At 40.0% G+C, this 52,823-nt stretch overlaps 1 protein-coding gene across 1 annotated transcript; it reads right to left on the bottom strand.

Annotated features, from left to right (window-relative positions):
• Window positions 1-22,023: 22,023 nt before the first annotated feature.
• Window positions 22,024-52,609, bottom strand: LOC142447160 (arylacetamide deacetylase-like 2). Its single transcript, XM_075548855.1, has 5 exons — window positions 52,472-52,609; window positions 38,337-38,556; window positions 30,844-30,913; window positions 28,827-28,998; window positions 22,024-22,626 (listed from the first exon to the last, which is right to left on the bottom strand). Exons 1-5 carry the CDS (start codon window positions 52,607-52,609, stop codon window positions 22,024-22,026), a joined length of 1,203 nt encoding a protein of 400 aa, XP_075404970.1.
• Between the last annotated feature and the right edge of the window lie 214 nt (window positions 52,610-52,823).

Genomic DNA, 52,823 nt, shown 5'->3' with positions numbered 1-52,823 from the left:
GAGGCTGGAGGATTGGATTAGAAAACATAACCCATCAATCTGCTGCCTGCAAGAGACACACCTTAAGCGAGCAGACAAGCATATGCTGAGAATAAAGGGCTGGCAGAAAGTTTACCAAGCAAATGGTAACTCCAAGAAGGCAGGAGTGGCTATCTTAATCTCCGACAAAATGGATCTCAAGATCCAAAACATAAAAAGAGACAAAGAGGGACATTACATAATGCTCAAAGGCTCAGTAAACCAGGAAGCACTTAGCATACTGAATATTTACGCACCTAATAATGGCACGGCAAATTTCGTCAAACAAACTATTAAAAAAATGACAGAAGAAATCACGGAAACAACAATAATAGTGGGGGACTTCAACACTCCACTATCAGAGAAAGACAGGTCACAGGGAAAGAAGCTCAGCAAAGAGGCCAGAGAGCTAAACAATGTAATTAGGCAACAGGGCCTGATAGATATCTATAGAGCCTTTCATCCAAAAGCAAAAGGTTTCACATTCTTCTCCAATCCACACGGATCTTTCTCAAGAATAGATCACATGCTGGGACACAAGGCCAGCCTGAGTAAATTCAAACACATAGATATTATCCAGACGTCTTTCTCAGACCACCATGCCATAAAGCTGGAGATTAATAGGAGGGCACCCAGAAAAGCAAGGGCCACCAATTGGAGAATAAACAACGATCTCCTGCGACATGAATGGGTTATGGTCCAGATCAGAGAGGATATCAGGAAATTTCTAGAAACTAATGAGAACGAGCATACAACATATCAAAACTTATGGGACACTGCAAATGCAGTTATCAGAGGTAGCTTGATATCACTGAATGCATATATGAAAAAAGAAGAAAGGCGTATGACAGATATGTTAACACAAAACCTCCAACAACTAGAACAGAGTCAACAGAACTACCCCTCCAATAGCAAGAGAAAAGAAATAATAAAAATCAGGGCGGAGTTAAACCAGTGGGAAGACAAAAGAACAATGCAAAGGATTAACGCAACTAGAAGCTGGTTCTATGAAAGAATCAACAAAATTGACAATCCTCTGGCAAAGCTTACTAAAGATAGAAAGGAGCAATCATCAATAGCCAGGATGAGGGATGAATCGGGGGCAATAACAACAGACCCCAATGAGATAAAAAGGATAATCACAAAGTACTATGAAGGTTTGTATTCTAATGAATTCAGAAACCTGGAAGACATGGATAAATATTTAGAAAAACAATCTATCCCTAGATTATCTGAGACAGAGATCAAGAACCTCAACAAACCCATAGCGAAGGAAGAAATAGAGAGTGTCATCAAAAACCTACCAAGGAAAAAGGCCCCAGGGCCAGATGGCTACACAGCAGAATTTTACCAAACATTCAGGGAAGAGCTGACACCGATCCTCCACAAAGTATTCCATAACATAGAAAAGAACGGCAAGCTCCCAAACTCATTTTACGAAGCCAGCATTACTTTGATACCCAAACAGGGAAAAGACCCCACAGGTGCAGAGAATTATAGACCAATATCTCTAATGAACATAGATGCAAAAATCCTTAACAAAATATTGGCCAATAGAATACAAAGGAACATCAAACATATCATTCACCACGACCAAGTAGGATTCATCCCAGCGATGCAGGGATGGTTTAACATCCGAAAATCCATCAATATCATACACCACATCGAGAAGAAAAAGGATAAAAACCATATGATAATATCCATAGATGCAGAAAAAGCATTTGACAACATCCAGCACCCATTCCTAATCAAAACACTCATGAAGATAGGATTGGAAGGTAAGTTCCTCAAGCTCATACAGGCTATCTATGAAAGACCAACGGCCAAGATCATAGTCAATGGAGAAAAGACAAGAACAATACCACTGAAAAAGGGTACAAGACAAGGATGCCCCCTGTCCCCTCTTCTATTCAATATCGTTTTGGAGGTTCTGGCTAACAACATAAGACAGCGGAAGGACATCAAAGGGATCCAGTTGGGAGAGGAGGAGGTGAAACTATCGTTATTTGCAGATGACATGATCCTATACATTGAAGACCCCCAAAACTCCATAGTTGGAATACTTACAGCAATAGAGGAATACGGAAGAGTAGCAGGATACAAGATCAATAAACAGAAGTCGGTAGGGTTTCTATACACATCGGACAGGGCCAGGGAAGAGGCGAATAAGAGGGAAGCGCCCTTCACAGTAGCCAAGAACAAACTGAAATACCTAGGAATATATTTAACAAAAAATACTCAAGACCTTTATAAGCATAATTATAAAACCCTATTACAGGAAACCAAAAGTGACCTTCACAAATGGATGACCCTCCCCTGCTCATGGTTAGGTAGGCTGAACATAGTAAAGATGACAGTTCTTCCTAAAGCACTCTACAAGTTCAATGCTATACCAATCCAATTACCATCAACCTTCTTCAAAGAATTGGAAAAACTGACCACCAACTTCATATGGAGAGGGAAGAAACCCAGAATTAGCAGAGAACTCCTCAAGAAGAAGGACACAATTGGAGGACTCGCCCTACCTGATTTTAATGCCTACTACACAGCTACAGTGGTCAAAACACCATGGTACTGGCACAATGATAGACACTCAGACCAGTGGAAAAGAATAGAAAGCCCAGGAGTAAAATCATCAGCATATAGACAACTGATCATCGACAAGGGTCCCAAAAACGTCAAGTGGGAAGCAGATGCCCTCTTTAATAAGTGGTGCTGGAAACAATGGATATCCACATGTAGAAAGTTGAAACAAGACGTCTACCTCACCCCATGCACAAGAATACACTCAAGGTGGATCACAAATCTAGAAGACAAACCCCAAACCATCAGGACCAGTAAGGAGGGAATCGGGACTAATCTCAGAGCACTGGCCCAGGGAGCACATAGGCTCACTGCAACAGGGAAGGGGACACACACAGGTGATCTGGAAATCGACAAATGGGATCTAATAAGAATAAAACACCTGTGCACCTCGAAAGACTTTGCCAAGAGGGTGACAAGGCAACCCACAGACTGGGAGAAGATTTTTAGTAATGACACGTCAGACAAAGGGCTCATTACTAAAATCTACAACACCATCATGACCTGCAAAAAGAGGAAAACAGTTAACCCCCTAAGGAAGTGGGCAAAAGAAATGAGAAGAACTTTCACTAGAGAGGAGATCAATATGGCCAATAAATATATGAGAAAGTGCTCGAAGTCCCTTGCCATAAGAGAAATGCAAATCAAAACAACCATGAGATACCACCTAACACCCCTGAGGCTAGCCCAGATCAGTAAATCAGAGAGCAACAAGTGTTGGAGGGGCTGTGGTGAAGTAGGAACCCTCCTCCACTGCTGGTGGTCGTGCAGATTTGTACAGACACTGTGGAAAGCAATCTGGCGATACCTAAAGAAAATGGAAATTGATCTACCTTACGACCCAGCCATCCCTCTACTGGGCATATACCCGGTTGAAGCAGCAAATAAAACACGACCAGTCATATGCGCTCCAATGTTTATTGCGGCACAATTCACAATAGCAAAGACTTGGAAACAGCCTAAGTTTCCATCGATAGACAAGTGGATTAGCAAACTTTGGCACATACACACAATGGAGTATTATGCAGCACTGAAAAGCACCGATGAGCACATGAAACACGTTATTTCATGGGAAGAGCTGGAAGGAATTATGTTAAGCGAGGTAAGCCAGACCCAAAGGGACAGGTACAACATGAGTCCCCTGAGGTAAGTACAATCAGCATGACAGAAATAGAAGAATAAACATCCATCCCACAATAAACGGGAGGAAGCATAGATAGTTGGAGGGAGGACAGGCCACACCTAGGGAGGTACATGAGAGCCCAGCATAAAGAATGAGTAGTGGGGTAGAGGAAGGGAGAACCGGCGGGGGGAGAATCTGAATGGATGGTATGGGGGGAGGGGCAGGGTACTAACCCACCCGGGGGAGAGTATCGGTTGTGTCCCCACAGATCTGGAACATGCATATGGACCCCAACACGACACACCAAACAAGGAGGGCAACGCAAAGTACAGAGGTCTACACAAAGAGGCTGGACAACAAGCCGGCCCAAACCAGAATTAGGCCGACCCCCACACTCGAAGGGAATACCACAGAAAACAAAAATAGATCGTCTGGAGTGGGAAAGGAACTGACCCACCACACCACATCCAGAAGGAAGCTGAAACAAAAGAAGGAGAAAGGACGTAGTGGAGTACACCTGGGTCCACCAAGCCCAAAGTCGATAGACCAGCTAGAAGGGCCCGTCATACAGAGAGGACCATTCAGCTGACCACACTACGAGATACGACATCCTGCACCAACACATGGCCCTACATGGGACAGCACCTGAGACACAATGGGGGATGGGTGACTGAGCTGACCCCGCCACACTGAGGCAAACACTGGGGGCGTGCAATGGAGCAGCGGAGAAGCAGAGCAAAGGGAGCCCGAGGGAGTATAAAGGATGGTCTACAGGCCAACGAAAGGACCTTGAACTAGTAGCAATTTTTCTTTTAATATTTGCTATCTTTTTGCTTAGTCTTTTTTAATTTGTTTTGTTTTTTACCTTGTAAATTTTGTATGTTAGTGGCTTTTCTGCTTATCAGCGTGTTGATGTTGCTTCTGTCAAAGCCATGTTCTTATGGGCCACTTGGGTACAGTCAAAATCATATCCATTTGTATGCACATATTACTATGTCAGCAGGTCCACCTAGACAAGATAGGCTGGACAAATAATGAGAGAAGAAAACAACAGGACCAACAGTCCTGGAGGGACATGAGAGCGTGGGAGGTAGGGGAAGGGAGGAGGTGTCGCCCAACACAGAAACAAGGGAACAGCGAATGGTTCTAAACCAGAGGAGGGAGGGGAGGGGAGGACTGGAAGGGAGTGACCAAGAGCAAGGTAACTGAGAGGAACTACTGAATCCAGAATGAAGGCCAAACATGGTAATGGGTCGGGAGGAAAGCGGAAGGAAATAGAGGAAAGGAGTAGGAGGCAAAGTGCATACAGAGAAGCCTAAATACAAACATGTACATATGTAAATATATTTATGTTTATGGGGGCAATAGATTTATATGCATATATTTATAGGTTCAGTAGTAGGGTAGCAGATGGACATTGGGCCTCCTCATGCATAATCCCCCAATACAATAGCACCTCGCCCTGCTAAGCAGCCATTGCAGGATACCCATCTTCCCGACATGATCACTGAAGACATCCGTGTGTGTAAGCAAATGTGGTGAAGAAAGCTGATGGTGCCCGGCTATCAAGAAAAGATATAGCGTCTGGGGTCTTAAAGGCTTGAAGGCAAGTAAGCGGCCATCTAGCTCAGAAGCAACAAAGCCCACAGAGAAGAAGCACACGGCCTAAGCGAACACAAGGTGTTGAATGGACCATGTAGCAGATACAAAGGAACAAAAACAATCATTGTGTGATCACCTTCCTCACATAATGGCTGAAGACGAAAGTGTGCATAAGCAAGTGTGGTGAAGAAGGTGGATGGTGCCCGGCTACTGAGAGATATAGCGTCTGGGGACTTAAAGGCTTGAAAGCAAACAAGCGGCCATCTAGCCCAGAAGCAACCGAGCCCACACGGAAGCAGCACACCAACATAGGTGACCATGAAAGACAGAGGAGACCAGGTCTCCAACATCAAAGGTGGGGTGGTGGTGAGAATCACATCACCGTGAAAGAGGGGGAGTGCATGATGGGGACCCAATGCCCACCTGTAGAGAGCTGAACACCCCTTCCAGAGGGGTAGTGAGGAGGAGATGGGCCACACAGGGTTCAGTGTAACAACAATGAAACTCAAAACCTTCCTCTAGTTCCTGAACGCTTCCTCCCCTCCCAATCATCATGACCCCAATCCTACCTTGCCTTGCGGACCTGGTTGTACCAGAGGTTGTACAGCGGTGCAGTGGGGATCTGGAGGCACAGGGAATCTAGGACAGACGAACCCTTCAACACCAGCGGTGGGAGAGGCGACACCAGGAGGGAAGGGCATGTAGAAAGGGAGAACCGATCTCGGAGATCTATGTGTAACCTACTCTCTGGGAGACTGTCAAGGGGGAGGCGGGTGAGGGGAGACGCCGGGGAGTGTAAGATAAGATATAATAATTATTTATAAACTATCAAGGGACCAGGGGTGGGATCGGGGAGGGAGGGGGATGGGGGAAAAAAAGGGAAACCGAGCTGATTCCAGGAACCCAAGTGGAAGGTGAATTATGAGAGTGATGAGTGCAATGAATGTATAAGGGTGCTTTGCTCATTTGATGTATGCACAGATTGTGATAAGAGCCTTATGAGCCCCAATAAAAAGATTTAAAAAAAAAAAAAGAAAGAAAATGATTAGGGCAAAGAATGTACGGATGTGCTTTATACAATTGATGTATGTATATGTATATGTATGGATTGTGATAAGAGTTGTATGAGCCCCTAATAAAATGTAAAAAAATTAATTAATTAATTAATTAAAAAGAAAAACAATCATGTTGCCATGGCCTCGATTCCAGTTCATGGTCATCCAAAAGGGCAGGGCAGAACTAGTTCTTTGGGTTTCCAAGATTGTAATTCTTTGTGGGAGTGGAAAGCCTTGTCCTCTTTTACTCCCACAGAGTGGCTGGTCGTTTCGAATGGCTGACCTTGCAGACTGCAATCCAACATGTAGCCACTACGCCACCAGAGAAATTACTAATCAAGTAAATGTATCTATGGATTTATTTATCCTGGATTTCATATAAAGGAAAGCATACTCAAACCCCCACAATGACAACCAAATGAAACGCAGAAAAACCTCAACCCAAGATACAGCAAAAGATAATAGAAAACAGTAAAAATTAATAATGGTCACATGGTCAAGTAAATGTTAATATGTTAAATTTTAACCTCTCTCTTCAATTGTCTATTTCCCAATGTACTGTATCTGAGGGCAAGATTATTCATATCATTGGTCCAGGGTCATAAGTGATTCACCAGAGGCTTAATACATGTGGGAACTCTGCAAATAGATTTTAGGCTTTTACAGTCATCCATGGCCTTCGGCAAACCAGGTGATCATAAGTTAAGCTTTAATGCTGTTTCCTCCTTTACTCATGGATTATGTTAGTTTTAGTCCTTAGATAGCACAGGCTGGTGTGCTTGTTCTGTGTGGACTTAGCTGATACCTCACTTCTATGGCTCTTTGTTTTAAGACAAGTCTTTACTTTTAAGTCCAGTTGAAAATTAATTTATATATCTACTGTTTACATATGCTGCTGGTTCTCGTTAGAGGCTTCATTATCATTTTATTGGGAAACACTGAAAATCATCCTCATGCGGCATATAATAATTCAAATGATAGTTTCATTAATTTAGCCATTGGAGTCGAATTTAAAATGCTGTTGGAAAAAGAACTGTATGCATATATAAGACAGCTTTTACAGAAAATATATTGGATTGTTGACTTACATAAAGTAAAAATGTTAATGCCTGGATACTATGTACACAAACAATAGAGCAAAACTGATGATGGGGCACTATTCAAAAGAGAAGAAACAACTGAAAACAATTAATAATTGGAACTTGGTATATACAAAGTGTGACTCTAGAAAAAAGTCATTAAAGGCAAAATGAAACACATAAAAATCGATAGCCTAGGCATTTATGGGCTGAAATTGACTGATTTGGGTAATTTTGAATCAGAAATCTATTGTTTACTACACAGAGAATGGCAAAATCAAGAGGAATAGCATTGCATTCATTGTCAAAAAGGGTTTGTCTTGAAGCACAGTGCTGTCTGTGATAGGACAATATCCATCCAAATACAAGGAAATCCTGGTGGGTTTTCATGCTGTTGTTCATAGGGTCTCCATGAGTGAGAACCATCCTGTTGTTTATAGGGATGCCATGAATGAGAACCTAACAACAACAACAGGGAAAAGTCATTCACAAAGGTAGAATCATGCCTGCTAGAATAAGATGTGTCATAAAAAAAAGCAGAGAGGATGAAAATAGCAAATATATGGTAGTCCTGAATCCCAAGTCATTGGCTACCCCCTAACTGAAAGATCTGGACCAAGTCCAACAATCTCCAATTCTTTAACCTTGGGATAGTAGTCAGCTAGTGCTTCTTATCCTAGTATATTTCAGTATTAAATCAAACAGAGTAGTTCAGCCCCTTAAATCTGTTACTAATGTGTTTAAGGTTAATTCCTTCTGATGTGGCCTATGAAGCATGTTGTGCATCACAAAAGAACAGGGCATGGGAGCTGAGTAAATAAGAGCTGGATAGAAACTAGGTCAAAAGTATCCAAGTAGGAACAAAATACTAAGCCTGCTCCGCCCTTGAGGATATCTATAAGAAATATTAAATGTTTTTCTCAAAGACAAGTTGCCCACCTGGTTTACCCATCAACAGAAATTTCCTTCTCCAAAAGAGCCATGGCCTGCTCCCCTGCCCCTCTTGACTTGAGTTTCCACAAAAGTTCACTAAACACCCTTGTAAGAGAATCTGTTGATTTGGGATGACTATAGAACAGTATTATATGGCAGAAACTGATTAGTTTTCTTTCCCTACCCCCAACGTGAGAAACTAACAGGAATTTGATTGATATTTGTATGTTAATCATACCTTCCACATTGTCAAATTTTAAGATATTTCCAACAATATCCTTGTTATGTTTGGGGGGCTTTCATCCTGTACAATTATAGCATCTACCAATAGAGTTCTGCTTTTTCTTTACCAATGTGGCTACTTTTCATTTCTTTTTGTTGCCTAATAGCTTTAGCTGAGACTTCCGGTGCAATATTAAATAAGAGTGGTGATAAAGGACAATTTGTCTGGTCTCCATTCACACAGAGAATTCTTTCCATTTCTCTTCATTGAATGAGATGTTCGCCATTGTTTTTCCATATATGGCCTTTATTACGTTGGGCCATTTTATCAGGAATGGGTGTTGTATTTTTTTAATATCTTTTCTGCATCAATTAATATGCTCATGTAGGTCTTCTCCTTTGTATAACAAAGATTTGGGTTTGATTGTCTGTTCCTGTCTAACTCCATTCAACTCTGATTTTAGCTCCTCTTCATCTCTTCTTTAACACAACGCCCAGTAGCCCACAGCCCTGCCATGCCTTCACAGTCTTTCTCAGGCCCTCTCGACCATTTCGCAAAGAGTGGACACAGGGACCTGCAGAATTGGTTTTGCTTTGTTTTTAATCCTGAGGAATATTGCTTCATTATTTCACTACTGTCCTGCAGATGCTGTAGCGGTCAACCAATCTTCTTATCTGTAAAGGCCATCCAAAGTATTTGCTTCCATGGACACCTGATTTAATATTTCACTTGTATAAAATCTGAAGAACCTAATCCCATATGCTAAATGGAGGTAAGACCATCAACATAGATATGATTCTTTTCTAGGTTGTAAGCCCTTTTATATCATACACATTTGATTACGTTCACCACCTCTGGCTAGTTGCCGGCTCATAAATGTAGATCCCTTGTGTCCACAGGTTTTGCACCTATCTTTTAAAACCGTCCTAGTCATCACCATTCCATGCAGGAAAAAGGGATGGAAGCAATCTTGCAAAAATATAAAAAAGATTGTTGTAAGCAGGTCTATGTACTGCATGTGGGAATGGAATGAAGCATAAATTTCTCTGTAGTCTTATTATGTAAGCAAATTGGTAAAAATTTTTGGCAAATTATGAACAATGATTGAGCATCCATTATGCAGTGACATTCTGTAAGATACTAGGCAATGGTAGATATTTTTTTAAAATCTTATGTTAACCATCATATACGTCCCACCATAAACACTCTCACTGCCAATGAGTCAGTGCTGACTCATGGAGACCCCCTTTGGGTTTCTGTAACTTTTTAAAGGAGTATAAAGCCCAGTCTTTGTTCCTGTGAAACTGATGGTGGTTTTGAACTGATGACCCTGAGGATCACAGTGCAATGTGTAGCCAGTACACCACCAGGGTTCCATTTACCATCATATAGGAAGGATCATTGTAAGGGAAATGTTGTCTAAGACATGAGAAAGCATAAAGGGCATGCAGAAATATTTAAAGAAAACAAAATAGATGACTTTGACTGTGTAAATATGTGCACTTACAGGCATATAAAGATTTTACCAGTAGTGTAAAAATAAAATCACCAGACTGAAGGAAAAAAAATTTACGAAGATGTATTCGACAAAAGATTGTATAGAAGCTATTAATATAATAAGGAAAAGGCAAATGATGCAATTTTAAAATTGGCAGAAAACATGAACAGAAAATTGATCTAAGAAGGTATTCAGGATAGCAGATGTTATAGATGATACTCATTTAGTATTCTGAATATCCTAAGCAGATTTGGTGACTTTGGGATCTCCATCAGCCTTGTTGTACTTTAGTTTGGTGACGCCCAGAACTGTCTGTTGTATATATTGAATAGTGAAATGACTCAGAGGAGGACAATGATATGAACCCTTAAAACATATACACTTGTCAGGAGCCATGTCAATGATACAAATATCACCAGACTTCAGCAATTTGGGGCCATCTTCAAGCTTCTTTGGATAATGGCAATCAGTCTTCCCTTTGAGTTCAGAAGACTTGCAAGCAGGTGCATATCTAGCACTGATTTAGCCTAGATGATTCAGGATGAACCCAGGTTCTTGTATTAGTGGGTCATTTGTTTCCTGTCACCAGCCACATTGCCACAACAAATACCTTGGACAGAGGTATTCTTGACATTGAAGCTGCATTGTCTCCAGGCAGAGCTTAACTCAAAGCCTCAGTGTGGATTTAAACAGGTTTACTTCAGTGGCAACATGAGTCTCTTCCCTACCCCCAGGGATAGTGGCAATAACACTAATTTTTTAGGTAGTCAGGCGAGTCCATTAGCAGTTGGAAAAGTTGGTGGTATTATGTAATCCAGAATTTTAAGCAGTATCGTCACACTGGCATTGCCATTGTGAGACCTCCAATCTCTTGAACATGGAACTCATTCACACTTGGCTTAAGATTGTTGCCACCATTCCAATCAGAAATGCTACTCTTTCAGGTTGTAGCCAATTTTCTTAAATTGAGATATTGATTTTCTAAGAGATGTCCTTGTACCTCTACAAGCTGTAGGGAAACTCAGTGAAATCCCTTGTTAACACCTATAATAAATTGTTTAACACCCAGTACATAAGCCAGAAGGCATGTTCATGGGCCTGTTTTTTGGAGATATCAGTTTCAATTTTACTAATTTCAACAGCAAAAATCAGGATAGCACAGTAAGTCTGTGATGTTCCTGTAATTGTGTTTTTGATAAAGTCTCTATCCTGTGGTATCAATGATGGTCATATAGTACTTGCTAATCTCAAATTTCTACAGTGAAAATATCAATAATGATGTTATGCTAGAGTTTAGCTTTCAGTTGGTCCAAGACAAAAGCTTACTTGAAGGAAATCATCCCTATCTCAGAAGTTTCCTTCTTAAATTTTCTTTTTTTATTAAAAATTTTAAGTTTATTGGATCATAACTCAAAGTAGAATAATAGTATTATATTTACATTTATATTGCTATAAATAAAAATTCTGGACTCAGTATTCTGGAGGCCCAAATGTATTCAATTTATATCCTAAGCAACAATCCAGGACTACTTGTATGGTTTCTTAAAATGGACAACCAATACAAGAGGTCCCTTTAGATCTAGACTTTATGAAGATGATAAAGTATATTCCAGAATACCCTTACTTAAATCCTGACAGGTGAGCTTTGTGGGATGATTCTTTTCGGTGCCATCAGAAGTTTTTCTGATAGTTCTGTTGTAACTGAATGGGAGGATGAATTCCATTCTCCCTCATGAGCCTTTTACTGACCACTCTGTTCTTTGTGTTTACAGTATAGCCCATATAGTCTGGGTTGTGCTTTAGGCATGTTTGTACAACATCTAAATCATATTGTTTCCTATTTTACAGACCATACCATGAGCGTAAAGTGGTTTGTGACTGGATTTAAGTTTGGGCATAATTTTTACACTACCTTTGTTTATTTTCTTTTATTGCCTTTCCTGATTTTATTGTTTTTAAACATTTTATTAGGGACTCATACAACTCTTATTACAATCCATACATGCATCAATTGTATAAAGCACATCTGTACATTCTTTGCCCTCATCATTTTCAAAGCATTTGCTTTCCACTTAAGCCCTTTGCATGAAGTCCTCTTTTTTTCCCTTCCCTCCCTGCTCCCCCCTCCCTCATGAGCCCTTAATAATTTATAAATTATTATTTTGTCATATCTTGCCCTGTCTGACATGTCCCTTCACCCCATTTTCTGTTCTCTGTCCCCCAGGGAGGAGGTCACATGTAGATCCTTTAATCAGTTCCCTCTTTCCAACCCACTCTCCCTCTACCCTCCCAGTATTGCCCCTCACACCCTTGGTCATGAAGGAATCATCCGCCCTGGATTCCCTGTGCCTCCAGCTCCTATCTGTACCAGTGTACATCCTCTGGTCTAGCCAGACTTGCAAGGTAGAATTTGGATCATAGTCCAAATGGGGGTGGGGGAAGCATTTAGGAACTAGAGGAAAGCTGTATTCTTCATCGGTGTTACATCGCACCCTGACTGACTCATCTTCTCCCCTAGACCCCTCTGCAAGGGGATCTCCAGTGGCCGACAAATGGGCTTTGGGTCTCCACTCTGCACTTCCCCCTTCATTCACTATGGTAAGATTTTGTGTTCTGATGATGCCTTATACCTGATCCCTTCAACACCTCATGATCACACAGGCTGGTGTGCTTCTTCCATGGGGGCTTTGTTGCTTCTGATCTAGATGGCCACTTGTTTACCTTCAAGACTTTAAGACCCCAGACTCTATATCTTTTGATAGCCGGCACCATCAGCTTCCTTCACCACATTTGCTTATGCACCCGTTTGTCCTCGGCGATCATATCATGGAGGTGTGTACCCAATGATATGATTTTTTGTTCTTTGATGTCTGATAACTGATCCATTTGGAACCTGGCTTTAAACGGTGTTGTATTCCCTGGTTCTGTTTGCACAACTGCCTCTTGATCTATGTACAGGTTTCATATGGAATGGAATTCCCATTCTTCTCAAGGCTGTTGATAGTTTGTTAGAGTTCACACAGTAATATGCATTTGCATAGTCAATAAAATACAAGTTATTTCTTTTTCATACTTTCTGCTTTGAACCAAAATCCATCTGACATCAGCGATAGTACCCTTTGTTCCATGACCTCTTCTGAAACCATCCTGAACCTCTGGATGATCCCGCTTTTGTACTACTGAAACCATTTCTGGATGATCTTCATAAAAACCTTACTTGCATGTGGTATCAATTATACTATAAATTGTGCCTTCTCTTGGGTCACCTTTCTCTTGCATGGGAACAAATATGGATCTCTTCGAGTCAGTTGGCCAAATAAGTCTCTTCCAAATAGCTTATCATAGAGGAGTGAGTTCTTCCAGTGCTTCATCAGTTTGTTGAAACATTTCAATTGCACATGATCAAGAACCAATTTTCTTGAAAGAAGAAGTTCAAACTAAACTGAAAACATTACACAAAACTGAAAAACTCTTACTCACTGCCATCAATCAATTCTGATTCATAGTGACCCTGTAGAACAAGTAGAACCACACCTGTGGGTTTCCAAAAGTATAACTTTTTTTTAAACTTTTTTAAAAATACTTTTATTGGGGGCTATTACATCTCTTATCACAACCCATACATTCCTGCAGTGTGTCAAGCACACTTGCACATATGCTGCCATCATCATTTTCAAAGTATTCTCTTCCCACTTGAGCCCCTGATACCCATTTCTTCCCCCCTGCCTTCCCCCGCCCCCACTCTCCCTTATGAGCCCTTGATAAATTATAGATTATTTTTCCATATCTTACATTGTCCTTTGTCAACTCTCACCCACTTTTCAATTATTTGCCCCCCTGGGAGGGGGGTCTAGGTTGATCCTTGTGATCCATTCCCTCTTTCTCCCCCACCCTCCCCAAATACTCCACTCATTGTTGGCCCTGAGGGGTTTATCTATCCTGGATTCCCTGTGTTGCGGGCTCTTATCTGTAGCAGTGTGCATGTTCTGGTCTAATTCTATTTGTAAGGTAGAATTAAAGTCATGATAGTGAGGGGAAGGAGGCACCAAAGAACTAGAGGAAAAATGTGTGTTTCATCAATGCAATACTGCACCCTGACTGCCTCATAACTTTTTACAGAACAGAGTCTCATCTTTCTTCTATGGAGTGGCTATTAATTTCAAACTGCTGACCTTGCAGTTAGCAGCCCAATCTGTTATCCACTATAAGGCTTCAGGTTTTAGACATATGAGAGAGGCTTCAAAACGCTCATGAAAAAAAGTATTTTCTTTAATTCTATTTTTCCACAGACTTATTGAAGATCATACATCACTAAACAATGTACCTTCTTCTCCAAATACTCTGAATAAGTGCTATAAAATTAGAAAACAATAATAGGAATATCAAAGAAAATTTAAATATATAATGCTAAATACACATTATTTTTAAATGATTAGGTCATAAAATACCTAAAAAACAATTTATTAACACGTTTTAAAGTCAAATGAGAATGAGATCTTGACATACCAAAACCAGTGTGACACAGCAAAAGTAGCAGAGAATTAAAATAAATGTATATATCAAAAATACAAAAGGATCCAAAATCAAAAGCTTAAAAAACAACTTTAGAAAACAGAAAAAGAAAAGCAAATAAAAGAGCATAGTCACCAGAAGAAAGGAGAAAACACATGCTAGTCAATAAAATGCAGTAAAAATCAAAAGTAAACATGCAGATCCGCAGACTAGAAGTTGCTTTTGTGAGAAGATCAATAAAATTGGACACCATTGAAAAAATTGGTAAAAGAAAAATTAACATGCAAATAAGCAAAATAAGAATGAAATGGATTACATTACAACAAAACCAACTGAGATAAAGAGGATTATGACAGAGTATGGAATATTGTACTCCCAAAATGCTAAATTTAGGAAAAATGGACAAATATCTAAAAACTCATGATGTGCATAAGCTGACACAAACAGAAGTGGTTATTGTTGTTGTTATATAGTATTTCTATATTCATAATGATTCATATTCCTATCACACAGTGAAAACTTACTTGTCCTGCGTCGTCCACACAATCACTGCTGTGTGTGAGTCTACTGTTACAACCCTGTGTCAATCCATTCATTGAGGCTCTCTTTTTTGTTTGTTTGTTTTGTTGTTTTCAATATTACCTTTTCTTTTCTTATTTTATTAGTAATTCTTTTTATTGGGGTTCATACAACTCTTATCACAATCCATACATGCATCAATTGAGCAAAGCACCCTTATACATTCGTTGCCCTCGTCATTCTCAAAATTCGCCTTCCACTTGGGTTCCTGGAATCAGCTCAGTTTCCTTTTTTTCCCCTCCCCCTCCCTCCCAGCTCCCCCCTTCCCTCGACACCCTTAATAGTTTAAAATAATTCTTTTATCTTATCTTACACTGCCCAGTATCTCCCCTCACCCACCTTCCCATTGCCCATCCCCCAGAGAGGAGGTTACACATAGATCTCCAAGATCGGTTCTCCCTTTCTACACCCCCTTCCCTCCCGGTGTCGCCAGTCCCACCACTGGTCCTGAGTGGTTCATCCATATTAGAGTCCCTGTGTTTCCAGATCTCATTGGGGTTCTCTTACTCAACATTATAAGTATCAACTTCAGTCTTCAACATCAACAAGTGTATCATTTAGGATCCAATATCTAAGCATCATATTCACTTGAATCTTTTCTGAAACTGAAGTCTAGCCTTTTGGTAATTATAAATCATGTTTCATATTTACTAGTTGAACTTTCCATTTGACACAGCCATTATTACAAGGTTATTTTGTCTTAAAGTTTGAACTCACAACATATTCCACATGAGAAAGATGCATCAGTTGGAAACTCTTTTTGGGTAGTTCTATTCCGTGCACTACCTGTGAAATTTACTAGATGGCAATGGGATTGATTTAAAATGTATGTTGGTGCAGAGGTGAATTGCTTGACTGATGACCAAAATATAGGTAGTTTAAACAAACACAGTCCCTCTTTGGAAGAAGGATATGGCAATCTCAAAAACCAAACTCACTCTCTCTAGCCAATAGGAAAGGTAGAACTGTCCCTGTGGGTTTCTGAGACTAACTCTTTATGGGAGTAGAAAGCCAAGTCTTCGCAACACAGCTGGCTAGTGGTTTCGAACTGCTGATTTTGCGGTTAGCAGACCAACATGTAACTTGATCGTGTATCCTGCCACTCTTTCATATTCCTCTATTGCTGCCAGTACTCCTGTTATGGAGCATTTTGAATTTTCAATGTGTAGAGTCATGTCATTTGCAAAAAGCAATAGTTTCTCCGCCTCCTCCCCCAGCTGGATACCTTTACTGTCCTTGAACTTAAGCAGCTATCTAGCAGAGAAGCAACAAGCCCACATGGGAGAAGCACACCAGCCTATGTGATCATGAGGTGTTATTGAGGTCAGGTAACAGACATCAGAAGACCCCAAACACACAGACAGACAAACAAACAAAAAAAAACCAACCCATATTGCTAACAACATCAGGGGTCAGAGTAGAGACCCAAAACCCATCTGTAGGCAATGGAACATCCGCTCACAGAAGGGTCGCAAGGAAGGGATGAGTCAACCAGGGTGAAATATAGCACCTATGAAACACAATACTCCTCTGGTTCCCTGAAGCTTCCTCACCCCCCACTATCATGTCCCCAGTCCTACCTTTCACTGCGAGATAGGCGGAGAATGTAATGGGTACAGATAAGAGCTCAGGGCACACAGAATGCAGTCAGATAAACCCCTCAGGAACAAAAATGGGAGTGTCGATACTAGGAGGGTAGGGGGAAGGTGGCGAGAGGAGGGGTCAAGAAACCGCAGGAGAAGGGAGCAACCGTTGGTGTAAAATATGAAATTAATAATCATTTAAAATTCATCAAGGGGTTACGAGGGTGAGAGGGAGGAGGGAGGGTAAAAAGAGGAGCTTATACAAAGGGCTAAAATAGAATGTAAATGTTTAGAAAATAATGGAGAAAATAATGATGATAACATATGTACAAATATGCTTGATACAATTAATGTGTGGATTGTTATAAAAGCTGTAAGAGCCTCCAATAAAATGATCTTTAAAAGTTAATAAATAAAATAACTGAATTTTTCCATTAAATAAATTAAAGATTCCAGCCTTAGGAGCCCACGGGTAGAGTTCTACTCTGCCCTGTAAGCTTGTTGGTAAGTTGGAATTGATTGGCAGTAAGTGGATTAAATGTTAAAAGTCAAGTCTTTTCTAATACACTTTCATAGTTTTCTAAACTATTGTATCAATAAATGCTCATGCAAAATGATTAATATGTTCTAGATGAGGCATTTGTTCCTGAAATTATGACTCAGAAATAATGCTCGGATAAGTTTTAGGGAATATTTCTACTCCGTGCAGTTGTTGTAAGTTAGAATCAATGCCAGTGATGTTATTTCTCCGTTAAGATATATATTTACATTGAAAATAAATAAATGAGATCCTTTTGTGTCACTTTTATGGTTTGGGTGAAAGTTTACAATACAATTAGGCTGTACTTGTAACAATTCATACTCATAGAACTGACATTGATTGTAATCTTGACCATGCTTTCCATTTCCTCACTGTGTTTCCAGTTTGGATTCATTGATTCCTACCCCTGCCTGTCTTTCAAACATTATTCTTGGGCAAATACTTCCCCTTTTATTGCCTGTGTCTGATTAATCTAGAGTGCTTAGTTCTATGTTGCTGTATTTTTCCTTATACGCACTCCCATTGTTTAGCTGAAGAGTGAGTCATGAGGTTGAGTTCACTTCTATGCTTAAAGGGGGACCAATGGTTTCAGTCTCACAGGTTCTTTCAGTCCACATGAGCCCAGTAAGCCTAGTGTTTTTGTGATTTTTAAGTATTGTTCCATATTTCATTTCTACTCTTCCCAGAGCTTCCCCTGGTGATGGTTTACAGAGTGTCTGATAGAGTAGCTGGACATGAGCTAGTTCCTTTGGTCTCACAGGTAGGTAGACTGATGTTCACAAGGTCCATTCATTCTGTGCCTGATGTTTTCAAATTCTTTTGCTATGGAAAAAGGGAGACCCATATTGACTATTCATAAGTTTTAAAACTTCAGTCACTACTCACCAAAGGAGGATAAAAAACATTGTCTTTGTGGACTATGGTATGCCAAATAACTAGCCTCTTATTACCTCAAGATGCTTGGTTATGGCTAAGATGTTTCCATAACTTTCACCACTATGCATTCTAGTGTATTTCTGGATAAGTTCGCATCAGACATGTAAAAATTATTCTCTGTCAAGCATGAATATATTTGAGTGAATCCTGTTTGTTTCCCACACCTGCACAGCTTGCATGTCTGCCCATGTATCAATTTATAAATATTTGGTATCACTGGTATTGCAGGGCCATGTATTTAATAGTATTTAACTTTGATACCTTTAACTCACTTTTCTCAGTGTCACCCTTTGCCTTGATCACTTTGCATTGCTTTTCCCCTTATTGTACAAAGCCTTTCCCTTCACCCAAATTAATATATATCCACCCTGCAGTTGGTGGTTCGCATTTCCTACTCCTCACACCCTTAGCATAATTTTTTTAAGTTTTCTGTTTGTAAACCATTTATTAATCTTTTGCTGAAGTGCTTTCATATTTTCCTCAAGGGAGGAAAAGTATGTTTTGGAAAATATCTATGATTATGGAAGAAATTGTACAATTATGTTTGACATGATGGAACTATGGAATTATATGACATAGGTATTGGCTCCTAAATTACATCAATTTTTTTTTAAATGGCATAGACCCAGGAATGGTTTTGGGGTCCACAAGATATCCTAGCTCCAACTTAGGAACAATTAGTTCTTACATCATGGCCCTGCTAGATACTCATCTTCATGAAATGATCACTGAAGATAAGGGTGCTAAAGCAACGTGTGGTGAAGAAAGTAGATGGTGCCCGGCAATCAGTCAGAATAATGCTTGGGATCTTAAAGGCTTGCATTTAAACAAGCAGTCATTTAAGTGAAAAGTCAACTAAGTCCATAAAGAAGAAGCACACCAGCTTGTGTGATCCAAAGGTGACAATTACAAAACACGAATACGGTGAGAAGAGCACCAGAGCAAAAATGATGAACCCCCATTTTGTGGAGGGTTAAGGGGGATGATGGAAGCCCCAAACTGCAGAGTATCTAGTCAGACTGAGCCGCTGTCAGACCTGCTCTAGCCACAGGCAAGAATCTGGAACAGCCTTCGTGTCAGGCTGAGACCATTGTAATCTTGTTTAAACTGGGCCAACTGACCACTCCGTAGACGTGACCTGCATTTGTTCTTCTTGCAAGTATCTCTGACTGGTTCCATGACAGAAATGTCTTCTCTGGATTCTTGAATGTTTGAGGGTCTTTTCCTTCTTACACATTATTTGAATTTTTGTATATTCGTTAAATATATGATAATATATATTAATGTATGTTTTTAACCTTACCCCTTTGGTGTGATTTTGTTTTTTATTGGGTCTCCCAGCTGTGAAGCACAGGAAGAGTAGATACATGATAATAACTGACAAGGGGATATAGTCAGTGGTGGGGGTGTTTTGGTAGTTCCGTAATTTCATGCCAACTTGATAAATAAGTGTAGGCGCGAAGTCAAGTATGTCAATCAAGGCACAGCCTGATGATGTCTCCTTGTGGACATGGCTTTCTCATGAAGATTCTGAGAATGTCCAGTCTTTCTCCCTAGAAGAAGCCACACACTCTGTCTTCATCTTCCTGTTGACAAGCCATGTGAAGACTTGCTGAAACCTGAAACCTGCTAGGAGTCATAATCTCACTGCTTCACCTTCCTGTTTACAAGACACACTGAGCAGACACCTGAGCCAGCCCTGTGATGCTTCCACCACCATTGGATCCACAAGACTTTTCACCCACTGCCCTTTGATTCTGCATCATTGCACATGGCTGTGTGAGTCTGAAGAGAGATTTATGAATTAGTATTTGACCTATAGGCTAATATCAGACTTACGGACTTGATCTGGACTGGGCTGGGATGTTTTCTTGCTACACAATCACTCTTTTATATAAAGCTCTTTCTTATACATATTTGAATGTGAATGAACTTTTTCTCTAATCGACCCAGAGTAGATAGGGAGGGAAAGGGGATTGGGGGAGTAAATAATGAAGTTTGTAGCGGGGAGGGAGCACTAGAATGGATTGTGATTACATAACTCACCTTAAAGGAGATTTAACCATGATGGTGTGGGGGGAGTGGTCTCTAAAACTGAAGTGGGGGTGATTGTATAATTCTCCTTGATATGACTGAGTGTTTGAACTATTAAATTATATGATATATAAAATATGTGACAATAAAACTGTTGAGAAAAAATACAAAACTACTGTTTCTCAACATTATCTCCCATCTATACACTCCTGGAAGTGGTGTTTATATCTCTCTACCCTTCCCTGCTGAAGAATATTGATAGTACCATGAACTGCCAAAAGAACAAACAAATCTGTCTTGAAAGAAGTACAGCCAGAATGCTCCAAGAGGCAAGGATGGTGAGACTTCATCTCACATACTTTAGACATGTTGTTAAGAGAGACCAGTACCTGGAAAAGGACATCATGCTGGTAAATTAGAAGGGCAGCGGAAAAATGGAAAACCTTCTGCTACAAGATGGATAGAAACCATGGCTGCTGGCACAGAACCAAGTAGTGTTTTCTGTCCTTGTACTATAAGCCAGACCTGACACGGTGACACCAAACTGCAACAAAAACAACTCTTCCCTGAAGATATCTATACTCTTCCATTTATATCACAGGAAAACAGCAGTTTTGGCATCCTCCAGAACTTTTGGATGTTCTTTTTGAAGAAAAGGAATCTGGAGGGGCAAGATCAGTACTATAGGTTTTCCAATGAAATTCTCATAGGATGGCCCAAGGAAAGAGCAGGTACCTTGTTATGACGGAAAAAAATATATATTAGTCAGCACAACCTTCTTGATAACTTTTTCACCATTGCTGTTTTCAATTTTTAAAAGGATCTTCACAATAAACTCCAGTGATAATCCTGTGACTTTTAAGAAAATCTATTGAGATATCCTTTGGAAGTCCAAAACAGTCACCGTTAATTCTTCGAGTTGACCTCTCTGCTTATAACTGGCCCAGCAGACCCCTTCAGAAACAATCATTTTAGAAGGTTTCCCATGAAGACTAAGATAAGCATTGTAATGAAAAAACTTGCTTGCAACCGTCCACTGATTGTAGACATGTTTAAGCACATATATCTTTAGAACAAAGCATGCATATATGAACTAAAAACCAAGTAACGATATTTATTTACTTATCTTCATATTGTTCACTCCTACAAATGCCAATACAATTTTACTTCCTTGAGTGCTTGCTCTCTAGGAGGCCTGGCCACATAGTGGTTACAATTGGATGGCTAACTGATCGCACCAACCATTATTTGGGAGAAAGGCAATGCTTTCTATCCCTGTAAAAAGTTAGAGTCGAGGACACTCACAGGGAAAGTTCTACTCTGCTTTATGGGATCTCTTTGAGTTGGCTTCAATTCAATGGCAGTTTTGTTTTTTTTACAAATGTCAATGCAATTTTACTTCCTTAAGCATTCTTCTCCTTGTTAACTATTAAATTTCCTATTGCTGCCTAAATACTACAATGTGTTTAAAGATAATCAGATAAAATAGGTGAAGCAAATTGGAATAATACCATGAATATCACTACTTTATCTAGTCCTAAGATTAGAGAAATTAAATAATTTGATACAAAATACAAAATTAATTTGGTCAAATAATATAGTAAACATTGCTCTGATTCAAAATTAAGTTTATTCAAAATAAAAAGACATATGTCCATTAAACACACAGGACTATAAAATAATGTCTCAATTACTATATATTAAATGTTTTATACACTAAATAATCAGATATTTTCATCTAGCCAACTAATATATTTATCTCGTAATTTAGTTGCTTGATACAAACTAAGCATTCTCCCTAGGTAAGCCAGTCCTCCATGGATTGCATTTTCCATATGGTCATGTGCAACTTGAACGCCAACACTTCGAAGCCGTGTGGCATACATAAGTCCATCATCTCTTAAAATATCATGTTCACAGGTAAGGATATAAGTTAAAGGCAAGTTTTGTAACTGGCTATCATTTACCAACAAAGGGGATATCCTAGGATCTATAAATTCTGAATATGTAAAGCCATATCTTCCCAATATTGGTTCTGTGTAAACATGATTTTTTTTAAATTTTTCCGGAAGTAAGATAGTCCAGTTAGTAAACTTAAACAGATGCCTTGATTCCTCAGGCATATGTTGATTTAGACCAATTGCTTCAATGCACATTTTATCTGTGGTTATATATAGACATATCATTTTAATACCCATATCCCTTGACAGTACTGGACCATGGGCATTTTCTCGATAAGATGGTGTCCACAAATCAATTAGCTGTAATACAGGGTATAACAAAGCCTGTGCCTTGATTTTCCTTTTGAATTCTGGGTGATTCTGCATCTGTAAAATATGTAAGGATAAGTGAGTCAGGCAATGTCAGTTCTAGGGCATCTTCATAATTGTTAAGTTTGGGCATCTTGTTGCAGCCACTGTGTCAATTCATCTAATAGAGGGTCTTGCTATTTTATTGTTCCTCTACTTTACAGAAAAAAGCATCCTTCTCTGGGGATAAGGTTCTTCCTGATAACATGTCCAAATTCTAAGAATCCTAGTTTTCAAGAAGCATCCTGGCTGCACTTCCTCCAAGACAGATATGCTCAGTCCTCTAGCAGCCCAGAGTTATTTCAATATCCATTGCCAACATCGTAAGGCAAGCAAACCTATTTTTATCTGGTCTCCCTTATTCACTGAGGCCACTGAAAATACAATGGTTTGAATTAAGTGAACCTTAGCTCTTTTAATTGACATCTTTACTTTTTAAACTTTTAAAGGTGTGTGGTGCATATTTGCCCAATGCAATATGTCTGTTTCTTGACTGCTGCTTCATTGAGCATTAATTCACAAAAGTCACACGAAATCCTTCACAATGTCAATATTTTCTCATTTATCTTACTATTGTCAGTTGAATTAGTTATGTGGAATTTTGTTTTCTTTATTATGAGTAGTAGTACCAACTGGAGGTTGCAATTTTTATCTTGATCAGAGTGCTAGTTACAGAATTTACTGTCAATTTGAGTGAAGGCATGGAGTCTAGCTGGTCAGTCAGGTCATAGCCAATGAGGTCTCTGTGTGGACATGACCTTCTCCTGAGGCTTCTGCGACTCCTGTCTTCCTCCCTGGTGGCAGGACATACTCTCTCTGTGAGACATTCCTGTTGTCAAGTCACATGGAGCTACAATGAGCACTGGAGCTGGAGTAGCCACGTGGAGACCTGCGCCAGTATCGAGACGCTTTCACCACCACTGGATCCACAAGACTTTCCACCCACTGATCTGTGATCTTCCTGCATTCAGCATCATTGCATATGTTGTGTGAGTCTGAAGAGGAACTTATAGACTGGTATCAGGCATATAGGCTAATATCAGACTTAAGGACTTGATCTGGACTGGGCTGGGATGTGTTCTTAATATGCAATTACTCTTTTATATAAAATTCTTTCTTATACACATATGAGTGTCAATGAATTTGTTTCTCTAGTCAACCCGGACTAACACAATCAGTGTATTAAGCTGAGTTCTTTAGAGAAGCAAAACCAGGGATGCTTATATGTGTATGTGTATAGAAAGATTCATATCAAGAAATGGTACACACAGTTGTAGAATTGGGAAAGTCCAGTCTGGTTCAAGTCTGAAAGTCAAATGTCAGCTTGACTCCTGTCTGCAGGACCTGATGAACAGAGAGCAGAAAGATGAAGCTGGAAGACCGCAGGCTGGTGGATTCAGAGCTGAATAAATCAGACGTCAATCAAATGAACCCAAAATCAGCAGTCAGATGATTACTCCTGGGATTGACAAGTGATATGACAGGAAGTCCACAAACCAGATTCAGGAGCCAGATCCAGCAGAGGTGAGTTGGCTTCTACAAACTGGTGTGAATGGATGCACACCAAGAGTCTGGCACACTCCAAGTGAAATAGTTCTCAATTATATCAAGACTGGCCAGATTGAGGTGGTGGTACTCCGTCCTATTCTTCCCATAACTGATTGACTGCTGCTTCACAGAAGAGCCCATCATGGAGTTGGCCACACTACACTGCAATGTATCATGGGAGAACCCTAGCCCAATCAAATTGACCTACAACTTAACTACCATAATCAGTAAATGCTTCAAATCCTCATAGACTTCAACAAGAAAGTAATATCCTCTGAATATCAGAGATAGTTAAAGAACCTCCCTCCAATCATGATGCCTCATTCTTCTCTATAGAATCCAGGTTCATGGATTATTTGCTCAGCATACAGAATGAAAAAATATGGTGAGGGAATACAGCCTTGATGCACACCTTTCCTGAATAAAACCATGCCCTTATTCTACTGGAAAGGGTGCTTCTTGGTGCATACGCAAGGTTTCACATGAGCACAATTAAGAGTTCTGGAATTCCTATTCTTCTCAGTGTTATCCACATTGTTTTAATGAACCCCACAGTTTGATGCTTTTGCATAGTCAATTAAGCATAACTAAACATCTTTCAGTTATTTTCTTCTTTCAGCCACAAACCATTTGACATTAGGAATGATATCCATCATGGATGCCCTTTTCTGCATCTGGCTTGAACGTATGGCAGCTCCATGTGAATGTATAACTACAGTCACTAAAGCATTCTCTTCAATAAAATTTTACTTCATGTGATATTAATACTATTCAATAATTTTTACATTCTATTGCTTAACATTTCTTTGTAATTGGCACAAATGTGGATCTCTTTCTCTCAATTGGCCTGCTAAGTGTTTCACAAATTTTTTGGTATAGACTGCCAAGTGCTTCCAGGGTGGCATTGGCTTGTGGAAACATTTCAATGAATATTCCAACAATTCCTAGAGGCATGTTTCTTACTAATACGTGCAGTGCAGCTTGGACTTCTTCCTTCTGTCTCATTGGTCCTTGATCAGATGCTACCTCTTCAAATGGCTGAATGCCAACCAATGTAGATTTTTTCTTTTAGTACAGTGACTTTGTATTCATGCCAGCTCCCTTTTAAGCTTCCTTTATTCTTCGATATTTTTTTTCCAGAAAGCCATTCTATTTTTCAACTTGAGGCTTGAAATTATTCTTTCCTTTTTCCAGATTCAGCCTCTTGTTCACGTGTGGTGGGCGGTCTCACTCCAGGTCTTTCCATGTTTTGTCTTCTCAAGCCACTTTTTCAATTTTCTATTCAACTCATTTCTTTCATTCTCTTTAACTACTCTACATTCAAAAGCAAGGATAAGAATCACTTCTAACATCTACTTTTATTTTTTCTATTTTTCCTGCCCTTTTAATGGCGTTTTTCGTGGGTGATGTTCCTTTCACGTGATCTTCTTTTTATGTGTGACATCATTCCTCAAATCATCTGGCTTTCTTGCATTAGTGCTGACTGTGTCAAATATTTTCTGCAGGACATCTCCACATTTCTGAGATATCTCAAGATGGTATTGTGACTCTTTTTGGACTTCTAATTTTCTTCAGCTTCAAGCAGAACTTTCATATGAATAATTGATGCATTTTTCCACAGCTGGCTAATGGCTAATACTAAGTTTCATCATATCTTCCCATAAATGCAGTAAACTTAATTCCTGTGTATTCTACATGGTGCAGTTCACAGGTATAGTGCCCATGTATGTAAATTTTTTAAGGTGTGTTAATAATTTCTTCTGGAAGAATACCAGACTAGCCCCAATGAGTTGGAGATTAAAGATATCCCAAATATCCAACTATTCCAAGATTCTATTAAGCTCCAATTCCCACCAACTCTTCCCTTGAGAATATTCCCTCACATCCCTGTGTTCTGCAATTTGCTGTCATATCTCACAGAAACTCATAAAACTTTGAAAAATGCTTAACATAATAGTGGGTGCTATTCAGTCTGAAGCTGAAGATGGAGCAGAAGTAAACCAAATGCAGTATCCAGAACCAGAAGCCAAAAATATCCAAAAGTCACAACAGGGTTTCTTGCTTCTACCAAATCTCTGTTGGCAATGGAGGTAAGACTTTCCAGGTGATATGGGTTAGAACTGTACAGAGGTATTAGCATATATACCCCTTCAAATGATTATGTCTTAAGTCACCCCTTCTAGTAAAGGAATCTTAAAGGTGTCCCAAAGAAAATAGTGTTCCTTAGTTCATACACTCTACTAAAGCCTTAATTCCACCCTTAATCCTGTCCATTAGTATAGTAGAGAACATCCTCAAAATGGGACTATAGTCACAGGCATAGAGTCCAGAACTGTAATCCATCACATAAGGAATTGTGGCTAGAAGGGCCATATTAACTAACTACAATTCAAAAGGTATTTGCAATGAAGAAGTTGTTGGTGTTTTAAATTTTATCATGTGATCTCCAGCTTCACTTCTATCACCAAGGTCATATCTTCTAACTTCTGGCTGGTCTTATTTATTTCCACTTCAAATCATGAGTAATTCTCAATGCATCTCGAATGCATGTTTGGTCAATTTCAGATTTTAAAAGCTGGTAGCATTCTTTAATTTCTTCATCATTAGCTTTAGTGATTGGTTCCATAAATATGAATTCACTTATTAAAAGACATTCCTATAGGTGTACAACTATCCTACCATTTATATTGTCATACTTCAAAATGGATTTTGAAATGTTCATCTTTATTATGGATGTGACACAAATTGTTCTTGAATTTGTCTTCCCCTACATAGGAAAATATGATCATCCCATTCAAAATGGACTAGAGCAGTGCACGAATGCCTAAGGGAGTGAATTTTATGCATTCCACTCCATTTTTTACAATTTTCCTAGAATAACACATTCTATGTTATGATTATTAATATCTACTTTCAATTGTTTCTTCTTATTTTGAGTCATACCCCATCAACAAATGAAAGCCCCCAAAGTTCTGTTCACATTTCTAAGGTTGACTCGAGAGAAGTAACAGCTCTTCTCCAGCAGTATTTTAAATGCTTTCCAACCAAGGCTTATCTTCTGCCGATATATGAGAGTGTTTGGTAAATATTAATACGGTTTCCAGTGGATATTCTTCAGAAGTGGGTTGCCTTTTTCTTCTCTCCTGCCTGTTTTTATTCTGGAAGCTCTGCTGACACCTGTTGACCATGGTGATCTTGCTGGCATTTGAAATATATGCGACATTGCTTACAGCATCACAGCAACTCTAAGGCACCACAGTACAACAAACGGATACACAGGTAGGATGTAATAACACAGAGAACAATTATAACTAAATATATAAATTACCTTTGAGCAGCACAGTATCTAGGAGAGCTAACTTTCTGTTGGGCTGCTAACCACAAGGTCTGCTGTTCCAAACCTCCAGCAGCTCTTGTGGCTACTCCTGTTAAGAGTTGCAACCTAGGAAACCCAAAGGGACAGTTCTACCCTGGCCTATAGTAGGGTCACTATGAGTCAGAATTTACCCAAGTGGGCTAGGGTTGTTGAAAATTGTGACAGGGCCAGTGTTTGAAAGTCCAGGCAATGTATGGGCACCCTGGTGAGGCTAAGCGAGGTGACCCACATTTACTTGAGCAGACCCTGACCAGATGAAGAGAAGATTTTTGAGCCTGTGAATTGATGTATATTGCTGCTGACTGTACCCAAAATGGAGGGATAAAGGCATGAAGTAGCTGGCTTACAATTTTTCATAGGTGAGAAAATATGTTTTTAGAATTAAAGGATTATGCTGTAGGTGTTCGTACAACTTCAATTGTTAACCATAGAGTATTTTTATTTTGTCACGTGTAGAGTATTATGCTTAAATGAGACTGGCACATTTTGAGTTGTATGCATTTTAGTTTTATCCTGTTGGGCACAGATGGTTTTGTTTAAAAATTATGTATGGGTAAAGAGTTGTGTAATGGTATCAGATTGACAAGGGGTGGTCTGTGGTTATTACATCATTTCAAGTCAACTTGTTAAATAAGTTCCGGGAGTAGTCTAGCCTGTCATTCAGGTCACAGCCTGATGATGCCTCCTTGTGGGCATGGCTTTTTCATGAGGATTCTGGGAACTTCCTCTTTTTCTCCCTGGAAGTGAGCCACACTCTCATGCTGCTTCACTCTCCTGTTGGGGAGACACTCAGAGAGCTGGAGGAACCATGTGGAGACCCCAATGCCAGCATTGAGATGCTTCTAACACCACTGTTTCCAAAAGACTTTCCACTGACTGGCCTGTGACCTTCCTGCATTCAGCATTATTGCATGTGCTATGTGAGTCTGAAGAGTGATTTACAGACTAGTATTGGACATATGAGCTGACATCAGAATTATGGACTTGATCTGGACAGGGCTGGGATGTTTTCTCAATATGCATTTGCTCTTAAATAGAAAGCCCTTCCTTATACATGCATGAGTGTCCCTAGTCAGCTTGTCCTAGCACATGGGTATTCACAAAATATTCACTGAGTATTTGTTTTAAGAACTCTTACTCTAAGTGCTAGCTTTTTCCTCTTTTATAGCTTCACCAATGCCCAACCCCTTCCTTTTCGCCTATTAAAATATATAAACATGGAACTACAATAATTCCATTTTTATAATTTTTGCATTATTGTGAGCTACGTATTTATGTAAAACATAAAACATACCTGTTGAGTCACTACTGCTGCAATGGAACCCCCAGAACTCTCCCCAGAAATACAGATTCTGGTTGGATCCACTCCATATTTTGCCAGAACTTCATCATGTAGGAAGTATTTAACTGCAGCAAAGACATCTTCCAAAGCAATAGGGAATTTATACTGAGGAGCTAGTCTATAGCTTAAAAGGAAAAAGAATAAAAGGAAATCAAAAATATGAATAAGTATTGCTTGTATACATCCAAATATCTCTTTAAACATCAGATCTATCCACTGAAATTGAGAAAGGATTTACTATTCACTTCAATCACACCTGGATTTACTACCAACATATGCTTTAAAATAAGCAGTAGCTTCTGGTTTAAAGATGTTTACCTCTTAGATATATGATAAAACAAAAAATAATGTGTATCCAATGCACAATATTGTATGTAAATTTTTCATCAGAAGAGAAATTAGTAGTGAAGATTCCCAATGTCATTTCTCAGAGACTAGATAAAACCAATGCCCCCAAATTCTCAGGAGGACTACTGAAAATACAAGAGATTTTAAAAGTAAAGAGAAAACAACTTATCGATGATATATTAAAAATTCTCTTAGGAAAAATCTCCACAAAAATTATGTTTCACTTTATTTCCTGGGAACTACCTGAAAGCTGGAGCCCTGGTGGTAAAGTGGGTAATGCCTCCAGCTGTTTACTGCAAGGTCAGCTGTCAGAGTTTCAAGACTGCTCCTGGTCACTCCACGGGAGAGAGTTGAGAACAGCTATACTCGTAAAGAATGACAGCCTTGGAAGCAACTAGATGGCAGTGGAGTTTTTGTTTGGGTCATGGTAGTAATCTTCAGGTCCATCAGAGTGTGTGAATTTTTATATATTAAGAAAACTAAATCAAACTCACTGCCCTTGCATTGATGCTGACTCATAGTGACCCTATAGAACAGGGTAGAACTGCCCTTTGTGAATTTCTGAGGTTTGAAATCTTTATGGGAGTAGAAAGGCTCCTCTTTCCCCCTCATATATTGGTACTGAATATTAAATGTTGACTATATGGCCTTTTAAATTTTATCACATTGCACTCTGTATTTGAAATATAATATGGTTTCAACTATGTAACATTTTAAAAGCGCATCTGTAATTTAGACATTATTCAGTGTAAAAATAAAAAAATATCATCAATACATAATAGAATGCTTAAGCCATTTTAAAAGTGTGTTTAAAATCATAAAGTGTATTAGGTAAAACTCTTAAGTTAGTGTTAAAGGGAGAACATTCTAATTGTGATCGATTAGAAATATCTCTGAAGATCTAAACAATTCTTCTGTTTGCTCTAATGCAGTAATAGGAACTAGGGCAGCACTGGTCCATTACATTTTCTATTTCACTTCATTAGGCTCCCTATAGTTCATCACTCTGCACTGAGAGTTATATGGTGGGGAAAAAATTCATCATGAGGATAACTTAGCAAGTACAGACTGCACTTATGCAGTTCCACGACTGCTGAATATACAGTAATTTTCGTGTATATTCTTGGAATTCCAAGCAAATATCAAGAGCATCTGGGATCTCTCATTTTGAGAGTGACTAAAGATAGGTTGATACTTCCAACATTTGTTACCCAATGTTCTGCAACCAAGACTGTGTCTGAAATCAATGCTTGTATTTCCGGTTCAAAATACCGGAAGTGGAATGAAGGGTACTATGGAGTAATGTAGCCCTCTAAGTGTTCCAACAATCGATTAACAAAGTCCGTCTAGGACTGTGTTTGAGGTTCCTAGGGATTATCACAAGGGTACTGCCAAAGGTGCTTATCCGGATGCCTCTCAGACTCTCTACAAAAGTAGAGTTTAAAGGGAAAAAGAGGAAATGTGACTATCAGTATGTTGTCAGATATAATGGTAGACACCAAAACCTGCTAAAATACTAGTTTTTTTTTTTGTGCTTGGATAATTTGATTTCGAAACCAAATCTGAAAGGAATGAGAGTAAGAATCGTCCTTTTTTAAAATCATCATCAGACTTGTCTTACTCCACACCCACGACAACAGCATCGAGTTGGTTTGCCGCCATTCTATTGAAGATGTCGTAAGATGTATGCTCTGAAATAAAAATAGAAATATACAACAAATAAGCATAAAAGGAGTAGAAAATTACCTGCACTTGTAAAATGTAGTAAAAATACTGATTGTTGTCAATTCGTGTTAATGGTCTATGTTTCCCACTTCTCTTCCCCCAGGAGAGATTTCTATCAGAAGGAAAAAATTGGCCTAATCTACCATCTACTAAAATATTCCAAACCAAATCCTCTCATGGCGCCTCCAGGTAAGTGTTGGACAGCTAAGCACTAGGTAGTGGTATGAAAGCACCAGCCACTGTACTGGAAATAGATGAAGCTATCTGCTCCCGTAAAGAGTTATGACCTAGAAGACCATCTGCAGGGTTTCTCTGAGTCAGAATGAACTTGGTGCTTGGGGAAAATGATGCTGAGTGAAGTTAGTCGAGCACAAAAGGACCAGTACAACATAAGCCTGCTGAGGTAAGTGCAAACAGTACACGGGGTACAGAGGGAAAAGATCACATCACACAGTTTCCTGGTTATGCACCAGGTATTCTGGCAGTGATCTGACCAAACCCATGGGTGCGTAGGGCACGAAAAACTAAAAGAAGAAAATATATACAGATAGCACCAGAACTGAAAGACATCTTTTCCTCTTCCCTCGTACTCTTAAGGCCACAGAGAAAGGAGGTAAGAAAAAAGATGGCACTGGGGGAACAGGGCATTAATCTACCCATGGGGAGGGTGTTGTTTATGTCTCCACTGGAAATGCAGAGAGAGAGAGAGAGAGAGAGAGAGAGAGAGAGAGAGAGAGAGAGAGAGAGAGAGAGAGCAGACCTCAATCTAGTGCAGCAGTCCTTGAGGGCAATGCACCTACACAGAGTAGCCCAGAGGACCGAAAGCCCAGCCCCAGCTTGAGTTATGATGTTCCCCTCCCTAGCTAACAGTGATACAGAGGACAGTACTGAAGATACAGTTCAGGGAAAGGGACTGACCTATCCCGTTCACATGAAAACAAATTAAGAGAGAAAGAGAGAGCGTGTAGACCTCTTGATGCACTCTTGACGTGACTGCCATGAGCAACTAGTTCACAGAGAGGACTGCAGAACAGGCCCCTGCTGGAGACATGACATCGTCTCCCTAGGTCACAGCACTGTAAGGGTTAGCAGAAGATACAGTTCAGAGAGTGCAGCTGGTCTGACCTCCCCACATGGGGACAAGCCAAGGGGAGAGGATAAGAGATCAGCAATGGGAGCAAAGCCACAAAGTCCCAGAGGAATACCCAGAGTAGACTCTTCACTCCTGGAGCAGCATCTGGCACCTCATCGGAACTGTTTAGGGGATGGATATTCCAGCAGGTAGACCTGGAACTATTGTTTTCTTTTTGATGTCTGTCTATATAAGATAGGCAGGACAAGCAATCTCAAGGAGACAGATATGTGACTGATGGTTGAGGGAGGGGATACGGGAAAGGAGAAGATGTGGGGAGGGGAGGGGTGAGCCAATGTGTCAGGAAAATGGATATAACAAGGGATCTGAAATTGACAGCAAGGGGGGTGTAATGTCCCTGCTGATGTTTGATCAAGTGCAACATAGCCAAGAGGAATCACTGAGAGCCAATTGAAGGTTGAACATGATAGTGGGACAAGAGGAAAGGAGAAGGAATTAGAAGAAAGAACTAAGAGATAAAGGCATTTATAGAGGTACAAATATAGCCATGTATATATGTAAATAAACTAATTTATAATGATAGGGCTTAATAGCTATGTACATATTAAAATAGCAGACGGACACATTGGGCCTCTATGCAAGTCCTTCCTTAATGCAGAAACACTGTTCTAATAACCTGGCATTCTCTGATGCTCACCTTCTCAACATTATTGCTGATGACAAATGGTGCATAAGCCAATGTGGTAAAGAAAGCTGATGTTGCCCCACTACTAAAAGATATAACATCATGGGTCTTAAAGGCTTGAAGTTAAACAAGTGTCCATCTAGTAAGGTAGCAATAAAGCCCACATGGAAGAAGCACACCAGCTTGTGGGATCATGAGGTGTCAATGGGAATAGGTTTCAGAAGTTCAAAACCAAGCAATAAAACTGACATGAAAGAGCATAGGCAAAGTGGAGGCCCAAAGCTCACCATAAAATAATTGGACAGTCCCTCCCAGAAGGGCCATACTGAAGAGATGATATATCCAGGGTGCAGTAGAACATTGATGAAACACATAATTATCCTCTAGTTCTTTATAATTTCCTCCTCCCACTATTAGGGCCTTTGTTTTACCTCATTAATCTTGCTAGACCTGCGTATGCACATTGGTGCAATCAGGATCTTTTGATGCATAAAATTCAAGGTAGATAACCCCTCATAAAGAGTAAGGGGAGTAATACTCCCTGGGGATACGGGAAGAGGAGGAGAGACAGGGAGCTGACAGTAACGATGACTGTCTAAGACCGCTTGAAAGAAGGAACAAAATAATGTTAGGTAAATGGATACATGGGATGGTGTAAGCTATGGCAAGACATGATAAATGTATTAAGGTTTCAGGGGGTGGTAGGGTGGGGGAGGAAGGAAATAACAGGACCTGAAATCAAGGAGATCAAGAAGAAAGAAGTGTTTTAAAATTGATGATTACAGCGATTATAAAATTATGCTTGAGCTAATGGAAATATGGATTGTAATAATATCTGTAAAAGCTCATAATAACGTGTTTAAAAAAAAGAATTGACTTGTTGGCAGTGGATTTTTGTTTGTTTATTAGCTTGCTTTTTAAAGAAAATCCAAGAGAGTGTTTCTCCGATTGGTGACAGCGATGGAAGAAGCTTAGCCTCTCTTGCTGACCTATTGACTTTATACTCTCTCCTGTCTTGTATATTCAGAAAATCCCTTCCTGGTCCACTGTCTGGTATATTTCAAAAGCCACTCTTCACCAAGGATGGCCCTAATGTGTTGTGTTCTGTATTACAAACAGCAGATCTCAAATGGAGTAGGTCTCTGGTTGTATAGCACTGGTGAGAGCAATAATTGTGTAACTTTCCTAAATTCAAGGAAAATCTAAGGACACGTTTTATTGGTAATAAATTGAGTATTTTGACTTCTTCTTAAGTGAATTCTGTTATGTCTCAACCAAAGAAGAATTAAAGAGAGAAAAATGTAAGGTATGTACTGAATGAAACTGCAACACTCTATTCTGTTTTCCTAAAATCGCCATTGGCTTAGAATACTTGAATTAAGATGAGTAATATAATTATGATATATTCAGAGATTCAACCATAAATGCCCAAACTTACTGCCATTTAGTTTGCTCTAACTCTTAACAACTCTGAAGAACAGAGGGAATGAGAAAAAATAATCCTCAGTCATTGATTTGATTCTGGCTCAAAGCTACTCTATTGGACAAAGTACAACTGCACCACGTATTTTCCATGCAGAAAACATCATCTCTCCCAGTAGGTGGGTTCAAATGATGGACCTTGTGGTTTGCAGCCCAGTCATAACCCCCAAGGTTCATACTGTTTAATAAAAGGGTTATTCAATTGGACATCCCTCACAGAGGGGTCACAGGGAAGAAATGAGCCAGTCAGGGTGCAGTATAGCACCAATGAAATGCACAACTTTCCTCTAGTTCTTTAATGCTTCCTTCCCCCCACTGTTATGACTGCAATTCTGCGTGATAAATTGTATTAGACCAGAGCATGCACACTGCTACAGATAAGAGCCCACAACACAGGGGATCCAGAATAGATAAACCCCTCAGGGACAACAAGGAGAGTAGAGATAGCAGGATTAGGGAAGGGTTGGGGAAGAAATGGGGAATTGATCACAAGGATCAATCTAGAACCCCCTCCCAGGGGGATAAGTGATGGAAGAGAGGGTAAGGGGTAATGGAGGAAGATGTAAGATATAAAAAAATAATCTACAACTTGAGGGAGGGTGGAAGGGGGAGGGAGGGGGAAGAAATGGGGAGCTGATATCAGGGACTCCAGTGGGAAGAGAATGCTTTGAAAATGACGATGGCGGCATATGTGCAAATGTGCTTGACACACTGGATGAATGTATGGATTGTGATAAGAGATGTAAAAGCCCCCAATAAAAGTAAGAAAACATAATAATAAAAGGTTTATTTATCTAAGAGGTATACTTCTGTGTACAAGGTAAACAATGAGCTCTTCCACTTACCAAAATTTTAAATAATGATAATATAAGTGTGCGTTGTTAGTTTCCCTCAAGTTGGTTCCAACCCATAGTGACCCTATGCACAAGGTACCAACTGTCGGTCTAGTACTATCCTCACAGTTGTTCCCATGCTTGAGCCCATTTTTGCAGCCACTGTGTCAATGCATCTTGTAGAGAAGCTTCCTCTTTCTTGCTGGCCCTCCACTTAACGCAGTATAATGTCCTCTTCCAGGAACTGGTCTCTCCTGGTAACATGTCCAAAATACACGAGACGAAGTCTTGCCATTCTTGTCTCTAAGGAGCATTCTGGTTTTACTTTTTCAAGACAGATTTGTTTGTTCTTTTGGCAGCCGATGATACTTTCAGTGTTCTTCACCAATACCAGAGTTTGAATGAATTAATTTTTCTTCATTCTTCCTTATTAACTGTACAAATTTCATATGCGTATTAGGGAATTGAAAAGACCCTGGCTTAGGTCAGGTGCCTCTTTATTCTCAAAGTAACTTCCCTGCCTTTCAACACTTTATGAAGGTCTTGTGCAGCATTTATGTAATGCAATGTTTCCTTTGTTCTGTGGACTACTGTTTCTGTGAGCATTGATTGTAGGTCCAAGCAAGATGAAATCCTTCACAGCTTCAATCTTTTCTCCAATTATCATGATGTTTCCTAGTGGTCCACCTGTTAGGATTTTGGTTTTCTTTATCTTGAGTTGCAATCCATACTGAAGGCTACAATCCTTCCATTTCCCTCCCCCACCCCTAAATCAGAGAATAGGAAATTATGATCACTTTAGTACTTTGAAGAAAGGAACTATGCATAAAATCTGATTGCTGGATCAAATATAAGTAGTGGTCAAATAAATCCTGCAATAATATGCCTACCAGAAATCTAGGCCCAAATTATCAATCTTTTAATATTTATGGTTTCCTTTTTTAATGCAATGAATTAATTGGAGATTCAGTATCCAGAAGTTACTTGGTTAGGGAGTCAAAGAGAAAGAACTCAAGACAGTTCTCAAATGGAGAATGTCAATTCAGAATAAAACATACTCAAAGACAAAGAACAATGAGAAGAAAGCTCAGAGAAACCAGCTATGCATAGTTTATACAAAAACAGGTCACTTTTTATGTGTTTGGGAAAGAGGCTTCTAAAGTGAGAAGTTTTACATATAATAAAAAAAATCAAAGTCACTGCCCTCAAATCAGTTCTGACTCAAAGAGCCCTACGGGGCCAAGGAAAACTACCACAGTGGGTTTCCAAAACTGTACACTTTTATGAAGTACAAAGCCCCAACCACACCACCACCCATCCATAAAGCTTTCCTTTTCAAGAGTTGATGGATCTGACTGAAGAATACAGTAAGCAATCATATGATTAGGTTTACATAAAATACCAGGATATCAGAAAGAATGCACAAACGGGAGAGGTGATTGTAGAGTAGCAACAATAGGAAGGACTATAAATTAGAAATAATGATTGGGTAAACTTATTGCACTGAATGAATCTGCAGCAAGAGTTCTTAAACTGTTAAAGAGCAAGCTGTCACTCTGAGAATTAAGGTGTGCCTCTCCCAAGCCAGGGTATTTTCGATCTCTCCGTATGTATCTAAAAGCTGAACAATGAGTACGGAAGACTGGAGGAGAATTGATAAAATGGCTTTATTTTATGTTTTCCTTTAGTCAAAATTATGCATGGAATTCTAACCTCAACATTAACAGTATCACTTCAACATTTATAATTTCAACATATGTTTGCCTCTTGGCGACTGTAAATAACATTGCTTCTAATTCAACATTGAAAGAATCTTTTTTTAACATTCGTTTTTCTGAACCTGAAGTCAGGTTCATGGGGAATTATAAACTTAAATTTCACATTGACTACTTCTACACTGCCACTTAATACAAGCTTGTTTAGTATTAAGTTTTCTGTTGCTATTTTGATTCCTTTTCTTTTCCTGGCAGTGTATTAAGAAACATATACAAGGGTGAGTCTACAAGTTTTGCTTTAAAAGTGCAAGAAGATTTTTTAAACAAAAATCAAAATGTGGGGCATGACTTCTCACCATATTCTCCATCCAAGTCTAGCACATCTAAAGATTGTGTTTCCAGCCCTTTAATCCTCCACCACCACCACCACCACCACCACCCCCCACCCCCCCCCACCCCCCCCCACCCCCCGGAGAATTCTGCACTGATTTTATTTACACCGCATGAAAATGGCTGCTTGAACACCCTTAAGGTCCTCAAAAGCATGCTCTTTGGGTTTGGAGAACAATCAGTCATCTGAAGGAACAGCAGAAGTGCAGCAGGGGTTAAAGGTTTCCCAGCCCTTGTTATTTTCCAGGTGTGAGCAGATGCCCTGTCATGGCCAGAAAGAAAAATCTCAGCGAACTCTTCCTTGACTTTTCCCTCTAATGCAGTTTTCAATTTTCTTAAAACTTCTTCATAAGGGGAGGGGAGGAAAGGGGAACCGATCACATTGATTAGCATATAACTGCCTCTCCCCGACCCTAGGGGGCGGACAACAGAAATGTGGGTGAAGGGAAACAACAGTCCATGTAAGATATGAAAATAATAATAATTTCTAAATTATTAAGGGTTCGTGAGGGAGGGTGAGGGAGGGAAGGAAAAATAGGCGGTGATACCAAGGGCTTAGAAAGTAAATGTTTTGAAACGAATGAGGGCAACATATGTACAAATGTGTTTGATACAATTGATGTATGGATTGGTATAAGAGCTTTAATAGCCCCCAATAAAATGATTTTTTTAAACTTCATAATAAATTCTTGTGATTGTCCTATGTCCTTTAGGAAAATCTGTCAAGATTATACCTTTGCAGTCCTCCCAAATCCTTTTAGAACTGATTTCTGCGATACGCATTTAAGTAGTCCAATAGATCTCCACAGAAGCCACTGTTTGGATTGGCTTTTTTTTTTTTTCAAAGACATCCTAATGAGACTAAGAAAATGATATCACCAAGAGACCTTGTCTGACGCTGTCCACTGATTACAGAGACACATTTTGTGTAGAATAAAGCTATATATTTGAGAACAGGAACTTTATTAACTCTATAGCAATACTATTTTATTTACTGTCACATGAACCATAATTGATGTGTGCACCTTTCTGCCGAGGTACACACAGATGCACAAAAATAAATATTTTCTTAGATCATCAAATGTTTTCCAATTACAAATATCCAATATATTTGAATTGGAAGTAATATATGTATATGCATGTACAATCTAGTTACTATTACTTTTCAGAACATAGATACAATCCACTTACTATAACTTCCTATAACATAGCCGCCTCCATGAATGAAAATGACAGCTCGTCTCCGTCTTTCTGACTTCCTCTTTGGCAAGTACAAACGTACTGGAATGTCACTGAAGGTTGTATCAGTCACTGTGATGTTTTCATAGGAAACTGGTCCTGTATAGTCCATTTCTAGTAGCATAGAAAGTTGTTCATATCTCATAACACCTATATTTTCCAGGAATATTCCCTGTCAAAACAAAATAAAAAATAGTAAATATTTTCAAACAAAATATAAAAATGTAAGGGTTAACACTTGAATAATTATTTGTAAGTTCTATTGTATAGTGTAATAAAATACATGCTTTCTGCTGTTAGATAAATCTCAAATAAGAGAACTCTTATTTAAAGTAATTAAGTTCCTGGCAGCACATTTCACATCCCGCCTAGTTACATTTTAACAGAAAATGTTTATCTGACACGCTGAGAAATAGGATATTTAAATTTCTTTTTTATATGCATATTTCCAATACTTTAAGTTTATTTCATTAGTCATTCAGGTTATTACAAAAAATGTAAACTCATCAGTTATCACATTACTGGTCATCTGAATATCTTTTTTAAATTACTGAAAAATTATTAGTAATTTTCTTTATCTTAAAAAAAGATGGAAAGTATAGTGAGTTTATCATTTTTCCCCATTGCAATAAAGTTTTAGGACACCTGCCAAATTTTTAACAGCTTTATCACATGCCACTGAATCGTTGGTACTAGACCTATGTGTTGAGTTCTGTGTTTGAAGTTGTATTAAGTGTACTAAAATTTTCCTCTACTTTGCTGTATTTTTTATTTTATCTTAAACTTTCCTATGCTCTGATGCCTGTTATGTCTCTTGGATGAATTCTTTTTCCCAAGAAGACTGAGGAACGTTGACGACCTCGCCATGCCATCTCTGGTACCATAACTCAGATGCCTATTGTAGTGTGGTCTGGTGAGAAAGTCCACGCCGCTCTCCTCCAGCTGACTCGCACCAGCTTCCTTGCTATGCCTGTGCTCACTTCCAATCTGCAGCTCTGTGTACTTCCAACTCGTTCCTCCTTTTTGCATGTGACTGCAGGAAACTGTTGAGATCCTTCGCACCCTGCCCAATGGAGCCCAGCGTCTTGGAGTTCTGGGCATCAGCCAACCCAAGGGGAGATTGGCGGGCTGCACCCACTCCATGGTTCCGTAAACCAGGTGGAGCACAGCCAGATCAGTTGAGCGTTTGGACTTTTGCTTGAATGATGCCTGGGAGCTGGCCAGTGGAGATCATGCGATAGACCAGGTCTGTGCAGCCACGGAGACAGGGTAGTCCAGCATCAGCCTTCCTCGGCCGTCATTGGTTAGATTGCCAATACTCAAAAATGCCTGGGCCCAAGCTGGCACTGCAGGCCAAGCTCTGCCAGCCACAGGCAGATCCTGATTCTCTACCCTCCCATAGGTCTCAAATATGCCCAGAGTCCACAGACTTTAACAGGTGCCAGCAACAAGCTGAGCAGGCCAGGTAAGACCAGGAGTGGGCCTGTGGCTGACCTGGGCAGGAGGAGAAGAGGTCAGGGGAAGACAGCAGCCCTGGTGGCTCCAGAAAGCATCCTTGGACAGTGGCCTGCTCTGTACCAGAATCCGACTGCCCCAAGGAGTGGCATAGAGATTGCCCACATCTAATCTCACCAAATCTCTGCGTGAGTGAAAGGGGCACAGACACTTAGGCCTTTTCTTAGCCACCACTGCTAGAATCCCTGTGGGACAAGGACCCTGACCCACTCAAGACTCTGCACCCTGAACTGTAGCTGTGTGCAGAGGTGACCAGGACAGGCTGCATGGTGGGTGATATAGAAATCATGGTGCACCAGCCCCACGGGCCTTCTGTCTGCTTCAAAGTGACACCTGACTGTGGCCTATGCTTGGCGTAGGGTGACAGCACCTGAGAGTGCTCTAATCTCCCAAACCAGGTGATTCTCTGTGGGAGCTGGTGCTGGAGCAGTTTGAGGGTCTACTGGTATGGGAAGCATGCCACCTGTCTGCTTCCAAAGACTCTAACTTACTCCCTCATTCCAGCCTTTATACATTCCTTGGGGATTGCAAGTCTGTGTCCTCCCCTGCAAGAACAGACTGGAGCAGCCAGATGCTAGTGTTTAACCTTCGTAATATGAAGGAACAAAAGAAAAGAAAAACAGATTATAGCCAAATTTTATGAAACCTTCCAATCCAGGTAATCTGGGAGATTAAGGCTTAGCGAGCTCTCTGATGAGGGTGGAGAAGGCGAGCTATAATACACATGGGTTGTAAGGCAAGGCTAATTCATTCCTTAAACTGGAGGGCCACTGATTGGGGACCCCAAACAAAACTCCCATGGGGCTATGATTAGGAGCTAGGAAAGGAGAAATGAGGGATCTTTACCACTCTCTCTCCTTTTAACTCTTACAGATGGGGAACCAAGCCTCCGTGCCCAGAGATTCACCCCTGGATGCATCCTGAGGAATTGGGCAAAATTGAATCCTCAAACCCTGTAGAAAAGCCAGCTAGCTTTCTTTTGTAATACAGTTGCCCACAGTGTAAACCAGGTGCTGGGGAGGTCTGGCTCCAAAATGGGAGCCTCACCTACAACATCATCTTACATTGAAAAGGGATAGAAGCGTGGTCTTACATGAAAACCTTCATGGTGCTAACAGAAAAACCCTAACATTTGTAAAACTTGTCCAAATGCTGTACAGTTGGGAAAAATTAAACAATGCAGAACTCCTTGGCCAGGGATACATTAATATGGTACATTACACAGACCGAGCACCACTCCCCAGCTCTGGCTTTCCCTGAACAATGACCACGTAGTAAGAGCCCTTTCTCATGGCCCTTCCAATGTTATGTCCTCTTCAGGAGGGTCCTGGGCTTATAATGGTCCAATCAGGTCCATGTTTTCATCACAAAGATTTAAGGAGACTAACAAGTGGGTTAGGGAACTTTTAAGGTGACCGTAACTAATATATTGAGGCCTTCAGAGCCTGACCCTGAACTTTGAATTAAGCTGGAAGGATATGAATATTTGAAACCAAAGCCACTTACATGAGGCCAGCCTAAGCAATACAGAAGCAGCTCAGAAAGTCTGCCAGTGGAATGAACGCGTGTTCAGAACCAGGTAGCGCACACAACAGCGCTCAGTGCTGTTGCAGGGGTGGATCTCAACTGGAACGGTCGCGCCCTCATAGGGAAATGGTTCTGAGCACACATGCACCTCTGTTTAATAGGACTAAAGGCCTGTGGCATTTGGCTAACCAAGTTGTATAAATTGACCATTGACCAAGGAATATAAGGATATAAGGAATACAAGAATCTCACTGGTATATATATATTTTTTTGCACATCTGGAAGAAACCTTTTAAAACTCTACCAATCTGGACCCCACCTCACCTGAGGAAGAACAGAACCTGAAGGAGCACTTCCTGGCTCAGGTGGTTCCTGATAACAGGAGGAAATCACAAAAATCAGGGGCTGGTCTGGAAACACCCCTAAATGATTTTTTAAATTAATTTCATAATTACTTGAACCATTTTAGCTAATCAAAATGTTTTTTAAAAGAAACTAGGAGAGTTTATCTCACAATTCTGGGAGCCTCAAAAGTGGAACCAGGTGAGTTGGACAGTTGAAAACTCTGACTGGTTGTTAGCTGGAGTCACTTAATGATACTATGGTGGCTTTTCAGTGATTCATAAAGATTTTTAGAAGCAAAATTTATTCCAGAACACAATATAAGTTGCTTATTAGTTTTGCTATGGTGATACAGTACATCTTCTGTCACTTAAAAAAAATCTCTAACTCTATGAGTATATACAAAAGAAACACATTTAAAATAAAACACATTTAATTTTTTCATAAGGAAGAACTTATATTCCTTACCATGGGGGACTGATAAAGATTTACCAAGGCCCAAACCTGTAATTCCATCATTTCTACTGCTAAAAGTGCCATCAGGAGAAAAATCACCATCACTATCAATGGGCCGGAAGTTCCATGCACACAATGTTGGAACTGTCATCACGGGATCTTGTCCGTATCAAAAGAGGAAATTATTAAAAGATACAGTCATTCAAAATAGATGTTTAAATTACTGTTTAACAAGCTGCAGCCCTTTAAGCCAGAATATCTAAGCCACTGTAATGTGGCTAAATGCAGCTAATCTTAGAACTGTGACATGCGACTTAAATATCCAGTTCTTCAGTCAGCAGATTAACACAGTGGCTAGTTTGGAACAATTGCCCTCTCTTGCTGCTCAGATCCCATGAAAAGTTTTCTTTGCAGCAACGCTGACTCTGTTTCTCAGTTCACTTTGTGCATCCGTAAAGCCAGTTTCCTGGTTCTCCCTGCCCTCCGTGGTCTTCTTCATGAACTAACTGCTCATAGAACGGTAATTGCTTTCTGGGTGTGATTCTAAAACATTCTAAATGATGAAAATCTTTGATACTGTTTACATATGACAGTCTTATTTCTTTCATCTCGGTTTCCTTCATATTTATGCCCCACTATTAAAGCAACATCAGAAACCACTGCAAGTGACCGTAAGCTTCTGCCATTGGTGTCCTTGTGTTTCCCAAACGTGTCCCATTTCTGGAGTGCTGGTTTTGACAGAGTGTTGTTAATAATTTCAAATATTGTCTCTGTAATAGAGCCTCGTTGATGTCACCTCTCAATTTTTCCAGCAATGTTATACCTGCTCTTCCCCACACGTCTTCCAACTGTTTCTACAGATGGTCATGTTCTCCCAGGTCTATCAGTTAGTTACTGGAGGCTGTCCTTCCTCCCAGGCCCCCTCAGGATCACACAGGCTGGTTTTAGCTTCTCTGTCATAGGCCCCCACATCCCAAACCTTTCTGGATTGCATAGTTCTCCCCCTTCTCTTCCACTGGATGCCATGTTTTGATTCTGTGTTTGCAGCACAAAGCTCCACCCTGCTACCCCATAGTGATATTTTAAAATTGACTCCGTGCTCTTTTATAATTGAGACAAGGCAAAGGAAGCAACATCTAGTCAAATTAAACAAAATCCAGAAGGCAGACTCAGATGACAGCAACATTTCAAAAGCCAACCTAACACAAAGCGAGCCCTTGCCAGTCAACCCACATGGGATCCGTCGTGTTTGTGGGAAGCCCCAGCCCCTGGGGGGGGGGGGGAAGCAATGCCCTAATAAGTGAAGAGCCCTCAACCAATCTATGCCCCATTTTCAAAAGGCTCCTACACTGGAAGGAATGCTTCAATGGAGAGTCATCCTTGGGCCAGTGCTTGGGATTTTGGCAGCCTTGAGTTGAATGCCCTAATCGCTGACTGGCACCCCAACAAAATGTGTCCATTGAAGGGATATGGCCAAGGGAAACCCTGGATGTGGCAGGTAGGATCATTAAGTTAAGTGTACACACTGAGAATCTGGAATGAGAATAGACAGCTAACTGCATGTAATATTGCGATAAAGTATGGACCCCAAACCCTACCGTTTAGAAGTCTTACATCTCCCAAAGGAACTGGAGGTAAATACAGTGCAAGGACCGCCAGAAGGAAAAAAACAAAGTCAGAGTTGGTAATGTGAGAGCAGACGGGGCTTCCGGGAGCTTTGATTACGAGAAATCCCCAGAAGCTTGAAGGCCCAATGGCCCCCTCCTTCATGAGTGAAAGCAAAGCCCTCATAGACTGAAGGGAGTTAAATGGGCAGAGCAGTAGTGATATCCTAGGAGATAAGAGGGTGATATCAATTAATTGAGATCACTCACCGGTGCAAGCACAGCTTTGGAGATGCTTCTCCTGAATGACTTATGCCACCAGAGTTAAAAACAATAAAATAAAATAAAAGCCTATCCCAAGTACACAGGGGGGAAATCGCATACCCCAAGTAAGCAAGCAGGGGTCCTGTTTTCTGAATTGGACAATTTGCTAGATGGGCAAGACCACTAGCCCAGTCAGCTATAATTGTTCTCTTTATGCTACTTATAATCTACTATAAGCCAGAGGACTTTTTCAGCCCAACCAGTCCAATGTAAGGAAAGTTAGTTACCCCAGAGCAGGATATTAGCATAACAACACAAGTAGAAACTGCAATATGGGTTTTAAAAAGTACAGACAGGGAGTTTATGCTTCTGACAAAGACTAAAAGTCTCAGGGCCCAGAAGTTGCTCCCAGCTCACATACAGGATAAACCAATATTTACCAGCTGTCCCGTGACACCAGGCACTGGTCAGCATCCGAAGCCACTCAGATAAGCAACCTGGCCTGTGAATAGGCTATGGCTTCATTCCATGCTACTAGACCATCTAGGTAGGTAGCAGGTATAGATCCTACTCCCCCAGCCCTAAAGGGGTCGTGGTAACTGAGTAAGGACCAATGGTCATGAGTCGCAAAGCTAACCACCACATGGCCAGGTGGTTGAAGTTCCTAGGCTAATCCTGGAACCCTTTTTAATCTGCAATTGTGTATGTATCTCAATCGTGATCATTTCCCTTCCATGATCCCTTCTTGTTTTGGTGATGTAGAGACCTGGCACCAATCATCTTGTGATGATTTTCTTCCTCCTCTTGCCATATGGTGATTTCCATGACTGATATTTTGGATTACATTTGACCTCAGAATTTGGTGCATGAGGGTAGTTCCCTCAACTAGATGATTGATTGTCTTCTTCTATTTAATGAAAGTCTAATAAAATGGATCTTTATAGAACATGTTTGAAGCAGGGGTTCTTTCTTTTTCCTCTATAAAAAGGGGAGATGGCTGGAATTCAAAACCATCGTTATAAGTGGAACTCCACCCCTAAATTTGAGAATCAATGGACACCAGTTTCCACAGACTACAGAGACCCCTACAAGAAATCACATTGGCACTTGAGCCCCTGTATTGGTGTGACTCTCTTGGAAGAAGTAAAACTAGAATGCTTCCTGGAAACAAGGATGAAAACACTTCAATTCCCGTACTGTAGGCAGGTTACCAGGAGATACTGGATTGACAGAGCGACTGCAACAATGGCTTCAAACCAATTGGGAGATTGGGATTGCACAGGACAGGGTGGTATTTTGTGCTGTGGTCACTTTGGGTCAGAAACTGACTTGATGGCACCCAGCAGCACTTGGTGTGACACTGTGATTCATCTTGTTGGTCTTGCTGCTTGTCTCTTTAGCTGAGCTCTTGAAATGCTTCTCTCTGGTTGTTTGCCTGCAATTGTTAACTGCAGGTTTAGGTAAGGCTCCCTTTGCTAATTTTTTAGGGATCGGGGGAAAATAAGACATTCAATTTATTAAAAAAAAACATTTATCTAAAAATTGCACTTTAGTACTTCTGAGAGTGTTCTGTTTTATCTGCAGATTTATTGACTCCAGGAGAAATTCCACATGCTTTCCTCTAACCAGTATTCTGTGGATCAGCTAAATGCTGGAAAAAAATAGCTTACCAAAGGCTAGAACTCAAGATCATTTGCCATTCGTTGCTCCATTTGGACCATGGATTGTTGAAAGTACTAAAAATGTCTTTGCATGCTCACTTTTATGGTATGCTCTGAAAATTGTCCGAAATTTTGTTATGAACCTATTAAAATGAAAATGTTGGTCTTTTGGTGTGATATCTTTTAGCCTCAATATAAATTGGGAGGTTAATGAAAGGTGGCCACCTGGTGAATCCCTAAATTATAACACTATACTGCTGTTGGATTTGCTTTATATTCAGTTTAGAAAATGGGATGGAAAGTACTATGTTGAAGTTACAGAGATAAAGAGACACAGGCTAAATGTGAAGTATGTGGCCAAACTTTTAAAAGGGATAAGGGTCTGAGAAAGGCAGTTGTTTTTTAAGAGTACAAACGGGATCTTTTAGATGATACAAGACCTTCCTTCACAGTCCCTACCTAAAAGGGGCATCCATGATCCTCTGGGGACACTGCAGTCCCTACCTCTTTACCCTCTGTGACCCTGTTGTTCCTCTGTTGATTCCCTATTAACAGCAGGTAACCTGAGCTTGACTCCTATCCAGTTAAGAAATTCTATTTGTTTACCCTTTATATACTTGTAGTGAAGCAAGCTACTGATTGCCTGATTGAGCAAAGAAAGGGTCTCGGAGCAAAGCTATCAGGCAAGGCTTTCCCCATCTCTTTTTCAAGCTCCCACCAGAGATGCAGACCGGGTCTGGATCCACACCCCATTCATCATGAACCATCTATACAACTGGAAAAACCATAGCCTTGCATTTTGGGAAAGCCCAAAGAGAATGTGTGATCTGCATACATTTTCCATACTCATAACCCTGAGGAAAGGCACTTAGTCATCTAGGATCTATAATTGATTACAGTGGCCACACAATTGTATTAATTGATGGAATTAATGATTAAGGAATTTATTAGGGAAATCACAGGCTATAATGAAAGTGAGAAATGCTCAGTATAGTTGTTTGGTCATATAAGTTACAAAGTTCCTTGGGAGCTTCTAATAAATGCCACAAAGTCTTGCCACTTCACTGTAAACCTCAAGACAAAGGTAGTCAGCTGCAGCTCCATAGGTCAGCAAACCCAGTTCCCCAAATTCAGTGTTTAGAAACACCCTATTCCTAAACCAGCCTCCCACCCCAAAGCACTTAGCTTTACTTACCATGTGGCCTTGGAAATCAGAGGGGGGAAAGGCCTGAAACAGTAGAGAGTGTCAAGAAGATAGGAATGGAAGGAAAATTCTTCAATATAATACAAGCTATATATTAAAAACCAACAGCCAACATGGTAGCCAATGGAGAAAAGACTAACACTAAAAAAGGAGAACAGACAAAGATACCCCTTGTCCCCACTCTTATTTAACCTCGTACTGGAGGTCTTAGCTTAGAACATAAGGCAAAGAAAAACTATCAAAGTATTCACCAAGGGAAGGAAGAGGTGAAATTATCATTATTCGCAGATGATATGATTTTATATAAGGAAATCCCAAAAGCTCCACAAGGGGAGTGCTGGAAGGAATACAGGAATATGGCAGAGTAGCAGGAAACACGATCAACAAACAGAAATCTATCTGTTTGCTATACACATCGGACAAGATTAAAAAAAGAGATCAAAAAGGTACTACGCTCACAATAGTCAAGTACAAATTGAAACATCTAGGGATATACCTGACTAAGAGAACAAAAGATTTGTACAAGGAAAATTACAGAATACTATTATAAGAAACGAAGAGTGACCTCAACAAATGGAAGAATATCCCATGCTCCTGGATTGGAAGACTCAATATAGTAAAGATGTAAGTTCTGCCCAAGACACTATAAGTTTAATGCTATCCTGATACAAATACCATCATCCTTCTTCAAAGAATTGGAAAAACTGATTACCAACTTCATATGGAGAGGAAAGAAACCCTGGAATTAGCAGAGAAACCCAAGAAGGACAGAATGGAAGGGCTCACTTTACCTGACTTTACCACATATTATACAGACACAGTGGTCAAAACTGCCTGGTATTGGTATAATGACAGATACTCAGGCCAATTGAAAATAACTGAAAACCCAGAAATAATATCATCAGCATACCAACAACTGATCTTTGATAAGGGCCCAAAAAATATCAAATGGGATGCCCTCTTCAACAAGTGGTGCTGGAAAAAATGCATATCTACCTGCAGAAAAATGAAACAAGAACCTTACCTCACTCCATGTACAAGAATAAACTCATGGTGGATCACAGACCTTGGGATAAAACCCCAAAATATTAAGGTCATCAATGAGGGAATTGGGACAAGCCTGAGAACTTCCGTGCAGGGAATATGTAAGCTATCAGAAATAGGGATTCCCTATAGGAGGCACAAATTGATAAATGGGATATGCTAAACATAAAACACCTCTGTGCATCAAAAGAATTCACCAAGAGAGTAATGAGAGCCCACACACTGGGGAAACATCTTAAGCGATGACTCAACAGACAAAGCCCTGTTTACTAAAATCTACAGTACTTTGCTAACTTCCAAAAACAAAAACAAAACAAAAAAGCTAATTGCCCACTGAGGAGGTGGGCAAAGGACCTGAACAGAAGTTTCACAAGGACAGAAATCTGAATAGCCAATAAACATATGAAAAATATTCCCAATCATTAGCCATAAGATAAATGCAAATTAAAACAACTGTGAGATACCACCTAACACCCTCAAAGATAGTCCAATTCAAAACAGCAGAAAGTAACAAGTGTTGGAGGGGCTGTGGGGAGACAGGAACTCTCATCCACTGCTGGTGGACCTGTAGGTATGTACAGTCACTAGGGAAATCAATTTGGTGATATCTAAAACAGATGGAAATCAAGCTACTGTATGACCCAGCGATCCCCCTACTAAGCATATAACGAGAAGAGGCAAGAAACAAATTGTGCGCCAATGTGCATTGTGGCCCAGTTCACAATTGCAAGGCGTGAAAAACAACCCAGATTTCCATCAATGGATGAATGGATTAAAAAACTGTGGTACATACTTACAATGAGTTCTATGCATCCCTAAAAAGCAGTGACAAATGCCTGAAGCGCATCACCACATGTGAAAAATTGGAGGAAATAATGCTAAGCGCAGTAAGCCAAGAACAAAAGGACAATTACAAAATGAGTCCACTGAGATAATCTTAAAAATGCAAAAGGGACCTACAGAAAAAGCTACTGTATACATACATTCCTGGGTTGAGGTCCAGGTAGTATGGCAGGGGCCAGACATGGTGAGGATATTATTGTGGTTGTAAGATCCATCTGACAGAGAACACCAGAAAGATATTTACTTGTGTTTTATAGCCTGGAAAGGCTCTTAACTGTGTAGAATTGGAAATCACTGTTAATTACATTGAGAAGAACAGGAACTCCAGAATATTAATTGTGCTTTTGTAGAACCTGTACATGGGCCAAGAAGCATCTTTTCCAACAAAGCAAGGGAATACAGCATTACTTTACATCAGGGAAGATGTGCATTAGGGTTGTATCCCGTGGCAGATACATAATCTCCTGTCAACTTGTGAAGGGGTGGATTCTAGCCTTTCAATCAGGTCGCAGCTTAATGACCTCCTTTGGAGGTGTAAGAGATAAATAGATGACTACAGGCCAGATACACGCTCTGCTATTCTCTTTGTTTAGTCTTCTTGCTCACAGACCACATGGAGCTGTGGAACTGGAGAAGCCTTGTGGAGACCCACGCCAGCACTAAGATGCTTCCACTGCCACTGGATCCACAAGATTCCCATGCACTGTCCTGCGATCTTCCTGCATTTGGCCTCGGTGCATGTGTTATATGAGTCTTAAGAGGAATTTATAGATTGGTATCAGACATATGGGCTAATAAAGGACTTATGGACTTGATCTTGACTGGGCTCAGATGGTTTCTTAATATACAATTGCTCTTTGATATAAAATTATCTCTTATACACAGATGAGTGTCTCTGAATTTGTTTCCCTGGTCAACCGGACTAACATATATCCTCTAACCATACTAATTCAAATTGCAATTATCTGAGAAGCTGGATGATTTGAAGAGAACAGAGGATTAAGATTGGAGGAAGACTTATTAACCACCTCCCTTATGTAGATAACACAATCTGGCTTCCTGAAATCTAGGACATGAAGCACTTAATTGTGAAGTTCAAGGGCTGCAGTCTTCAGTATGGATTTCAATTTAATATGTAGAAAACGATAATCCTCACAACTAGACCAATGGGTAACATAATGATAAATGGAGAAAAGATTGAAGCTGTCAAGGATTTCATCTTGCTGGAATCCACAATCAATGCTTATGGAAGCAGGGGATAAGAAATCAAAGGAAACACTAAACTGGGCAAAGTTACTGTACAAGCTCTCTTTAAAGTGTTGAAAAGTAAGAATGTCACTTTGAGAACTAAAGTATACATGACCCATGCCATGGTATATTTAGTCACCACACATGCGTATGAAAGTTGCACAATGGACAAGGAATCTTGCTAAAGAATTCATTAATTTGTGATATGATGTTGGCAAATGCATGCAAAATGCTTCGTAGACACATACAGGACCAGGCAACTTTTTATTCTGTTATGCCTAGGGTCTTTCTGAGTCAGAACTAACGCAGTGACACCTAACAACAATAAGAACAAGTGATATTTTAGAACATGTGATTCTCTAGTTTCATAGTAACCCATTTGAGGGGGTACCCAAAATAAACCAGAAAACTATGCATTTTCCCTACGAGGCAACCATCAAGGAGCTAACGCTGAGTTGGTGCACCCAGTGGTATCTCCAGGGAAGGTTCTCTCTGATCACAGTGAGTTTTTACATAAAAGCAGTTTTGCTTGAACCTCGTTTTTGGTGACGGCCTTTTTCAGAGAACAGTGTGCAACTGTGAAATGTGGTTTCCTGCTTGGGGAAAAAAATGCCACAGAAATTTTTGTGATGTTGAACACAGCTTACAAAAACGTCGCTATGGGAAAAACTCTTGTGTGTAAGTGGTTTTCTCATTTCAAAAAAAGTGAAATGTTGACTGATGACAAACCTCCTTCTGGATGTCCATCAGCTTCCTTGACAGACAAAATTGTCAACAAAATTCATGAAATTGTGCTCAAAGACTGTCAACAGACAACGAAGAGATAGAGAAGTTATCTGGACTGTCTTAGAGCTGTGTTTACGAATTTTAACCGAGAATTTTGGAATGAGAATGTTGCTGAGAAATTTGTGCCTCGTATTCTGACTGACCAGGGAAAAAAGTGTCAATTGGAAACATGCTGTGCTTTGAAAGAACAGCACCAAAGTGACCCAGACTTTTTTTCCCAAGGTCATTACTGGTGACAAGACATGGTGCTATTCTTATCACCCTGAAACCAAACATCAATCAAGCCAGTGGAAGACACCTTTGTCACCTCACACTCAAAAAAATTTATCAAGTGAAATGAAAGATTGAGACAATGCTCATTCGTTTTTTTGATGTGAGGTGGATAGTACATTTGGTGTTCATTCCACCAGGTCAGACTCTTAATCAACCTTTCTTGCTTGCTTGCTCGCTCCTTTTTTATAATTTTATCGGGGACTCATACAACTCTTATCACAATCCATATAGCCATCTGTCAAGCACAATCGTACATTTGTTGCCATCATCATTTTCAAAACATTTTTTTCCTACTGGAGCCCTTGTTATCAGCTCCCCATTTTCCCCTCCATCCCCGGCCACTCATGAAGCCTTCAAAACTTACAAATTATTATTATTTTTTCATGTCTTACACTGACTGATGTCTCCTTTCATCCACTTTTCTGTTGTCCATCCACTGGGAGGGGGTTATCTGTAGATCGTTGTGATTGATTCCCTTTCTCCCCCCACCTTACCCTCCTGGCATGCCTACTCTCAATATTGGTCCAGAGGGGTGTATCTGTCCTGGGTTCCCTGTGTGTCCAGCTCTTATCTCTATCCATGTATATGCTCTGGTCTAGCCAGATATGTCAGGTAGAATTGGGGTCATGATAGTGGGGGTGAGGAAGCATTAAAGCTTTCTATTTAGAAGTTCTGAAAAGGCAGCACACCAGCGAGTAACAAAAAAGGCCAGGTAGATTGAAAGATCTCCAGAATGCAACATGGAAATTGTACCACGCCCTCCAAAGGGCCTCTTGTCTGCGATCTGAAGCCAGGCGTTATACGGGTGGAGAAAACTAAACTCGTGTGATATTGAAGATACACAAAAGTAGTTTTTCAAAGTATGGTCTTGGGGTCTTTGCAGGTCACATCACCTAGATCACATTCCCATATCTTTTTCTTCACCCTTTACAGAAGCTAGTGTCTCCTAAGCATTCGGTTTTCCTTCCCCTTCTATTAATGAAAGTTTGAAGAGAAATTACAAGCCTTAATAATCTCAAAAAATGTTGTCATTTTTTAACAGCCTTCAAAACAACTCTTTAAGACAATACTGATTCTTTTATTTTGATGAAAATATATGCTGTCTTTATCTTTACAGAGACTCTTACCAAATTTTGTGTTACCCTCTGCTTTGCACAGATCTAAGTAAATATATTAATGGATAAGTTAAGTTAAATCTACTAACATTATTTGGCTTACTTATTCTAAGAGAAAACCAAAGTCCCTTTGAAAATACTAAATGCAAAATTATTTATACTCATAACAAAATGTTAAACTTAAAAAAAAGAAAAGAAGTCTTACCACAGATGTAACAGTTCTTACAAGAGCATCTATAAATTCTATTTTCCATTCATCTTTGATGTTGTCTGGCATAGGTCTATACATATAATAAGAAAAAAGAACACAAGTTAGTCCAAGGCATAGAGCTTTGCGTCCCATGATGATACACTTTCCTCTTTTCCTGTGCCTTGGTGACTTAATGTCACTCCATATAAGCTGTATATGAAGTAATAGGACAAATGTTAATTACAAACTCTCTCAAGTAATATCAAAATATTAGGAAATACTTCTTATTGCTCCAAATAAAGATTACTGGTGATAACAAAAACTGGTTGAGCAATTACACAATGTATGTGAAATGTTTCTCAGATTA

The sequence above is a fragment of the Tenrec ecaudatus genome, chromosome 4 (genome assembly GCF_050624435.1).
Source record: "Tenrec ecaudatus isolate mTenEca1 chromosome 4, mTenEca1.hap1, whole genome shotgun sequence".
Classification (NCBI taxonomy): domain Eukaryota; kingdom Metazoa; phylum Chordata; class Mammalia; order Afrosoricida; family Tenrecidae; genus Tenrec; species Tenrec ecaudatus.
Note: the sequence above shows the minus strand (reverse complement) of the source record. Positions and strands in the feature narration are given on the sequence as shown.

Excerpts from the sequence above, each read along its gene's own strand:
- LOC142447160 (XM_075548855.1), bottom strand. The coding sequence starts at position 52,609 with ATGGGACGCAAAGCTCTATGCCTTGGACTAACTTGTGTTCTTTTTTCT. Across the intron at positions 38,557-52,471 it reads TAAGAACTGTTACATCTGTG|GGAATATTCCTGGAAAATAT; the intron begins GTAAGACTTCTT and ends TTGTTTTGACAG. Across the intron at positions 30,914-38,336 it reads CTATGTTATAGGAAGTTATA|AGCATACATCTTACGACATC; the intron begins GTAAGTGGATTG and ends TTTTTATTTCAG.